Source organism: Ipomoea nil, unplaced genomic scaffold, assembly GCF_001879475.1.
Source record: "Ipomoea nil cultivar Tokyo-kokei standard unplaced genomic scaffold, Asagao_1.1 scaffold1339, whole genome shotgun sequence".
NCBI classification, from domain to species: domain Eukaryota; kingdom Viridiplantae; phylum Streptophyta; class Magnoliopsida; order Solanales; family Convolvulaceae; genus Ipomoea; species Ipomoea nil.
Window position 1 is genome coordinate 356,445 of NW_017617767.1, and position 72,089 is coordinate 428,533.

The 72,089-nt window shown below is 42.8% G+C and overlaps 1 protein-coding gene and 3 long non-coding RNA genes across 4 annotated transcripts; all 4 read right to left on the bottom strand.

Annotated features, from left to right (window-relative positions):
• Positions 1-3,010: 3,010 nt before the first annotated feature.
• Positions 3,011-4,696, bottom strand: LOC109185666. The gene is made up of 3 exons (XR_002055017.1): positions 4,587-4,696; positions 4,451-4,506; positions 3,011-3,225 (listed from the first exon to the last, which is right to left on the bottom strand). It is a non-coding gene; the product is annotated as an uncharacterized LOC109185666 (long non-coding RNA).
• Positions 4,697-8,644: 3,948 nt separating this feature from the next.
• LOC109185665 lies at positions 8,645-10,458 on the bottom strand. The gene is made up of 3 exons (XR_002055016.1): positions 10,209-10,458; positions 10,073-10,128; positions 8,645-8,847 (listed from the first exon to the last, which is right to left on the bottom strand). It is a non-coding gene; the product is annotated as an uncharacterized LOC109185665 (long non-coding RNA).
• Positions 10,459-12,123: 1,665 nt separating this feature from the next.
• LOC109185677 (putative receptor-like protein kinase At3g47110) lies at positions 12,124-13,636 on the bottom strand. Its single transcript, XM_019335632.1, has 3 exons — positions 13,560-13,636; positions 12,355-13,452; positions 12,124-12,322 (listed from the first exon to the last, which is right to left on the bottom strand). Exons 1-3 carry the CDS (start codon positions 13,634-13,636, stop codon positions 12,124-12,126), a joined length of 1,374 nt encoding a protein of 457 aa, XP_019191177.1.
• A 2,510-nt stretch (positions 13,637-16,146) lies between these two features.
• On the bottom strand, positions 16,147-17,658 carry LOC109185667. The gene is made up of 3 exons (XR_002055018.1): positions 17,549-17,658; positions 17,413-17,468; positions 16,147-16,188 (listed from the first exon to the last, which is right to left on the bottom strand). It is a non-coding gene; the product is annotated as an uncharacterized LOC109185667 (long non-coding RNA).
• Positions 17,659-72,089: the final 54,431 nt, after the last annotated feature.

Sequence of the window (72,089 nt, forward strand, 5' to 3'; positions counted from 1 at the left end):
AATCTTTATATTATCTACTTTTATCAATTAAATCATGCGAATAAAGTTTGTAGAAGCAAAACAAGAAGGCCTCCGGATCTAAAAAATGAAATAGAATTCAAAAAATGAAAAAAAACAGCATGCATGTAACAATTTAGTTTTTTTTTTAACTTTTATTTAGAAATTGATAAAACATTATTTTTTATTTAAAAATATTTATTGTTATTAGTATTTGTATGATGAGCAAAAAAAAAAAAAATACAATATTGATGCCCAATGTTAAAACAATGATTTGCGTTAAAAGTGAGAACCATCCCTAAGTGAGAGCATGTGAACTATTACATGAATGCACACAATCTAATATTCTAAGCACACAATGCTCACAATCTATCCTTAAGTACATTGTGTACATTCATACTGGTTCTCACCTAAGGAATGGTTCTGGTAAGTTCTTTTGTTTTGCTATTTATTTTGGTCAAAGTGCCTTTGATATCCTATACTATAGTGTTTTATTCAATTTAATCTTTGTACCTTTATTTTGTTCAATTTAGTCCCTGTACTGTAAAAAAGTTGTGCAATTAATGACAATAGTTAACGGTGTTAATAATACTGTTAACTTAGTTTACGTAGCGCTGATGTTATCGATGTCACATGCATCATGATATTTATATTCCAACTCATATTATTTTATAAATATTTTAAATTAATTATATTAATTTAGTTTCTATCAATAATCGGATCCATCATTCTTCAATACGTACTTTTTCATCTGGCTTGCGTGCTTAGCCGCCATTAGATCGGTCATCACATTTTGTTTTGTTTTTCACATATATGATTCAACGAAATCCCCCACTACTCTCATAAGATTTTTAGAAGTTGTTAAATTTGTATTTTTACAATTGAAGAAAAAGAAACCTTAATTATTGGAAATGATAGAAGCCAATTACACGGCAATACATATTCTATACTTTTGAAATTGTAGACCGTTTTTCTCATTAGATTAAACTTGTTCATTTATTTACACTGTTCTTCGGCGTGAATTTTGGTTCACAAATTATGACACCATAGAAAAATGATCATTTTGTGAAATGGACACTTTTGAGATCCTTTCATTATCAAAATAACTTGTAAAAGGGCTATGTGACAATCAAGTATGGCGGCTAGCCCAAGAAGTCCGTTAAACAGTCGTTATTCGTAGATCGCGGTGCATGATAAAAAACGGCGCCGTTTCTTTAAGTAAAGAAACGGCCCGCCTAACGGAGTCCGCATATTTAGTGTATTAAACACCAACTGGCATTATTGTATATCTAAACCGACACTGACTCACGACAAATGAAACTACAGTTATATCAAAATGATACTGTAGTTGTGGTGAAGTGAAACTACAGTGTATATAAAATGAAACTGAATAACATTTCACTGTAAAGTTTTCCCAATTACATTATTATAACATTAGGTCAAAGTTATAGTAATTAAAGGTAATCTGTTATGTGGTGCAACTCTTCTATGCATACTTCTAATAATTAAGGTAATGCTTGATTATAAAGATAAGGAGTGTGATTAGGAAGGGATTCAGTTACCATATTGATGGCATATGGTTTTTCTATAACGAGCCATCTAGTCCTCTCACTGCTTAACATTCATTCCTCATACACCATCCAGTGAGGGTTGAGAAACATATACTATTACTCTGCCGCAGCAGTCCCGTGACTACTCAATCATCATCAGCAGGAGGTTAGTACTTAATACTTAAATAAAGATCCTGTCACGTATTTAAGTTCCTATGTTATTTATTTGCTTATAGTTGGTATCAGAGCTTGATTTACCTCTGCCTAGCCGTAAGTATATTAACTGCATATGTTGAATATTTTTTTTTACATGAATAGTTATATGCAATTGTTTGGACTACTGGGTGTTTATTTTCCGCATTAAATCTATTTTTTTTTAATAAATTCTAATTTGATTTTAAAAAAATTAATTAAAATCAAATGGAATTTTTTTTTCTGCTTCCTCGCACCCGGATTTTTTTTTCCTTCACGTTGGTTGGCCGGCTACTGCCGGTGGCGACGGAACGACGTGAAGGAGCCCGTCCGATGGTTGGTTCGCGATGCGGCTACGGGCAAACGGATCGACGGCGACTCTAAGGAACGTCGCCGGCCGGCTGCGGATGGCGGCGGGAATTGGGGATACGTCGAGGTCAGGCGGCGCGTAGCGGAGCTGGGATATCCCGGCGACGAGGCTGGTGCCCCTCCTCCTTCAGACGACGCTGGCGATAGTCTCGGTTGTTCATCGCTGATATACTTTATCTGCTCCTCCGGCTGCTACGTGCGACAGGTAGATGAAGAAGATGATGAATGAAGATGGATTTAATGGGTCGTTATATGGTGCACCGCGGTGCATAATCGGTTATGCATCGTGTGTCTGACACTACAGTGTGTCTAAACCGACACTAGCTCACATATTATTTTTATATTATCAAATGAAACTACAGTTATATCAAAATGATACTATAGTTGTGGTGAAATGAAACTACAGTATATATAAAATGAAACTGAATAACATTTCACATATTTGAGTGTATATTGTACAGTGAAGCTGTAATTATATTCAAACGATCATGTAGTTGTGTTTTAATGAAATTATAGTGTATATAAAATAAAATTAAATAACATTTTCACATATTTGAGTGTATAAATATTGAATGAAACTGTAGTTATATCGAAATGAAACTGTAGTTGTGTTGAATTGAAACTGCAGTGTATACAAAATGAAACTGAAGAACAAAGTTATTTTTTGCGAAGATTTTGTTTCTTTTCATTAAATAAAACGACGTCGTTTTGACAGTGTCGGTATAGACTGTCACGCCCCACTTCTAGAACATGACCCGGCCGTACCGTTACATGAAAACATGTAACAATACGAAGCCTAACCTCACATATCTCTCGAAACCTTCATAACAACAACTAAATACATAACAATTCCACAACCCAAAATAACAAAATATAAGCAACTAGTTCTTCCCAAAAGCTCATTAAATCCACACACAAATATTTATAATCATGAGTAGTATGTCCAAAATACATCACAAGCACAACAGGTTACCAAAAATACAAGGGTCAAAGGGAATATCCAAAAGAAACAAAAATTCGTGATAAGCTCCAACACTAGGACTAAGTCTCCTAGTTTCAAAAGTCACCTTCGAGACCCCACCACTTGTGCTCATGCTATTCACATGTCCTTACTACTCTGAAACATGAGAAAATAAAATACAAATAATGAGCTAATGCCCATTAAGTGATAGTCCTCTCAACACCGGATCAAGTAACCCCAAAATAATACAAAAAGCATTAGAGTAATAACTCGATGCAAAACTCGATCTTTAACCTATATCGAAGTCATAATATACTTTCATCATACTATACACAAGTTCACAAAACAAGAAACTTTAGCTACATGGGCATCAACAATATTTCATAATACAATACTTTCAAAAGCACAAACCGTTTCTTAACATATGACCCATTGGCAACCTACAACCACCATTATATTATGTGGCACATGCCATTATCGGTATAATGGTCCAAAAAGACTCGACGATTCGGAATGAGTCAGGCTCGGCGATTCAGAATGAGCCGGATGGAACGTTCCAACAAATAATTCAAAAGACTCGACGATTCGGAATGAGTCAAGCTCGACGATTCGGAATGACCAATTAGGAACGTTCCAAGCCAAACAAAACAAACAACAAAATGTAGCTTGCCTCATGAGTTTGATCAAACAATCAAAATAGTTCTTATAATCAAATAGCCCGGTGTAGCAAAAATCATTTTCCTTAAAAAAAATCACATAACAAGTACATAGTTTATTGTACCATGTTTTTCAAGTCACATATTTTCTCAAGATACATAATATTTCCAATTATTGATAATAAATTTATCAAACTAAGAAATATGCAAGGTGTAAACCCTTCCAAAATGATAATTTTCTTAGTACATAACTCTTTAAAAATCGTAGAATAGTTTATTACACAAGAATAGTTTCAAAAGAGTTGAAGTAGCTTAATTGGAAATAACTTAAGTTATTAAACATAAGGTTAAGGGTTCAAATCTAACTTTAAGTAAATAATCCATTTTGTAAGCATAATATATATAAAACAAACAAATAGGACCTGCTAGCAAGTGGAATCGAACCCATAACCCCTCGCACTGCTCAACAACCACAAACCATTACACCACCTCTACACATGGTGACAATTCTAGTCCAGATTATATAAGTCAACCATTTCAGTCCGGAAACACAGTTCACACCCAAATACAGTTTCAGTCCAGAATACACAACAACATTTTCAGTCCAAAAACGCAACATTTTCACCAAAAACACTGCTCAAAACTTCAATATACAATCCAAATTAAAACACATGTTTAATTTATAGTATAGGGCAAAAATAGTTTTGAGAGACATAAACACTTACCTAAAATATCCAAATCTTAGATATTTAGCTCGCCCAAATACTCCTTGTCAAAATCCCTAATATTTTCAAACATCAATCATAGGGCTCCAAAGATAAACCCAACTCATAAAGAGTAAAAGATAGAGGTTAAACTCACCTAGAATACCCAATATCTTAGAGGTCTAAGCTTGAAGAAGATGGAGATCCAAGCTTCAAGGTTTTTCCTTCCCCTATCTCTCTCTAATTAGCTCTCCTTGTCTTCTTTCAAATGAGATGCTTATCCAAGACTCAAGTGATTCCTTAACCTTTAAGGGTAAAGAAGGGTAATTTGGTAATTTTACCCAATATCAAAATAAGAAGCTTTGACTTGTTGACTTCACTTAATAAAACTTAAGCATAATTGAATTTATAAGAAAATGGGTATTACAATCTCCCCACCTTAAAATAAGTTTCGTCCTCGAAACTTACTTACCTTCAAATTTGAAGCGTTCAGGATATCTATCCTTCATATCATCTTCCATTTCCCATGTTGCTTCTCTTGGGGTATGATGTGACCATTGCACTTTAACAAATGGGATTACTCGGGACCTAACACTTGTTCCTTCCGATCAATGATGCGAAGAGGTACTTCGTCATAAGTTAAGTCATCCCTAACTTGTATGGTTGATACTTCACCACATGACTCGGATCTACAATGTACCTTCGTAGCATTGATACATGGAATACATTGTGAACTCCAGCTAATTGTGGTGGTAGTGCTAGCTCATAAGCCAAATTACCACTCTACTCAGAATCTCAAACGGTCCAAAGTAACGTGAACTTAATTTCCCTTTCTCTCCAAACCTCATTACTCCTCGAGTTGGTGAAACCTTTAAATACACCAAATCCCCAACTTTGAATTCCAATTCTCTTCTTTTCAAGTCAGCCCAACTCTTTTGCCTGTCTTGAGAGGCTTTAATTCTTTTCTTAATTAATTTAATCTTCTCAACTGTGAGTTGTACAAGTTCTGGTCCTAATATCTTTCTTTCTCCAACTTCATCCCAATATAAAAGAGATCAACATTTCCTTCCATATAAAGCTTCAAAATGTGTCATTCCTATACTCGATTGGTAGCTATTGTTATATGCAAACTCAATTAAAGTTAAGTATTTACTCCAACTAATCTTGAAATCCAAGACACAAGCTCGAAGCATATCCTCCAAGGTTGGAATAGTCCTCTCGGTTTGCCCATTTGTTTGTGGATGATATGCAGTGCTTAATTTTAATTCAGTCCTCGTGGTTCGTTGTAAGCTTCTCCGAAATTTTGACACAAATCTAGAGTTCCGGTCAGATACTATACTAACAGATACACCATGCCACCTTACAACTTCATTCACATACAACTCAGCTAGGTCTTCCTAATGGGTAGAAAGTGTGCAACCTTAGGAGTTGATCCACAATAACCCAAATTGTATTTTTCCCATGCTGACTATTCGCTAATTCACTCACAAAATCCATAGATATATGTTCCCACTTCCAATGAGGTATCTCTAAGGATTTCAATAATCCTGCAGGTCTTTGGTGTTCAACTTTAACGTACTTGTTGGCATACCATGCATCTGACCACAAAGTCAGCAATATCCCGCTTCATACCACTCCACCAGAAATTATTTCTCATATCTCTATACATTTTGGTAGCACCTGGATGTACAAAGATGTGAGACTGATAGACTTCCTTTAAAATATCCTTCATTACCTCAACATCATTCGGAATGCATAGCCGGGACTTGAAATATAGGGATCCATCATCTTAAATACCGAACTCTTTTGGGTCACTCGGTTGATTTTTTTTTTTTCCCCATGAATCTTAATCAACTTGGGCAACTTTAATGCGATCTAATAATACCGGGTTTGTAATCATAGTTTCTAATATCCCTCCTTCCTTATTTTGCAAAATAACCTCAACTTCAAAATCTTGAAAATCCTTCAACAATTGAGTTTGAGTAGTCACCACTGTCACATTAACCATGGAAAACTTACGACTTAAAGCATCAGCCACATTGTTAGCTTTACCTGGATGATAATTAATAGTGAGGTCATATTCTTTTATTAGCTCCAACCATCGTCGTTGTCTCGTGTTTAATTCCTTTTGGATAAAGAGGTACTTCAAACTCTTATGATCCGTAAATATTTGACAAGATTCTCCATACAGGTAGTGCCTCCAAATTTTTAAAGCAAAAACCACAACTGCTAGTTCTAAGTCATGAGTGGGGTAGTTAACTTCATGGGACTTCAATTGTCAAGAGGCATAGGTTACCACCTTACCATTTTGCATCAACACACATCCTAATCCTCTACTTGATGCATCACTATAAATAACAAATCCCTCTTCCCCAGATGGTAGGGCTAAGATAGGTGCACTAACCAATCTTTCCTTTAATTCTTGAAAGTTCTTCTCACACTCCTCATCCCAATTAAAATTTATACCCTTCCGAGTTAATCGAATCAATGGCATGGTTATTAACCTGCTAAACCAAGAAAACTCCTTACTTTTGTAGCATTAGGGGGTCTCGGCCATTGTGTTATTGCTTCAACCATAGTTTGGTCTACGGAAATCCCGTCTCCAGAAATTACATGACCAAGAAAAGATACCTCCTTACGCCAAAATTCACATTTACTTAGCTTGGCATACAATTCATTTTCCTTCAAGGTATGCAAGATGGTCTTTAGATGTTGAGCATGCTCTTCCTCACTCTTTGAATATAGCAGAATGTCATCAATAAATACCACAACAATTTTTTCCAGAAATGACTTGAGGACCCTATTTATTAAATCCATAAAGAAAGCAGGAGGAATAGTTAGCCCGAACGACATCACCAAAAATTCATAATGGCCATACCAGGTCCTAAAAGTAGTCTTGGATACATCAGTAGCTTTAACCTTCAATTGATGGTACCCTAATCTCAAATCAATTTTTGAGAGGTATTTAGCACTTTGAACTTGTCAAATAATTCATCTACGTGAGGTAGATGATACTTGTTCTTAATAGTAACTTTATTCAATCTCTAATAGTCAATACACAATCGCAAGCTACCATCCTTCACAAATAACACTAGTGCATTCCAAAAAGATACACTAGGTCTAATAAATCCCATACCTGACAATTCTTGCAATCGCACCTTTAACTCACGTAGCTCAGACGATGACATGCGATAAGGGGTCTTTGAGATTGGAGTAGTTCCGGGAACTTCTATTTTAAACTGAATTTCTCTATTTGGAGGTAATCTAGGTAAATGCTCTAGGAACACATCCAAAAATTCCTTAACAACTGGGATATCATCTAACTCAACTTCTTTCTGGTGTTTTTCTTAGCCTTCAATGCATAAATTACTTTCAATTGCACTTTCGACACCAACACTCCGCTCCTAGGAGAGTGTCTCAAAGTAAAGGTAGATTGTCCAGGAATTTGAAATACCACTTTTCTACGAGCGCCATCAATATAGGCATAGTTTTTTTTTTTTTTTTTGCCAGTCCATTCCTAATATCACATCAAAATCCTGCATATCTAGTCGAATTAAATCAATTGACACATCACTCCCCTTAAGTTGTAGATGACCATCTTGAAACCAAGTATCTATCACCACAATTTCCCCATAGGGGTATTAACATACAAAGTTTCACTCAACTTCTTAGCTTGCAAATTTAAATTCTTTGCAAACTTCTCATAAACAAAACAATGCGAAGAACCTGAATCACACAGCACGTAAGCATCCACAACTATGTTCCGAATAGGCGACACAGTTATCAACGGCCCAACCCGATGAGTTCGACCATGTGTAGGAATACCCCTCTTAATCATTGTAACACAACACTCCCTGAATTCACAACATAGAAAGTATGACCACATTATCAAAAATATTCAGGAAACCACATCCAAAACTCGCTCAAAGCCTAAACTTATCATCCGCTAGGTTAAAGTCTAATCTTGCAAAAATTCAAACTTAACTTCTTGACCAACTAAGGATTTAGACCTAGGCTCTGATAACACTCTGTCACGCCCCACTTCTAGAACATGACCCGGCCGTACCGTTACATGAAAAATTGTAACAATACGAAGCCTAACCTCACATATCTCTCGAAACCTTCATAACAACAACTAAATACATAACAATTCCACAACCCAAAATAACAAAATATAAGCAACTAGTTCTTCCCAAAAGCTCATTAAATCCACACACAAATATTTACAATCATGAGTAGTATGTCCAAAATACATCACAAGCACAACGGGTTACCAAAAATACAAGGGTCAAAGGGAATATCCAAAAGAAACAAAAATTCGTGATAAGCTCCAACACTAGGACTAAGTCTCCTAGTTTCAAAAGTCACATTCGAGACCCCACCACTTGTGCTCATGCTATTCACATGTCCTTACTACTCTGAAACATGAGAAAATAAAATACAAATAATGAGCTAATGCCCAGTAATTGATAGTCCTCTCAACACCGGATCAAGTAACCCCAAAATAATACAAAAAGCATTAGAGTAATAACTCGATGCAAAACTCGATCTTTAACCTATATCGAAGTCATAATATACTTTCATCATTCTATACACAAGTTCACAAAACAAGAAACTTTAGCTACATGGGCATCAACAATATTTCATAATACAATACTTTCAAAAGCACAAACCATTTCTTAACATATGACCCATTGGCAACCTACAACCACCATTATATTATGTGGCACATGCCATTATCGGTATAATGGTCCAAAAAGACTCGACGATTCGGAATGAGTCAGGCTCGGCGATTCAGAATGAGCCGGATGGAACGTTCCAACAAATAATTCAAAAGACTCGACGATTCGGAATGAGTCAAGCTCGACGATTCGGAATGACCAATTAGGAACGTTCCAAGCCAAACAAAACAAACAACAAAATGTAGCTTGCCTCATGAGTTTGATCAAACAATCAAAATAGTTCTTATAATCAAATAGCTCGGTGTAGCAAAAATCATTTTCCTTAAAAAAAATCACATAACAAGTACATAGTTTATTGTACCATGTTTTTCAAGTCACATATTTTCTCAAGATACATAATATTTCCAATTATTGATAATAAATTTATCAAACTAAGAAATATGCAAGGTGTAAACCCTTCCAAAATGATAATTTTCTTAGTACATAACTCTTTAAAAATCGTAGAATAGTTTATTACACAAGAATAGTTTCAAAAGAGTTGAAGTAGCTTAATTGGAAATAACTTAACTTATTAAACATAAGGTTAAGGGTTCAAATCTAACTTTAAGTAAATAATCCATTTTGTAAGCATAATATATATAAAACAAACAAATAGGACCTGCTAGCAAGTAGAATCGAACCCATAACCCCTCGCACTGCTCAACAACCACAAACCATTACACCACCTCTACACATGGTGACAATTCTAGTCCAGATTATATAAGTCAACCATTTCAGTCCGGAAACACAGTTCACACCCAAATACAGTTTCAGTCCAGAATACACAACAACATTTTCAGTCCAAAAACGCAACATTTTCACCAAAAACACTGCTCAAAACTTCAATATACAATCCAAATTAAAACACATGTTTAATTTATAGTATAGGGCAAAAATAGTTTTGAGAGACATAAACACTTACCTAAAATATCCAAATCTTAGATATTTAGCTCGCCCAAATACTCCTTGTCAAAATCCCTAATATTTTCAAACATCAATCTTAGGGCTCCAAAGATAAACCCAACTCATAAAGAGTAAAAGATAGAGGTTAAACTCACCTAGAATACCCAATATCTTAGAGGTCTAAGCTTGAAGAAGATGGAGATCCAAGCTTCAAGGTTTTTCCTTCCCCTATCTCTCTCTAATTAGCTCTCCTTGTCTTCTTTCAAATGAGATGCTTATCCAAGACTCAAGTGATTCCTTAACCTTTAAGGGTAAAGAAGGGTAATTTGGTAATTTTACCCAATATCAAAATAAGAAACTTTGACTTGTTGACTTCACTTAATAAAACTTAAGCATAATTGAATTTATAAGAAAATGGGTATTACAGTTTAGACACACTGTAGTATCGGACGCGCGGTGCATAACCGATTATGCACCGCGATGCACGATATAATTTGCCGGATTTAATGGTTTGGGTCGGGTCTGGCCCAATTCGGCCAGACCTGGGCCTCTACTAAAAAACTTTTTTTTTTATTTATTAAATCTGGGCCTGTTTGTTTTGGGCTTGCTTAAGCATTATTTGTTAATAATATTTAGACTTCTTCTTATTAAAATTGTCCAATTGATTTTTCCTAAAGTCAATATTAAATTGTTATTCAATTTTTGAACAAATTATTAAGTGTTAAATTTGTTTGAATATTAATTTAATATTCAATTTTTCAGATTTAAATTGTATTAAGTGTTACAATTTATTTATAGAGTATGAATAATTGATATGCATAATCTAAGCATGCCTTATATTTTTATTGCCATAATTATTTTATTGTTATAATTATTATTCCAAAAGGCTGAACCCCAACCCTAAGGGTTATTGTTATAATTATGTCTTTAGAAATGCATGTTCTTTTAAGGATAAATTTAGAGCCTTTTAGGTATGATTTAAATGCCTTTTAGGTGAATTTAGTGCCTTATAAGGAATAGATTTGAAATAGTGTGTCTAGGTTTAGCTAGTGGGTAATGAAAAAACTTGAAAAGAGTTGTAGATGCGTTTAGGTTAGTTCTACAATCATTTGTATTATTATGATCTATTAGGGGGCGTATGAGTGGTTCTTAAAATCCTATAAACAGCATGTTTTAATGAAATACTAGTTTTTTAGTTTATTTTTAAACTTTTTTTTTTGTTATATTATGTTTATAATGAGCACATATTCAGTAGGAATAGAAAGTTAACATCTGAATATTATGAATTGATTAAACAGAAAGTATTATTGATTAAACAGAAAGTATTATTAGCATGTTTGATTTACGGAACAAAATTTAACAGAATAAAATAACAAGTTCTAAAATAACTCTACAAGCTAATAATTAAGGACTTCTTTGCTTTACTTAATTCACTCACAACATCATGAATTTTCATTCTATCCAGGGGAGATTCCGCAGAACAAGCAACTCCAATTGTGATCATTGAAACTAAGCACACTTGAAACTTGTCATCATCTCTTTCTTGGAGAAGTTTTGGATCTGCAATCTCCACTCCTTTGTCTGGTAAAGCAGCCTTAGCATAGCTATGAAGGTTTAAGCCATCTTGGAACAATTCATCTGTTGGTCTCCTCCCAGTGAGCATTTCCAAGATTAGTATACCAAAGCTATATACATCACCTGCTTTTGATGGTTTGCTTCCAAAGGCATATTCTGCTCAAAAAATGAATTTTTTTTTAAATAAAATCCAAATTAAATGTAAAAAGAGGAGAATATGTTATGCATCTGTATCATTTATAATACATATATATAATGCATACTTACCAGGTGGTGCTTTCCTCGTACCCCATTGGAACTGTGGTTTTCTGAAGAACTTTGATTCCTTTGTTGCACAAATCTTGCCAATCCAAAATCACTTACATGGGCTGTCATGCTTTCATCAAGGAGAACATTGCTTGGCTTGAGATCACAATGGATTATTGCAGGTTCACAATCGTTATGAAGATAATCCAAAGCGCATGCCACATCAATGAGCATGTTTAACCTTTGAGCCTATTTATTCTCTTCAATCTCAATGTTCTCTTGGGGACTAAAATGCAACCAGTTCTCAAGGTTCCCATTATCCATGTACTCGTAAACTAATGCCTTGAAATCATTTCCTTGAAGATCAAACCCCGAGCAAGCAGTTAGTACCTTGACAAGATTGCGGTGCCGGGTGCTTTTCAATATCTCACACTCAGCTTCAAAACTTCTGGAAGCTCCATGATGCAAAAGATCAATTACCTTGACTGCAAAGGTAGTTCCATCATCATCAAAACATCATATCCTCTATAAACAGCTCCAAAACCACCAACTCCTAGTAAATTTTCTGAAGAGAACCCATTAGTGGACTTGAAGAGTGAGTGATACGACACTCTTAAAATGGGGTTTTCTAACAGATTATTAGGAAATGGTTCTTTTCTTTGTCCTCTTAACCATCTAAAGTAAACAATAAAAACTGCAAGAGCTAGGACAACAATCCCAAGAATCAAAGGAATTGCTACTTCCAAATGAGCTTTTGATTTCATTTTTTTGGACTTTGTAGTAATACATTTAGGGAGGTTGAGCTGAGTTATACCCCCACAGAGCTTTCTGTTTCCTACAATTGAAACAGAACTTGTGCTGTTGAAGACCCCTTTTGTTGGGAGTGCCCCTTCAAAATCATTGTAAGAAAGATTCAAATTCTGTAAAAATTTGAAGTCCTTCAAGAAAGCTGGGACTTTTCCGGTCAAATTGTTGTGAGAAAGTTGTAAAACTTGCAAGCCTCGCAAATTTGTAAATGTTGATGGAATTGCACCTTGGAGGTGATTATTTGTTAGATTCAACATTTCCAAGTACACACAGCTACCAAGCTCCACGGGAATAGGGCCTGACAATGAATTATAGGACAAATCCATGTAGCCTAAATTCTTCAAATATCCAACCTCTTTTGGAATGGAACCTACCAACTGGTTGTAAGAGAGATCCAACTCAATTGACAAAGATGAGAGGCTAAGAACTTCCTTTGGAATGTGACCACTAAGGTTGTTTTGAGAAAGTTTTAACCACTCTAGGTTTTGGCATTTTCCAATACTCGCAGGAATACTATCATGGAGGTAGTTCCCGTTTAAATAAAGGATAAGTAAAATAGTAAGATTTCCAAAAGACGATGGAATTCTTCCAAACAAATTGTTCTGTGACAAACCCAACTTTTTTAGGTTACTTAGAACCTCCAACCCAATGAGATTAGAGATTTCCCTGGGAATCACTCCTGAAATTTGATTATTGTGAAGATGGAGAAATCCAAGGTTTCTCGAAATGTTAGCAATAGATTTGGGCAAGAAACCTCCAAAGTTATTATCACTAAATTCCAAAATTTTTAAACTAAGCTAGTTATATTGGTCAATGAAGAAAGGAAATTCAAGTCGCCAACCTTCCCTTCCCAAAGAAAGTTACGTCCAACCACAAACTGATAAAGTTTTTGCAACTTTCTAAGGTCGGGAACTTTTCCTGTTAACTCATTTGAACCAACATCAATGAACTGCATGTTTGTCGCATTTGATAATGATACAGGAAAGCTTCCAGTAACATTGTTCTTGTAAATAGTAAAAAAGTAAAGGCAGGGAAGAGTGATGAAAAGTTTGGGAGGCAAAGTACCCTCTATAGAATTCAAGCCCAAACCAATATATAATAAAGATGAATGATTAAATAGAGAAGAGGGTACAGTGGTCAAATAATTCATGCTAACACTAAAGTATTGCAATCTTGGTAATCTACCTATAGAATCTGGTATTTCCCCGGATAATTTGTTGCCGGAGACAAAAATGTAAAAAATCAAAGAAAAATTCCCAAGAGAATGAGGAATTTTACCAATCAAGTTGTTGTTACTCACTTCAAAATATCGGAGATCAGTTAAGGTGCCAAGCTCTGTTGGAATATTGCCTATGAGATTGTTGAATGAGAAATCTATATCTCTCAAGCTTTTGCAAGAAGAAATGTTTAATGGGATGAATCCACTGAGAGAGTTATTGTTCAAAACAAAACCCTCAACCTATGCAAATGACCTATTTGCGGGGGGATCTCACCTGATAAACTATTGTTTTGGAGCTTTAGAATCCTAAGAAAGCTCATGTTCCCAATTTGTGATGGCACTGATCCCACGAGTTTCGAGGAATTGAGGTTTATGGATGTAACTCTCTGGTGGCGGTGGCCGCATGAAACACCATGCCACTCACAAAAATGGGTGCAGTGGTTTTATTCCACGAGGCCAAGCTAAGACACCAAATGGATCATTTGTGATCATTTTTTTTAATTCAAGAAGTGAAATAAGGTCGGTCTCATTGCCATGTAACTTGGAGGCAGATGAAATTAGGGGAAATCTTAGAACCAAGAAGCTAAGGGAATACAGAAAAAAGAGATGCTTAATAGAAAAGAAAACAAGAGATGGGAAAGCCATAATCAGTTATAATGATGTGCCAAAGGCAGATGGTATTATAAGAATAAAAGGAAAGGCACTGTATGAATGCCACAAGCTAGACTGCTACATTTGCTTATTTATAGTGTGTGTTTATAAAAAATTAAAAAATTACGTGAAATTTGGATCACAAAATTTGGACACACCCATGTGGTCTTTGTGAAATTGACTCTTTCATTTTCAAGGACAAACTGTGGAGGATGGCATTAAAATTTGAACACTCATAAGTACTTACTAGAGACCAAATCAAGCAAGACTTAACAGAAGACTCATCTAAGTGTTATTTATCAAAGGAAAATTTAATGCTCTATACATATATACATTACACAAAATTTATTGTTCAATTATTTTCTTATACAATTAAAGGATTGTTTTTACATTTTCCCGTACATGTTGCTCGAAGGTGAAGTCAATACGTAGCTCTTTTAGGGAGTCAAAGTTGAAACATTATGATTATCAACTCAACTAACTTAACTAGAGTTATCTTACGAAAAGAGTTTAGTGTAGAAAGAAAAAAAAAAGTCATGAATTTCCATCAAGTGTAATAAAAATTGGTAACGTCAATCCACATTAATTAAGATTTGACTTGGATGATAACGTTGCCGTATATACTTCTCCCAAAAGGTTGAATCTCCAATCCCTAAGGCCCCACACCCCGGTTCGACAGAGCATTTGGGAGAATGTAAATCAAGGTGAAGCAATGGCTCAAAAGACAAGGCCAAATGCTGGTGCGCACAAAAGATCTGTCAACTTTGGACATAATTTTCACACTGCCGCTACCGAATTCGAACATTGGTCTCTTCTCCAAAATACGTTGCCGTATATACTACTTTCCTAATTGGTTGATTTGGTAAAGGTGACTATTGTCACGCCCCACTTCTAGAACATGACCCGGCCGTACCGTTACATGAAAACTTGTAACAATACGAAGCCTAACCTCACATATCTCTCGAAACCTTCATAACAACAACTAAATACATAACAATTCCACAACCCAAAATAACAAAATATAAGCAACTAGTTCTTCCCAAAAGCTCATTAAATCCATACACAAATATTTACAATCATGAGTAGTATGTCCAAAATACATCACAAGCACAACGGGTTACCAAAAATACAAGGGTCAAAGGGAATATCCAAAAGAAACAAAAATTCGTGATAAGCTCCAACACTAGGACTAAGTCTCCTAGTTTCAAAAGTCACCTTCGAGACCCCACCACTTGTGCTCATGCTATTCACATGTCCTTACTACTCTGAAACATGAGAAAATAAAATACAAATAATGAGCTAATGCCCAGTAAGTGATAGTCCTCTCAACACCGGATCAAGTAACCCCAAAATAATACAAAAAGCATTAGAGTAATAACTCGATGCAAAACTCGATCTTTAACCTATATCGAAGTCATAATATACTTTCATCATACTATACACAAGTTCACAAAACAAGAAACTTTAGCTACATGGGCATCAACAATATTTCATAATACAATACTTTCAAAAGCACAAACCATTTCTTAACATATGACCCATTGGCAACCTACAACCACCACTAAGTCTCCTAGTTTCAAAAGTCAGCTTCGAGACCCCACCACTTGTGCTCATGCTATTCACATGTCCTTACTACTCTGGAACATGAGAAAATAAAATACAAATAATGAGCTAATGCCCAGTAACTGATAGTCCTCTCAACACCGGATCAAGTAACCCCAAAATAATACAAAAAGCATTAGAGTAATAACTCGATGCAAAACTCGATCTTTAACCTATATCGAAGTCATAATATACTTTCATCATACTATACACAAGTTCACAAAACAAGAAACTTTAGCTACATGGGCATCAACAATATTTCATAATACAATACTTTCAAAAGCACAAACCATTTCTTAACATATGACCCATTGGCAACCTACAACCACCATTATATTATGTGGCACATGCCATTATCGGTATAATGGTCCAAAAAGACTCGACGATTCGGAATGAGTCAGGCTCGGCGATTCAGAATGAGCCGGATGGAACGTTCCAACAAATAATTCAAAAGACTCGACGATTCGGAATGAGTCAAGCTTGACGATTCGGAATGAGCAATTAGGAACGTTCCAAGCCAAACAAAACAAACAACAAAATGTAGGTTGCCTCATGAGTTTGATCAAACAATCAAAATACTTCTTATAATCAAATAGCCCGGTGTAGCAAAAATCATTTTCCTTAAAAAATCACATAATATGCAAGTACATAGTTTATTGTACCATGTTTTTCAAGTCACATATTTTCTCAAGATACATAATATTTCCAATTATTGATAATAAATTTATCAAACTAAGAAATATGCAAGGTGTAAACCCATCCAAAATGATAATTTTCTTAGTACATAACTCTTTAAAAATCGTAGAATAGTTTATTACACAAGAATAGTTTCAAAAGAGTTAAAGTAGCTTAATTGGAAATAACTTAAGTTATTAAACATAAGGTCAAGGGTTCAAATCTAACTTTAAATAAATAATCCATTTTGTAAGCATAATATATGTAAAACAAACAAATAAGTCCTGCTAGCAAGTGGAGTCAAACCCATAACCCCTCGCACTGCTCAACAACTACAAACCATTGCACCGCCTCTACACATGGTGACAATTCTAGTCCAGATTATATAAGTCAACCATTTCAGTCCAGAAACACAGTTCACACCCAAATACAGTTTCAGTCCAGAATACACAACATTTTCAGTCCAAAAACGCAACATTTTCACCAAAAACACTGCTCAAAACTTCAATATACAATCCAAATTAAAACACGTGTTTAATTTATAGTATAGGGCAAAAATAGTTTTGAGAGACATAAACACTTACCTAAAATATCCAAATCTTAGATATTTAGCTCGCCCAAATACTCCTTGTCAAAATCCCTAATATTTTCAAACATCAATCTTAGGGCTCCAAAGATAAACCCAACTCATAAAGAGTAAAAGATAGAGGTTAAACTCACCTAGAATACCCAATATCTTAGAGGTCTAAGCTTGAAGAAGATGGAGATCCAAGCTTCAAGGTTTTTCCTTCCCCTATCTCTCTCTAATTAGCTCTCCTTGTCTTCTTTCAAATGAGATGCTTATCCAAGACTCAAGTGATTCCTTAACCTTTAAGGGTAAAGAAGGGTAATTTGGTAATTTTACCCAATATCAAAATAAGAAGCTTTGACTTGTTGACTTCACTTAATAAAACTTAATCATAATTGAATTTATAAGAAAATGGGTATTACAATCTCCCCACCTTTAAATAAGTTTCGTCCTCGAAACTTACTTACCTTCAAATTTGAAGCGTTCAGGATATCTATCCTTCATATCATCTTCCTTTTCCCATGTTGCTTCTCTTGGGGTATGATGTGACCATTGCACTTTAACAAATGGGATTACTTGGGACATCAACACTTGTTCCTTCCGATCAATGATGCGAAGAGGTACTTCGTCATCAGTTAAGTCATCCCTAACTTGCATGGTTGATACTTCACCACATGACTCGGATCTACAATGTACCTTCGTAGCATTGATACATGGAATACATTGTGAACTCCAGCTAATTGTGGTGGTAGTGCTAGCTCATAAGCTAAATTACCCACTCTACTCAGAATCTCAAACGGTCCAAAGGAACGTGAACTCAATTTCCCTTTCTCTCCAAACCTCATTACTCCTCGAGTTGGTGAAACCTTTAAATACACCAAATCCCCAACCTTGAATTCCAATTCTCTTCTTTTCAAGTCAGCCCAACTCTTTTGCCTGTCTTGAGAGGCTTTAATTCTTTTCTTAATTAATTTAATCTTCTCAACTGTGAGTTGTACAAGTTCTGGTCCAAATATCTTTCTTTCTCCAACTTCATCCCAATATAAAAGAGATCAACATTTCCTTCCATATAAAGCTTCAAAATGTGTCATTCCTATACTCGATTGGTAGCTATTGTTATATGCAAACTCAATTAAAGTTAAGTATTTACTCCAACTAATCTTGAAATCCAAGACACAAGCTCGAAGCATATCCTCCAAGGTTGGAATAGTCCTCTCGGTTTGCCCATTTGTTTGTGGATGATATGCAGTGCTTAATTTTAATTCAGTCCTCGTGGTTCGTTGTAAGCTTCTCCAAAATTTTGACACAAATCTAAAGTTCCAGTCAGATACTATACTAACAGATACACCATGCCACCTTACAACTTCATTCACATACAACTCAGCTAGGTCTTCCTAATGGGTAGAAAGTGTGCAACCTTAGTGAGTTGATCCACAATAACCCAAATTGTATTTTTCCCATGCTGACTATTCGGTAATTCACTCACAAAATCCATAGATATATGTTCCCACTTCTAATGAGGTATCTCTAAGGATTTCAATAATCCTGCAGGTCTTTGGTGTTCAACTTTAACGTACTTGTTGACATACCATGCATCTGACCACAAAGTCAGCAATATCCCGCTTCATACCACTCCACCAGAAATTATTTCTCATATCTCTATACATTTTGGTAGCACCTGGATGTACAAAGATGTGAGACTGATAGACTTCCTTTAAAATATCCTTCATTACCTCAACATCATTCCGAATGCATAGCCGGGACTTGAAATATAGGGATCCATCATCTTAAATACCGAACTCTTTTGGGTCACTCGCTTGATTTTTTTTTTCCCATGAATCTTAATCAACTTGGGCAACTTTAATGCGATCTAATAATACCGGTTTTGTAATCATAGTTTCTAATATCCCTCCTTGCTTATTTTGCAAAATAACCTCAACTTCAAAATCTTGAAAATCTTTCAACAATTGAGTTTGAGTAGTCACCACTGTCACATTAACCGTGGAAAACTTACGACTTAAAGCATCAGCCACATTGTTAGCTTTACCTGGATGATAATTAATAGTGAGGTCATATTCTTTTATTAGCTCCAACCATCGTCGTTGTCTCATGTTTAATTCCTTTTGGATAAAGAGGTACTTCAAACTCTTATGATCCGTAAATATTTGACAAGATTCTCCATACAGGTAGTGCCTCCAAATTTTTAAAGCAAAAACCACAACTGCTAGTTCTAAGTCATGAGTGGGGTAGTTAACTTCATGGGACTTCAATTGTCAAGAGGCATAGGCTACCACCTTACCATTTTGCATCAACACACATCCTAATCCTCTACTTGATGCATCACTATAAATAACAAATCCCTCTTCCCCAGATGGTAGGGCTAAGATAGGTGCACTAACAAATCTTTCCTTTAATTCTTGAAAGTTCTTCTCACACTCCTCATCCCAATTAAACTTTATACCCTTCCGAGTTAATCGAATCAATGGCATAGTTAACCTGCTAAACCCAGAAAACTCCTTACTTTTGTAGCATTAGGGGGTCTCGGCCATTGTGTTATTGCTTCAACCTTAGTTCGGTCTACGGAAATCCCGTCTCCAGAAATTACATGACGAAGAAAAGATATCTCCTTACGCCAAAATTCACATTTACTTAGCTTGGCATACAATTCATTTTCCTTCAAAGTATGCAAGATGGTCTTTAGATGTTGAGCATGCTCTTCCTCACTCTTTGAATATAGCAGAATATCATCAATAAATACCACAACAATTTTTTCCAGAAATGACTTAAGGACCCTATTTATTAAATCCATAAAGAAAGCAGGAGGAATAGTTAGCCCGAACGGCATCACCAAAAATTCATAATGGCCATACCAGGTCCTAAAAGTAGTCTTGGATACATCACTAGCTCTAACCTTCAATTGATGGTACCCTAATCTCAAATCAATTTTTGAGAGGTATTTTGCACCTTGAACTTGTCAAATAATTCATCTACGTGAGGTAGAGGATACTTGTTCTTAATAGTAACTTTATTCAATCTCTAATAGTCAATACACAATCGCAAGCTACCATCCTTCACAAATAACACTAGTGCATTCCAAAAAGATACACTAGGTCTAATAAATCCCATACCTGACAATTCTTGCAATCGCACCTTTAACTCACGTAGCTCAGACGATGACATGCGATAAGGGGTCTTTGAGATTGGAGTAGTTCCGGGAACTTCTATTTTAAACTCAATTTCTCTATTTGGAGGTAATCTAGGTAAATGCTCTAGGAACACATCCAAAAATTCCTTAACAACTGGGATATCATCTAACTCAACTTCTTTCTGGTGTCTTTCTTAGCCTTCAATGCATAAATTACTTTCAATTGCACTTTCGACACCAACACTCCGCTCCTAGGAGAGTGTCTCAAAGTAAAGGTAGATTGTCCAGGAATTTGAAATAACACTTTTCTACGAGCGCCATCAATATAGGCATAGTTTTTTTGTTTTTTTTTTTTTTGCCAGTCCATTCCTAATATCACATCAAAATCCTGCATATCTAGTCGAATTAAATCAATTGACACATCACTCCCCTTAAGTTGTAGATGACCATCTTGAAACCAAGTATCTATCACCATAATTTCCCCATAGGGGTATTAACATACAAAGTTTCACTGAACTTCTTAGCTTGCAAATTTAAATTCTTTGCAAACTTCTCATAAACAAAACAATGCGAAGAACCTGAATCACACAGCACGTAAGCATCCACAACTATATTCCGAATAGGCGACACAGTTATCAACGGCCCAACCCGATGAGTTCGACCATGTGTAGGAATACCCCTCTTAATCATTGTAACACAACACTCCCTGAATTCACAACATAGAAAGTATGACCACATTATCAAAAATATTCAGGAAACCACATTCAAAACCCGCTCAAAGCCTAAACTTATCATCCGCTCGGTTAAAGCCTAATCTTGCAAAAATTCAAACTTAACTTCTTGACCAACTAAGGATTTAGACCTAGGCTCTGATACCACTCTGTCACGCCCCACTTCTAGAACATGACCCGGCCGTACCGTTACATGAAAACTTGTAACAATACGAAGCCTAACCTCACATAATTTAAGATCACTTTCAGGTGGTCGAAAATTCCATAATTTCTAGTAGTGAATGCCTTTTCTGTATAGAGGAAAAGGAGGACTTAGGAGAGACACCAACACTCAGTAATAATCCATTTCAATCCAAAAGAATATTAGTTGGTGATTGTATATATAAATAAACTAAATCAATAAAATGAATGCGAAGTAATAACTATTGGAACTCAATCTATGCAAAACAAGATTTTAGATTATTAAAAAAAAAAAAGAAAGGTAAACAAAAAGTATTGTAACATGCATGGCAAATCATTTAGGCGCAAAAACGTATACTTCTTTAAGGCTGTGTTTGAAAACTCGGAAAATGATTTCTGGAAATCATTTTCCGGGTTTTTGGTGTTTGGCTACACCTGGAAAATCAAGTCAACGGAAAACATTTTCCGTTGACTGGGGAAAATGAGTTCAATTTGGCGGAAAATGACTTCCGCCAAATTTGGGCGGAAGTCATTTTCCGCCACTTTTATTTCAATTTTTTTTTTTTTTTTTTAACTTCTATGGTTTCTGACGGAACCAGTTCCGCCGAAACCATAGCCTTGGTTTCCGGCGGAATTGGGTTCTACCGGAAGCCATAATTTTTTTGTTTTCTTTATTTTTTTTAGTTTTAAAGATTTAAAATGTATTTTTTATTCAGAATAAAATAATTAAAATATTTAATTATACCATTCCACTCATTTTCCAGAAAATGAACTAAACACACCAAAACAGTTTTCCAAATGCAACTAGGAAAATGAAAATGTTTTCCGAAAAATGACTCATTTTCCAGAAGTCATTTTCCTGCTTTCCAAACGGACCCTAAGAGTTTAATAATATCGATCTTGTACAAAAAGATGGAAGTCATGAACCCAAACCCTTGAAAAAGTTAAGTGTGAACAAGAAAAATTTATTACTCAAAATTTTTGTTATCAATTATTATTAATTTCCAAAATCCAAATCTTCTTTGGAGTGAAATTTGGTTCACAAATTGTGACACCATTGAAATGGTCATTTGTGAAATAGACACTTCTGAGATCCTTTCATTATCAAAATAACTTCTGACAGAAGACCAAAAGAAAGAAAGGGCTATATGACAATTATATTGTGCATTAGGGTGCACAATATTATACACCCTAAGAGTTTATGTGTATTATGTTAAAGTTTATGTGTATTACGTTAAGGGGTCGTTTGGTTCACGGAATGTCAGATTACCTTAGAGAATGTTAGATTGCTGGGAATGTTAGATTACTGGGAATGTTAGATTCCTGTGTTTGGTTAAAATTAGGGTATGTAATATAATCATGTTTGATTTATGGTTATCTTTTATTCACACACTATAATATCCTTAACATATTTTTGTATATTTTAATAAATTTAAAAATTAAAATAAATAAATAAGATAACGGTATCATATATAATTACATGATTTTAAAATATTAACTAAAATATTGAACTTGAGAAACAAAATTATTTTATATGCTAACCTAGCATAATATATATATATATATATATATATATATATATATATATATATATATATAATTACAAAAATAATTATATATGTGTGTTTGTGTGTGTGTGTGTGTGTGAGAGAGATAAACTAACATAACCAAGGTTATCTTACATAACCTTAGAAATTGAAGGGAATTACATTCCCTTCAAAATCCTATGTGGAGGGAATGTGACATTCCTGGGGAATGTTAGATTCCCTGAGATAATGTGAACCAAACATAGGAATGTGAATTTTGGAATGTCACATTCCCTTGGTTATGTTATATAACCTGAACCAAACGCCCTAAGAGTTTATGTGTATTATGTTAAGAGTTCATGTGTATTATGTTAAGAGTTTATGTGTATTATATATTATGTTAGATTATGTGTATTATGTTAGGAGTTTATGTGTATTCTACTATACAATTATATACATACGAAACAGAGAATTTTTAGGGCGCACAATGTATTGTGCAGTCTGGTGCACGATATAATAGTATGTGGGCTTGCCCAAGAAGTCCGTTGCACCAAAGGAGCTAGCCTTGGAAATTCGCCAATTTGGGAAGGCAATAGTGTGTCTACCAATCGTTATACCGTGGACCAGGGTCCACAGTGTCTTATAGGACATCGTTTTTGAACTTTAATTTTAACGGCAATCGTTTGTTGTTCAGTTCGCGTTATAGAAGTTTTTTTTTTTTTTTTTAATTTTACTGTAAAGCATGTGGATGGTTCAAACATTTTATCTCTCAAGGTTTCACCAGTTCCATAGTAAACTCTTTCGAAAATTTTGCTACTGGGATTCCCTCTCTCACATCTTCCGTCTCCACGTCCGGTTCCATCCAGTCAGTGTCAACACCCTCCGACATGGCTTCATCTCCGAGGTTGATGGGAGCCGACGCAGTCTCCATGAAGGATTGCTTGAGGATCTTGATCCGTTTGCTTGAGTTCGTCACCTTACTCTCCTCTCCCTCCACCGCTAACGAGAGGATATATAGGTGGCTGCTCCTCACCCGCTGTTGGCTCCATAGAAGGAACCCCCGCGACCGGTGCAACTACCAGTAACTTACCAAAACACGCGAAAGCCAAGAGAGAAAAAAAAAAACCTAGAGAGAGAAATTTTGAATCAACCACTGTCCAACATCTATAACGCGTTACGGAGTTGTTAAAGCTTAAACATCAAATGGCGTCGTTTTGATCCAGGGTCCACAATATAAGTTGCCTCTGATCTGTCTACATGGAATTGTTTGAAAAGACTTGAAAAGAGTTCTAGATGTGTTTAGGTTAGTTCTATTCCTAACAGTGTTGCAAAAATTGTGCCTAGACGGTTGGCCACCTAGGCGTTCTAGGCAGTCTCCAGGCGTCTAGAGGACCGCCTAGAGGGCGCCTAGCGATTTTTTCAACCTTTTCCTAATATAATGTAATTTACTTAATTAGCAATATAATAATTATTTGTATTATAATCTATTAGGGGGCATATAAGTGGTTCTTATAATCCTATAAACATTATGTTTTAATGAAAAACTAGTTTTTATTTTATTTTATTTTATTTTAATTTTATTTTTAAACTTTTTTTTTTTGGTTATATTATATTTCCTATGACGGCTATGAGCACATATTCAGTAGGAATAGAAAGTTAACATATGGATATTATGAATTGGTTAAACGAAAAGCATTATCAGCATGTTTGATTTACAGAATAAAATAACAAGTTCTTAAATAATAACCCTACAAGCTAAGGATCTTCTTTGCTTTACTTCATTCACTCAAAACATCATGAATGTTCATTCTATCTGCGGCAGATTCCGCAGAACAAGCAACCCCAATCATTGAAACTAAGCACACTTGGAACTTGTCATCATCTCTTTCTTGGAGAAGTTTTGGATCAGCAATCTCCACTCCTCTGTCTGGTAAAGCAACCTTAGCATAGTTATGAAGGTTTCACTACTGAAAATTATGTAATTTCCGACTACCTGAAAGTGAGTTGAAAGTCTTGTTCCAATCACTTTTGGTATCCGGAAAAACCTTTGTTGCTATTTCCGACCACTTTTTGGTATCAATTTGATTTAAGATCACTTTCAGGTGGTCAGAAATTCTATAATTTCTAGTAGTGTTTAAGCCCTCTTGGAACAATTCATCTCTTGGTCTCCTCCCAATGAGAATTTCCAAGATTAGTATATCAAAGATATATACATCACCTGCTTTTGATGGTTTGCTTCCAAAGGCATATTCTGCTCAAAAAATGATTTTTTTTTTACCAAATTAAATTTAAAAAGAGGAGAATATTTTATGCATTTGTATAATTTATAATACATATAATGCATACTTATCCGGTGGTGCGTGCACCACCGATTCCTTGTACCCCATCTGCTCACTTTGAACATAATGCCCACATTATCGTCGCGGAGGTTCGAATCTTTGTTTATTCTCTCAAATACAATGCCATATATACTACTTTCCTAATTGGTTGATTTTGTAAAGGCAACTATAGTTGACTTAACTTCTTTCCACCAATTGTTAACGTGTTTTAGGATTTGAAAATAATTTAAAAGTAGACTAAGGAATTGTGGGGCGGGGGAGGAGAGGGGGGGGGGGGTGGTGAGAAATATAAGCAAGGTCTTGGACCCTAGGTGGGTGCCCGAGCTATGGGTAGCTCGGGAGCAAACCCCAAAAGTTAGGACATGAGATTCAAGATATCGGCCAACTTGTTTAGCTCAGATAGGAAGTCTAAAACATTTGCTTAACGGTCAACTAACGTGACACTATCTCAGTTAGTTATAACAAGCATCACATAATTTGTACGTATAAATACATTGTTTGACACGCTATATATGGCACGATGAACCAATAATAGAAGGGAATAAATGCATCCTCTGTATAGAGGAAAAGGAGGACTTATTAGGAGATTGAGACACCAACACTTAGTAATAATCCATTCCAATCCAAAACAATATTAGTTGGTGATTGTATATAGTGTAATTTAATTACACCAACATGAATATATACAACAAAAATTTGGCCTCGATTTCTTGAGGGCAAATTGTATATATAAATAAATTGAATCAATGAAACGAATGCAAAGTAATAACTATTGGAACTCAATCTATCAATCGTTATTCTATGGACCAGTGTCCAGCATACATTGTGGACACGGAACGGTGCCGTAAGTGGCACCGTTATCTTCCACCATTTTTTTAAAAAAAATTTCAGACCGTTTCGTCATAGGAGCATATGTTCATAATTTTATCACTATATGTTATAATTGTAAGTTCATAATGTTAGAGCTCTGTGTTCATAATTCCATATGATGGGGTAAGGACCCCGGCCCAAGAGATAGGGGCCCAAAGAAAATAGATAGGAGAAGTGGGCCAGCATAGAGAGGAGCCCAAGAAGCAATTGGGCCGAGTCCGGGAGCCGGTCCAGGTCCAGGCACGGGGCCTGGTTCAGAGCTGTTAAAAGAGGAGCCCAGCGGGAGCCTAGGCCGAGACGAGGAGTCAACCGAGGCCCAAGCCCAGGGAAGGATTCGGTTCAAGGAGCCGTTGAGAACATTGAAGAGGCTCGTTTAAAAGGAAGCCGTTAGGGCATTAGAGGCAGGACTCGGTCAGGCGGTTACAAGCCTAGAAGAGCCGTTGGTCGACCAAGTAATGGCGTCCAACGGCTCCATGTCTTGATTAGCCTTGAAGTCGGCCATTAAGGGCCTTCAAGTCGGTAGAGGAGGAGCCACTATATAAAGGCTCCTCCATTCTTGTAACTAGACAGACGACTGAATACCCAGAGAGGGAGAATACTAAAAAAAAAGAGATTCTGAGTATTAGCATTCTCTTTGCGATAGCCATATATTTTATTGAAAGGTGTACCCTCCAGCCAAAGGTTGTGTTGGACCTCCTTGGGCCCGAAAACCCTAAAACCATCACTGGCGCCGTCCGTGGGGATCGAACCCACGAGTCACGTGTCCTCTAGAGTGAGGCGAGTCCGAGGAACGACAACTAGAACCGCTGTCGAATTAGAAAAGCTTCAGACATGACAGGAAGTGAGGAACAATCGAGCCGTCATGACAATGGACGAGAGGCAGACCTGAGAAGCCAACTAAACCGGAGAAACGCCCGGAGCTGGGAAAACGAGACAACACCGCCGCCGACACCGCAGATAAACCGACAATTGCCCCAGGTGCTGCTCACCCCGGAGCAGTTACATGCAATCGGGCGAGCCTACGCCGAAGCGAGCCTAGGAGTGAGAGAACAGTCCGTCACTCGCCAGCCGCAGTGCGAGTTGCAGCCGCCTCATAGGCCTGACAACCGGCAACTGAGCCGACGGGCCGAAAGCCAACCGGTACAGTCCGTTCATTCCCGGCTGGGTCCCAGTGTTGGGCGTCGGTTGGCAAGAGAACGATTGGGTCGGAAGGAACCCAATCGTGCCCCATTAGCCGCCCACGATCGACAAGCTGCGCGAGAGAAGAGCCGTACCAAAAGAGCCAGGACTGAGACTCGCCGCGTGGAGCAACCCCCTCGCAACCTCGACCAACCGGCTGAGTCTGAAGTCGGTGAGAGCACGGAATCCACGGGAAATCGCACCCGGGAGAGGGTCGAAGTGGCGAACCTAGTACAAGAGGTGCGAAATCTGAAAGAACGGATGGAGGGAAAAGCCAAATCCCCAGGACGTGCGTTACTGACCGCCTTACCCTTCTCCGACGAGGTTATGGCTTTTAAGATACCGGGTGACTTCAAGTTCCCGAAACAGGCCACGTTCGATGGAACCGGCGATCCCCGAGAGCATTTGCTGAGCTATCAGGCTAAGATGCAGGTTTTGGGGGTACGAGATCCGGTCATGTGTCGCGCTTTCTTACCCACGTTGAAAGGGTCAGCACAAAGGTGGCTAGTGGCGCAGCCCTCAGGGTCGATTCACAACTTTGAAGAGCTGGCAGACCGCTTCATGAGCCATTACGCCGCTAATATCAAGCCACAAAAGGACCTAACACACTTGGGTGACATTCGTCAAGACGAAGGCGAGTCCTTGAAAACCTATCTGGCCCGCTGGCAGAAAGAAATCCAGTCCATAGAGGAGGTCGAGGACCAGACGGCGCTCACCTTCTTTATCGAGTCGCTGCGGTCCGGCCAGTTGTACCGAGACCTGAGGGACAATCGTCCGGCCACCTACGCAGAAGCCATTCATATGGCCAACAAGAGGGCCAACACAGAGTAGGCTATAAGGTACAAGCGACAGCGCGAAGTATGCGGATCCGCCGGCGGAAAGAGAACGCGAGCAGAGACCAAAGAAAGGCGCCCGGACGTAACTCGGTGACCCGAGGTGAGACGGCCGTACGACCGACCCGTCGTCCACGCCTATCGACCGATTCCCGAACGTCCGGCCCACGAGGTACAAGCGGTTGCCCCGCCTCCGCCTCCGCCGACCGACGATCGCGCGACGAATGAAGAGATGGGTATGACCTCTAAGTATTGTCGTTATCATAAGTCTTATACTCACAGTACGGAGGAGTGCTTCTACCTGAAGAAGATCATGGAGGGTATCATTCGGCAAGGAACCCCGCCTCCTAACTAGTGGAGGCGGGGATCGGTCAGTCGAGGGGATGAGGAACCCGTCGCCGTCGCCGAAAACAGTCATGGCAAGCAGCCGGCCCCCGAAGAGGAGGAGGCTCAGTGGCGCCAGAAACCGGTTATCAACATGATAGTTGGCGGGCCGGAAGGTGGTGATTCAGCGAACACCAGAAAAGCTTGGGCACGGCAGTTGTACGTCGGGACGGTGTATGGGCGCGAGGAGAACTCTAAAAAGGTGTGTCGAGAGCCCATCGTGTTCACCGACAGAGATTTGCCAGCCGAAGAAGTACCGCATCGAGACGCGTTGGTTATAGCCATGGACGTCAACGGCGTCGTCGTTCGACGAATCCTGGTAGACACCGGGAGCAGCGTTAACGTACTGTATCTAGAAACCTTCACCAAAATGGGGTTGACACGAGAACAGTTGAATCCTGTCAAAACTCCCCTCGCCGGTTTCACAAGGGACTCGGTGGAGGCTGAAGGGTCGATCACCCTTCCAGTCGAGATTGGCACTTACCCAGATGTACAGAAACTCAGCATGAAGTTCATTGTTGTAAACCTGGCCTGCTTGCATAACGCTATACTCGGCCGACCGGGTCTTGAGGATCTAGGAGCTCTGATCTCAATCGAGCATCTCTGCCTGAAATTCCGCACGCCAAACGGGATAGGTACAGTGCGCTGTGACCGTAAAGTCGCCCGCGACTGCTATCTACAGGCATGCAGAGGGATGGGAAAACGCGAGATGCAGGTCCATGAGATCACCGAGAGGCCCCCAAAGAAGACAATAATACCTCGCCCAGAGCCTGCCGTCGAGTTGGAGGAAGTTGAGATCGACTCCACGCAGCCAGACCGACGGGTCCGAATCGGGGTTGGCCTCCCCGAGATAGTGAAGGAAGAAATTGTAAAGGTGTTCCGGGAGCACCGGACGGTTTTCGCCTGGGGCCCGGAGGACATGCCTGGCGTCGACCGATCGATCATATCGCACAGACTCGCCGTGGGCCCCGGGCATCGACCGGTCGTATAGAAGAAGCGATACCTGGCCAACGACCGGAGAGAGTTTGTGAAGAAGGAAGTGAGCACGCTACTAGCAGCCGGGCACGTCCATGAGGTAAAGTACCTGGAGTGGTTGGCAAATGTGGTCCTTGTACCCAAGCCCCCGGCGTGGCGGATGTGCGTGGACTACACTGACCTTAATAAGGCCTGCCCGAAAGATCCGTTTCCCTTACCGCGGATCGATCAACTGGTCGACGAGACGGCGGGGTCGGCGCTGCTGAGTTTTATGGACGCCTTTAGGGGGTACCATCAGATATTCATGCACTCGGCGGACGAGGAAAAGACCGCATTTTTGACACCGGACGGAGTTTATTGTTACCGAGTCATGCCCTTCGGGCTTAAAAACGCCGGAGCCACGTATACCCGAATGGTGGCCCGATTGTTTCAGCACCTGCTGGGAAAATCGATGGCCGCGTACGTCGACGACATGCTCGTCAAGAGCCGAGAGGAGAGCAAACACGCGGAAGACTTGGCCGACTACTTCAATGTAATGTTAAGGTACGACCTCCGGCTGAACCCTAAGAAATGCGCGTTCGCCGTGGAAGGTGGAAAATTCCTGGGCTACATGGTCACCAAGAAAGGTATCAAGCCTAACCCTGAGAAAGTACAGGCCATCGTCGACATGCAGCCTCCCAGCACTATAAAAGACCTGCAGCGGCTGACCGGCCGATTGGCCGCCCTTAGCCGCTTCTTAAGCAAGGCGGCAGACAAGACCATGCCCTTCTTCGAAGCCATGAAGAAGAAGGAAGGATTCGCCTGGACCCCGGAGTGCCAGCAGTCGTTTGAAGAATTGAAACAATACCTCTCGACACCCCCGGTATTGTCTACCCCCCAGGCGGGCGAGCCGTTGTTTCTGTACTTAGCCGCCTCTTGCAAGGCGGTGAGTTCGGTGTTGGTCCGAGAGGAAGAGCGAGTCCAGCACCCGGTGTACTACGTAAGCCGGTCTCTGAAGGCCGCCGAGTCAAGGTATACCGCCTTGGAAAAAATTGTATACGCATTGGTGATTACCGTGCGCATGTTGGCGCCCTACTTCCAAGCCCACACCGTCCGAGTACTGACAGACCAACCTCTCGAAAGTGTTTTGCGAAACCCATTGTCGTCCGGCCGCCTGGTAAAATGGGCCATAGAACTAACCCAATACGGGATTGAATACCAGCCCCGGCCTTCCATAAAGGGTCAGGCCTTGGCCGATTTCTTGGTCGAATGCACCGCGAGTGAGGAAGAAAAGGAACGCGCCGTGGAGAGCGGCCTAGGTGAATGGTGGGAAATGCATGCAGACGGAGCATCAAGTCAACAGCATTGCAGGGGAGGTATTGTGCTCATCACCCCCGAAGGATTCCGACTGTATTATGCCCTGAGCTATCTATTCCAAGCCTCCAACAACGAGGCCGAGTACGAAGCTGTGTTAAACGGCCTCCGACTCACCAGGGCCTTAGGGGTCGAGAGGTTACGAGTCAAGACTGACTCTAAGTTAGTAGTCGGGCAGATCTCGGGCACGTGCGAGGCAAAGAATGCTCGGATGACTCTATATAGAGAACGCGCGGTTGAGATGCTAAAAGAGTTCGGAACCTACGAAATAGAGCATATATCTCGAACGGATAACATAGAAGCTGACATATTGTCCAAGATTGCCTTGGAAGGAGTACCGGACCACCTGGTAAAAATTTGTCAGAAAGAGGAGCTAAGTCGACCAAGCATCGAAGAAACACCGCTAAGGGTCCAGCAAGTGACTGGCGAGGAGTGGGACCGAGAGAGAAATCCCGAGATGTTCTGGATAGAGGACATCTGGCGATTCATAGAAAAAGGCGAGTTACCGGAAGACCAGGGAGTCGCCGCGAGGGTTCGACGGAAGGCCCCCTCTTTCCAGATCGTTGATGGGCAGTTGTATAAAAGGTCGTTCGGAGGACCTTTGCTAAGATGTTTGCTCAGGCCCGAGGCCGAGAAAATAATGGACGAAGCCCATAGAGGCATCTGTGCCGCGCACTAGGGTGCCCACACGCTCGCTCGGAAGTTAGTCGTCCAAGGGTATTATAGTCCCACCATGATGCGAGACTGTGTTGAATGGATATCCAAGTGCGGCGTTTGCCAGGCATTCGCCAAGAAAGATACTCGGCCAGCTACTTTTTACACGCCGGTCACCACCGCCATCCCATTTGCCAAGTGGGGGATTGACTTGCTGGGCCCATTGCCAGTTGCCCCCAGAGGCTTGAAGTTCTGTGTCGTAGCTATTGACTACTTCACCAAGTGGGTCGAGGCGGAACCACTGGCCACCATCACCGAGTACCAATGCCGACGCTTTTTGTGGAAAAAGATAATTTGCCGTTTCGGCCTGCCTGAGCACATCGTTAGCGACAACGGGCGACAGTTCGATTGCCAGGCATTCACCGACTTCTGCCGCCGACATGAAATTCGCCACACTAAGGTGTCGGTGGCATACCCACAAGCCAATGGACAAGTCGAGAATGTGAACCGAACGCTAGTGGATGGGATTCGGAAGAAATTGGAAGACATTCGAGGGAGTTGGGCGGATGAGCTTGACCGAGTCCTATGGGCTTATCGCACCACCCAACGACGAGCAACGGGAGAGAGTCCGTTCTCCCTCGTGTACGGCTTTGAAGCCAAGGTTCCCATTGAGGTGGTCGAGCCCACTCACCGGGTCCGTACCTATTCAGACACGGAGAACGAAGAGAGTCTTCGAATTGAGAAAAATTTCTTAGAAGAAAAGAGGGAAGTCGCGAGTGCGCGAATGGCTGAATACCAACAGGCGGTGAAAAGATATCGCGATCGGCGGATTCGTCCGCGAGCCTTCCAGGTCGGTGACCTCGTGCTACGGGATCGACAGGCCAGTCAACCCACAGAAGGGGGTAAGATTGCGATCAAGTGGGAGGGACCATACCGCATCGCCGCGGTTGTCCAAGCCGGAACCTACAAACTGGAAACCATGGATTTGCCAAGTGGGGGATTGACTTGCTGGGCCCATTGCCAGTCGCCCCCGGAGGCTTGAAGTTCTGTGTCGTAGCTATTGACTACTTCACCAAGTGGGTCGAGGCGGAACCACTGGCCACCATCACCGAGTACCAATGCCGACGCTTTTTGTGGAAAAAGATAATTTGCCGTTTCGGCCTGCCTGAGCACATCGTTAGCGACAACGGGCGACAGTTCGATTTCCAGGCATTCACCGACTTCTGCCGCCGACATGAAATTCGCCACACTAAGGTGTCGGTGGCATACCCACAAGCCAATGGACAAGTCGAGAATGTGAACCGAACGCTAGTGGATGGGATTCGGAAGAAATTGGAAGACATTCGAGGGAGTTGGGCGGATGAGCTTGACCGAGTCCTATGGGCTTATCGCACCACCCAACGACGAGCAACGGGAGAGAGTCCGTTCTCCCTCGCGTACGGCTTTGAAGCCAAGGTTCCCATTGAGGTGGTCGAGCCCACTCACCGGGTCCGTACCTATTCCGACACGGAGAACGAAGAGAGTCTTCGAATTGAGAAAAATTTCTTAGAAGAAAAGAGGGAAGTCGCGAGTGCGCGAATGGCTGAATACCAACAGGCGGTGAAAAGATATCGCGATCGGCGGATTCGTCCGCGAGCCTTCCAGGTCGGTGACCTCGTGCTACGGGATCGACAGGCCAGTCAACCTACAGAAGGGGGTAAGATTGCGATCAAGTGGGAGGGACCATACCGCATCGCCGCGGTTGTCCAAGCCGGAACCTACAAACTGGAAACCATGGAGGGCAAGCCCGTGGATCGAATTTGGAACGTTATCCACCTGAAGAAGTTTTATCAATAGGAAGGGACAAAACATGTATGGGCCCACGGGTCCTGAAAGACTTGAATAAAAGTACGAGTTACGGTTAACTACTCCAGGGACTCGGCGAGAAAGAGTTAGGAAACAAGGGCCCAGACCCTTAGTCGTTTCCGTGAAAAAGCCAAAGAGGAGTCGCCTCGACTGAGGGACTCGGCGAGTATATAAAGAAACAATGGGGCACTGACCCTAAAACGTTTCTGAGAAAGTAAAAGCCTAAGGAGTCGCCTCGACTGAGTGACTCGGCGAGAAAGAGTTTGGAAACATGGGCCCAGACCCTTAGTTGTTTCCGTGAAAAAGCCAAAGAGGAGTCGCCTCGACTGAGGGACTCGGCGAGTATATAAAGAAACAAAGGGGCACTGACCCTAAAACGTTTCTGAGAAAGTAAAAGCCTAAGGAGTCGCCTCGACTGAGGGACTCGGCGAGAAAAAGTTAGGAAACAAGGGCCCAAACCCTTAGTCGTTTCCGTGAAAAAGCCAAAGAGGAGTCGCCTCGACTGAGGGACTCGGCAAGTATATAAAGAAACAATGGGGCACTGACCCTAAAACGTTTCTGAGAAAGTAAAAGCCTAAGGAGTCGCCTCGACTGAGGAACTCAGCGAGAAAGAGTTAGGAAACAAGGGCCCAGACCCTTAGTCGTTTCCGTGAAAAAGCCAAAGAGGAGTCGCCTCGACTGAGGGACTCGGCGAGTATATAAAGAAACAATGGGGCACTGACCCTAAAACGTTTCTGAGAAAGTAAAAGCCTAAGGAGTCGCCTCGACTGAGGGACTCGGCGAGAAAGAGTTAGGAAACAAGGGCCCAGACCCTTAGTCGTTTCCGTGAAAAAGCCAAACAGGAGTCGCCTCGACTGAGGGACTCGGCGAGTATATAAAGAAACAATGGGGCACTGACCCTAAAACGTTTCTGAGAAGGTAAAAGCCTAAGGAGTCGCCTTGACTGAGGGACTCGGCGAGAAAGAGTTAGGAAAAAAAAGGGTCGAGCTCAAGATAATACAAAAGGGAGAGAAAATGGGAATTTTATTTAAAAAGGCCCGAAAAGGAGGCCAGCCTTTACCAAAAGGGACTATCCCAAACAGAATAGCCCTAAACTACTGGGGAGGGGGTGTCGACATCAATCCCTTCAACTTGAGCCCCTGCCGTTGGTCCAGTCAGGGGAACAGAAGAAGGGTCCTCGGCCTGAAGAGAGGACTCGGCGAGCTCTGGAGGTGTTGCTGAAGGAAGGGTCGTCGGATCATAGGCTGCCGGAAGAACCGCCGGGTCCACAGTCGCCAACTGTCCTGCAGTCGCCGGAAGAGCATCTATCACGGGCTTGAGGCCCCAGCCCTCGGGAGTGAAGGAGGAGTCACGGACTAGCAAGGCAGAGTGGATTTCTGTGTGCGCCTCGCGAAAGCCAAGGCGATAGTCACGCTCGCCCAAGTCCAGAAGGAACTCATCACCGTTCGGTGTCGACAGCCACTCCTTAGCAATTTCCTTTTGGCGAGCCTCTATCGCCGCCTTCACATCCGCCTCGAAAGCGGCCGACTTCTTGTACTGCTCAACAGAGGTTGCGGCGATTGTCGCCACCTTGTCCCGCTCCTCCTCCCACTGACGAGTGACTCTCAGCATCTCGGAATTGTGCACCTCCACCACCTTGAGGTGTTTCGCCTGCTCTTCCAGAAAGGCCTCCTCCGTCTGGCGTAGCTTGGGGTCATAGACCGCATCTCGGTCCTGTAGCTCTGCAGCCGCTTGCTCATCTCCATCTGGAAGGTGAGGTTCTGCGAAACGACCACGAGTCAGATAATAAAAGGAAAGAACGAATGAGAAGAGTTAAGTTGGGAACACTTACGCGATAATACTGGCGCAATGAGGCCTCAATAATGTACTCATCCCCCAGAGCATGAGTCGCCGCCACGTCCTTAGGCAGGAGGACGTTGGCACACCACTTGCGGACGGAGGAAGTGCCCATCCAGATCTGGGCATCCTCCTCTACCTCATGGCACAGTCGGATTCGCTTCGGAGCCGGCTCATCAGTTTGACTGGCCAGGCGCTTAGAGCTCGGACTCTCTGTATGAGGAGGAGGCGGCTGCCGAGTGGGAGACACAACCGGTGACGGAGTTAAATCCACCACATTATGAGGTAATGGGGGAGTCGACCTGGAGGCAGGAGACGGTTGGGAGGAAGAGGCAGCAGCAGTGCCAGAGGTGCGCTGGGTCAGCCGACGCCTCATCTTTTCGGCTCTATCCGCCATCTCTGGAGTCGGTTCAACCGCTTCGTCGGAGCTGGAGGAGTCGGAATCGTACGGACCTGCAAAAGGAAGGAAGAGTCACAAAGTGTTTCGAGTCGGAATGTGATAGGATAAGAAAAGAAGAGGAACGAGGGGTGACGAAGACTACCTACGGTGGCCGCACCCTCCGGCAGCAAGCCACGCTTAGCCATGGCCCGGACTCGGGACCAGTACTTGACGGAGTACGGCCTAAAGCCCTTTAAAAACTCGCCGCCCAGGACCGCATCATCAGAAGGGACGGCACGCCGGGAGCAAGGCTTGAACAGAGCGGCCGGCCACAGGGTCGGAAAGGTGAAAGAAGAGAAAGTAGGGCGGACGAAGAAGTAGAGGAGCTTCCAGTCCTTAATGGAGTCGGACAAGCCCTCGAAAAGTTGTCGCCCCGGGCGAGCGGCGACTTGAACGAAGCCCGGCGAGTGCGAGCCGACCTTGTTCACGGTGAAAAGATAACGAAACAGGTCTAGGTCTGGCTCGCACAACCACCAGTGGCAGAGGTTGACGAAGCAAGTGAGGAGTCGGTGAGAATTGGGTACTAGTTGGCCCGGAACTAAGTTGTAATGGCGGTAAAAGAGGGAAAGAAAAGGACACAGAGGAACCCGGAAGCCAAAGGCAACCGAGTGCAGGTGGATACCGACACAACCTTCGGGTGGGTCGTAAATTTGCCGGTCTTCCGGGGCGAGGACTACGACCGAGGGCCCAAGAAGGTACTGGGCCATTTCCAGGTCCGCCGCAGTAACAACGGACGGTGGCCCGGAGGGGCGGACGATGGAATCGAACTTACCCCGTGGCCGTCCGATACCACCCGGCAGAGCCGCCACCGTCGTCAGAGGAGCGGGGCTCAGCGGAGTAATCGCCCCCGATGAAGAGGGGGTCGGAGGAAGAGAAGATGTCGACGGAACGTCCGCCGGAAGTTCCATGCGACGAAGAGAAGACGTCAATGGAACGTCCGCCGGAAGTTCCATACGACGAGGAGGAGAAGAAGAAGACGAAGAAGGAGAAGAAGAAGAGGGAGAGGTCGCCTCGGGGTTATCGACCGAGTAACGACGGGAAGAAGAAGAATGAGAGGAAGAAGACATTACCTAAGTCAGGAGAAAGATCGGAGGAAGTACAGAGTGGCCGGAGAAGTTCAAAGCTGGAGTTGAGAAGAAAGACCGGGGAAGAGAATGGAAAGGGAGATGAAATGGCTATTTAAAGGGGAGGAATTTCAAAGGACGGCCACGTGCCACCTTCTCGTTGGAGGAAGCGGAGGTGATGAGATGTGAAGCGACGCCGCAATTAATGCCTCAAAAGGCGGGGCGACGGTTCAGGCCTAGGGTTAGCCCACAGACGGTGCGTCTGCCCTAGGCTATGGTCGAACGTCAGTGACCCGGCCTGCTAAGCCGGAAGCCCGAAGTGGGCCATGGCCTCTGGGCCCACGAGATAAGAGCTGGAAGCTTCTAGAACGACTCGGTAGAACCCGGCTCATCGAGTGATATCAGCCGAGTTCACGAAGAGACTCCGGTCGTCAGGTCAGCAATCGGACTCGGCGACTCCTTCACCAGGAGGACTTCGCCATAGAGAGATTAGAAATTGGTTCCATAAACAAGAGGTCGGGCGACAAAATAATAAATGGAGGGTCGGACAGAAAAAAAAAAAACACACAGTTTATTTAATTAGTACGGGGATTACAAGGCACAGAACTCGGCCAATGCTAATTACAAGAGAAAAACGGGTCAAGACTTGGCTTCTTCCCCTGCCGGCGGGCGAGCAGTCGGAGGGCCTTCCAGGAGGTACTGAGAGCGAAAAGGTAGAGGACTCGGCTCAGGCTCAGGCACTTCGTCCAAGTATACGGCGGGCTTCCCGTCGTCGATCATTTGCAAGGGCCTCTCCAGAGCGCTCGGTGACATGGCCACACCGAAAAGGGGAGGAGCCTCCCACTTCTCTTCCTCCATTGGTTCTGGATCCTCCACTACAGGCTCCATCTCCACCCCAGGTTCCATCTCCACGTTGATAGGTTCCTTACACATCAAGTCCAGCATGTCTGGAGGCACCACGATGGGGTCCAAAGCTGAGTAACCCACCAAACGGCCTCCGTTAGCCAACCTCTTCTGCCTCAACTGCTCCAGACGAGCATGCTCCTTGTTACGAATGGACCAACGGCGATCGCCATCCCTGTAACTCATTGCGTCGTGCCTTTGCAAAGTAAAAAATGTTGCGATTTGCATCTGCTGTGAGGGGCCTTTATATAGCCCAACGAAGGCAAAAATCTAGGCGATAATCACGGAGGAGATTATAAACTGACATAACTGAGCCGGATTAGACGGATGACGCGAATCTCTGTCAGAGATTAGTTCCATCAGATCCGCTCGGGATGAGCGAGATTCGCATGCCAACACAGAGAAGATTGGATTCGCCCAAGATACAGGGAATCTTGCAGGTGTCAGACTGAAAAGAGTCTGATGACATAACCGACTCCTTGACCAGTCGGCCGGATGGATGCGCAATAGAACACGACAAAACGTAAGGCAAAAATAGCATTTCTTATTATTATTGTAAGAAGGAGGATACAAATGGCAAGGAGCTTATTACAATAAGGAATATGAAAATGCTCCTAAAAGAAACTCCTCCGAACTATGACCGACTCCGGTACATACGATCACTCGCCAGGCGAGGAGGAGTCGCCCCCAAAGAACCCCCCCGATGGTCCAGGCGGGGATGGACAGAACGAGTCCCAGAAAGCTGGCATGAGTGGTGGCGCAATTGGCTCCTCATCATCCGGATACACCTCTAGGTAGCGGGTATAATCCTCATCATTCATCAGGCCCGTAACCGGCCCGTCCAGGTCGTCCAGCGGAATTGAGAAGGTCATCCTGAAAGTAAGTTGCTCCGGAACCGCCACCTCAACAAAGGACCCGTCCTGAGAAGTCACTCGGGCAGTTGTGGGAGTAGGCGAACGGCGGGAAGGCGGATCGACCTCGCGTCGAATAGGAGTCGGTGGCTGAGAAGCTGAAGACGCAGCGCCGGCAGGAGACCTCTGGGGAACTGGGCGAGGAGTCTTTGTTAGAAAATACTATTTTATGTGGCTCAAATGCATGGAGAATAAGTCTTCCACGTTGCATGCACGTCCTTGTTGGTCTCGATTCTTCACGCCATGCCGCAACACATTTCCATGTTTCATGCGATTATTTCTCTTGTTTGTAGTGTATAAATAGCATTAGTATTTTGCTTTGTAAATGCACCTCAATTAAGAATTCTTTCTTCTTTCTTTCTTTGTCCCACACGTAGAGCATATATATATATATATATTTTTTCTTTTTATCTCTCTTTGTAGAGATTAATATATATATTTCATATTTTCCATTTTATGTTATATTTATTTGTCATTTATTATATTTTCCTTACTATTTAACTTCTATAATTCTCAATTTTCGATTCTTCGCTTCCGTATTATTCCGCTATATTCCTAACAAGTGGTATCAGAGCGGTTAAATTGAGAGTTATTTTCAAAGATGTCAACTGTTACCAAGTTCGATATCGAGAAGTTCGACGGGAAAATTAGCTTTTCTATCTGGAAGGTTCAGATGGAAGCCGTTCTAACCCAGAACGGTTTGAAGAAAGCGCTAGCTGGGAAGAAGAAGAAACCGGCTACAATGACAAATGAAGATTAGGAAGATCTGGATGACAAGGCACGTTCAACCATTCTTTTGTGCCTGTCTAAAGAGGTTCTACGTGAGGTGTTAAGTGAGACGACTGCGTCAGATTTATGGTCCAAGTTGGATACGCTTTACATGGCCAAAACTCTGGCGAACACGCTACGCCTGAAGGAGCGTCTGTACACAATCCGTATGACGGAAGGTACTTCTATTAAATCTCACTTAGATGAATTCAATTCTATTTTATTGGACTTGGAAAATATTGATGTCATAATTGACGATGAGGATCGTGCTGTTTTATTGCTTGTTTCTCTCCATAAATCATACAAGCATTTCAAAGAAATTATGTTGTATGGTAATAGTAGTGATACCCTTACTTTCGACAATGTTAAGTCAAACCTATTGTCCAAAGAAAAGTTTGACTTTGAAATTAAGTCTGAGGACAAAGGTGAAGGCTTGACTGTAAGGGGTCATTCACTTGAATCAGGGAGTAGCAATAAAAATTCCAGATCCAAGTCCAAAGGACATAAGTCCAACAAATCCTGTAAGTACTGCAAGAAGCATGGTCATGATGTGACTGAATGCTTCAAGTTGAAAAACAAGCAAGAGAGAGAAAAGAAGTCCGTTGAAGCTAGTGTTGTTGAAAGTGATTCAGATGGTGATGTGTTGTTATCTGTTAGCTCCGGTGAGAAACGGAGTGAAACCGAGTGGATTTTGGACTCTGGTTGTACATTCCACATGTGTCCCCACAAAGATTGGTTCATCTCTCTGGAACCGGTTGATGGTGGAGTTGTCTTGCTGGGTAATGATACCCAATGCAAGGTTAGTGGAATTGGAAGTGTTCAGATTAAAACTCATGATAACGTTGTCAGGACTCTTACCAATGTTCGGTATATTCCTGATTTGAAACGCAATCTGATATCATTGGGCACCTTGGAATCTCGGGGGTGCAAGTACACAGCTGAAGGTGGAGTTCTAAAGGTCATCAAAGGCTCTTTTGTTCTCATGAAAGCTTCTCGTTCGGGAAGCTTGTACGTCTTGCATGGCAGTACTGTGACAGGTTCAGTAGCGGTATCCTCATCGATGTCTGATGCGGATCTCACTCAATTATGGCATATGCGTCTGGGGGCATATGAGTGAGAAAGGCATGCATCTCCTGAGCAAGAAAGACCTCCTTGGTGGTTCAGGTACGGGTAAATTACAATTTTGTGAGCATTGTATTTTTGGGAAACAAAAGAGGGTTAGTTTCTCTACTGCTACACACCGTACCAAAGATGTATTGGAATACATACATTCCGATTTATGGGGACCGACTAAATTCCAGTCTATGGGAGGCTGTAGATATTTTATGTCTATTATTGATGACTTTTCTCGTAAAGTCTGGGTCTATTTCCTAAAACACAAAAATCAGGCATTTTCTATTTTCAAGAAGTGGAAAATACTTGTTGAGACTCAGACAGGAAAAAAAGTCAAGAAGCTCAGGACAGACAATGGCTTGGAGTTCTGTGAGTCGGATTTCAATGACTTCTGTGCGGCAAATGGAATCGCCAGGCACAAGACCTTGCCTGGTAAACCCCAGCAAAATGGTGTTGCCGAACGTTTGAACAGGACTCTATTAGAAAGAGCTCGTTGTATGCTCTCTAGTTCTGGGTTATGGAAACGACGTGATTTTTGGGCCGAGGCCGTTTCTACTGCTTGCTATTTGGTAAATAGATCTCCACATTCATCCCTTGATTTCAAAATTCCAGAGGAAGTTTGGTCAGGTAATCCTGTTGATTACTCTATCTTAAGAGTTTTTGGATGACCTGCTTATGCTCATTCCAGTACGGGTAAATTAAACCCGAGAGCTGTCAAATGCATTTTCCTTGGTTATGCCTCTGAGTCAAAAGGGTATCGTCTATGGTCTCCTGATTCTCAGAAAATCATTCTGAGTCGAGATATCACTTTTGATGAAAATGCACTACTTTCTTCTGGAAAAGTTCCCAGTACAGATGAGACACAGAGTACTGGTGAGAAGGTGGAGTTTGAATTAAGGCCTATTGATAGTGTTACTACTGCTGACGGTAATACTAAAGATGATGCATCTAGCACCGCACCTCTCGTCGAGCCACAACGAGAGTATTCCATTGCTATGGATCGTCCTAGGAGGACAATTAAAAAACCTGCTAGGTATGCTAGTGATGATGAAACCAACATGGTTGCTTATGCTCTTTCAGTCACACAGGAAGTTGATGGTGATCCATCCTGCTATTCTAAGATTCTTCCTGTTGCTAAGTTCAAGCAGTGCTTGAGTTTAGTCGGCTGTTCCAGTTGTTAATTTCCACAGATGAATTTGATCCAAGGTGGAGATTGTTAGAAAATACTATTTTATGTGGCTCAAATGCATGGAGAATAAGTCTTCCACGTTGCATGCACGTCCTTGTTGGTCTCGATTCTTCACGCCATGCCGCAACACATTTCCATGTTTCATGCGATTATTTCTCTTGTTTGTAGTGTATAAATAACATTAGTATTTTGCTTTGTAAATGCACCTCAATTAAGAATTCTTTCTTCTTTCTTTCTTTGTCCCACACGTAGAGCATATATATATATATATTTTCCTTTTATCTTTCTTTGTAGAGATTAATATATATATTTCATATTTTCCATTTTATGTTATATTTATTTGTCATTTATTATATTTTCCTTTCTATTTAACTTCTATAATTCTCAATTTTCGATTCTTCGCTTCCGCATTATTCCGCTATATTCCTAACAGTCTTCTTTTTGTGTTCCCATTCAGGCCGAGTCCGCTTGGAGGGCAGCGGACGCCAAGGAGACCCGAAGTCAATCCGTTTTCCTTTCAGAGGAGAACGACCCATGATGGACTTGCGAAAATAAGAGAGAAGGGAGGATGCCATTTATAGGTGCCAAGTTTAGACAGGAGAATCCAAACGGCTCCGCAAGATCCGGAGAGAATGGCTGGGATCCGGACGTTATCGAAGGCTATTCAAGGCGTGGACACGGTGATTGAGGAAGATGGATTGTTGCTACTTTTCCAAACCCAGGCTAGTAGACCGGGTACGAAAAAGTGAGGGACTGGTTGATGGGGTAAGGACCCCGGCCCAAGAGATAGGGGCCCAAAGAAAATAGATAGGAGAAGTGGGCCAGCATAGAGAGGAGCCCAAGAAGTAATTGGGCCGAGTCCGGGAGCCGGTCCAGGTCCAGGCACGGGGCCTGGTTCAGAGCTGTTAAAAGAGGAGCCCAGCGGGAGCCTAGGCCGAGACGAGGAGTCAACCGAGGCCCAAGCCCAGGGAAGGATTCGGTTCAAGGAGCCGTTGAGAGCATTGAAGAGGCTCGTTTAAAAGGAAGCCGTTAGGGCATTAGAGGCAGGACTCGGTCAGGCAGTTACAAGCCTAGAAGAGCCGTTGGTCGACCAAGTAATGGCGTCCAACGGCTCCATGTCTTGATTAGCCTTGAAGTCGGCCATTAAGGGCCTTCAAGTCGGTAGAGGAGGAGCCACTATATAAAGGCTCCTCCATTCTTGTAACTAGACAGACGACTGAACACCCAGAGAGGGAGAATACTAAAAAAAAAGAGATTCTGAGTATTAACATTCTCTTTGCGATAGCCATATATTTTATTGAAAGGTGTACCCTCCAGCCAAAGGTTGTGTTGGACCTCCTTGGGCCCGAAAACCCTAAAACCATCACCATAATTGTACATTCATAATTCCATAACTGTACATTCATAATTCCGTAACTGTACATTCCTAATTCCGTAACTGTAAATTCATAATTTTCGAAGCTCTATGTTCACAATTTTAGAGCTCTATGTTCATAATTTTATCACTATATGTTCATAATTGTAAGTTCATAATGTTAGAGCTGCGTTCATAATTCCATAACTATACATTCATAATTCCATAACTGTACATTCATAATTTCATAACTGTACATTCATAATTCCACAAATGAATAACGCCGTTAACGTCTTAACGGCGAGACAAAATTAATTTGTTTTTTTAATTGGAATGCCGTCATTTTCCCTGAAAATGACGTAATTTTGGACTCGTGTCCACAATGCATAGTGGACACGATCATAATTTGCCTCAATCTATGCCAACCAAGATTTTAGATTTTTAAAAAGAAGAGGGTAAATAAAAAGTATTTTAACACGATAAATCATTTAGGTGCATAAAAGTATGCTTCTTTAAGAGTTTAATATTGACCAGTACGAAAAGATGGAAGTCATGAACCCAAACCCATGAAAAAGTTCAGTGTGAACAAGAAAAATTTATTACTCGAAATTTTGTTAGTAATTATTATTAATTTCCAAAATCCGATCCAAATCTTCTTTGGCGTGAAATTTGGTTCACAAATTGTGACACCATTGGAATGGTCATTTGTGATATGGACACTTTTGAGATCCTTTCATTTATCAAAATAACTTATAGAAGGGTAATGGGCAAATTATGGTCCAAACAATTGTGTGTATCATGAATATTGATGGTTTTTGGGTTTTCAGGCCCAAGGAAGTCCAACACAACCTTTAGCTGGAGGATACACCTTTCAATAAAATGAGTGTCTCAAAGGAAAGAAAGTGCTTGCTTAGAATATCTTCTATTCCCTCTCCGGGTCCCCTTTCGTGTCCTCCTTCTACAAGAGTGGAGGAGCCTTTATATAGCGGCTCCTCCCCCACTGACTTGAAGGCCTTTAATAGCCAACTTCAAGACTAATTAAGTATCGAGCCGTTGGTCGCCTTTACTGAGTCGACCAACGGCTCTCTCAAGCTCGTAACAGCCGGACCAAGTCCAGCCTTTTAATGCTCTAACGGTTCCCTGTTTAAGAGTCTCTTTGATGATCTCAACGGCTCCTTGAGCCGAGTCTTTCTCTGGGTTTGGGGCCTGGCCGACTCCTCGCCCTCGGCCCAAGCTCCTGCTGGGCTCTTCTTTAGCAATCTTGAGCTAGGTCCCCGTACTTGGGCCTGGGCCGATTCCTGGACTCGGCCCAAGCACCCTCCGGGCTTCTCCCGATGCTAGCCCACCTTTCCTGCCTTGGGCCCTCTTCTTTGGGCCAATCTTTCCTGGCCGGGGTCCTTACCCCATCAACTAGTCCCTCACTTTTCCATACCCAGTCCGCTAACCTGGGTTTGGAAAAGTAGTAACTGTCCGTCTCCTTCAATCACCGTATCCGTGCCTTGAATAACCCTTGTAACGCCCGGATTCTCTGCCATTCTCCCGGATTCTGTGGGACCGTTTGGATCCTCCCAGCTTGACTTAGCACCTATAAAAGTCCTCCCCTTTTCTTCCTCTCATACATAAGTCCAACATGGGTCGTTCATCTCTGAAGGGGAAACGAATTGACTTTGGGTCCCCCTGGCGTCCGCTACCCTCAAAGCGGACTCATCCTGAAAGAGAGCACAAAAAGAAGACTCCTCGCCCGGCTTCTCAAAGGTCTCCTGCCGGCGCCACTCCCTCGGCTCCTCAGTCGCCGACTCCTTCTCGACGCGAGGTCGCCCCGTCGTCACACCATCCGCCTACTCCCACAACTGCCAGAGTGACTTCTCAGGACGGGTCCTTCGTTGAAGTGGCCGTTCCAGAGCAGCTAACTTTCCGCATGACCTTCTCCATCCCGCTGGATGACTTGGACGGGCCGGTTACGTGCCTAATGAATGATGAGGATTACGTCCGCTACCTGGAGACGTATCTGGATGATGAGGAGCCGATTGTGCCACCACTTATGCCAGCCTTATGGGACTCGTTCTGTCCATCTCCACCTGGACCATCGGGGGGATCCTTCGGGAGCGGCTCTTCCTCGCCTGGCGAGTGATCGTCTTGGCCGGAGTCGGCTTCGTATTGCCGAGGGGTCTTATTTAGGAGCATTTTCATTTTCCTTATTGTAATAAGCTCCTTACTGCTTGTACCCTTCTTCTTAATAAAAATGCTATTTTTCGCCCTATGTTATATTTCGTGTTTTGTCGTGTACCCATCCGGACGACTGGTCAAGGAGTCGGTCACATCATCAGGCCCTTTTCAGTTTGACACCTGCAAGATTCCCCGTATCTCGGGCGAATCCAATCTTCTCTGCGTGACGTGCGAATCTTGCTCTTCCCGGGCGGATTTGATGGAACTAATCTCTGGCAGAGATTCGCGCCATCCGTCTAATCCGGCTCAATTATGTCAGTCATAATCTCTTCCGTGGTTATCGCCTAGATATTCGCTTTCACTGGGCTATATAAAGACCCTTCACAGTTGATGCAAATCGCAACACTCTTCATTTTGCGAAAGCACGGCGCTATGAGTTACAGAGATGGTGATCGCCGCTGGTCCATTCGCAACAAGGAGCATGCTCGACTAGAGCAGTTGAGGCAGAAGAGGCTGGCTAATGGAGGTCGTTTGGTGGGCGACTCGGCTTCAGACCCCATTGTGGTGCCCCCAGACATGCTGGACCTGATGTTTATGGAGCCTATCGATGTGGAGATGGAGCCTGTGGTGGAGGATCCAGAACCAGTGGTGGAAGAGAAGTGGGAGGCTCCTCCCCTCTTTGGTGTCGCCGAGCGCTCTGGAGAGGCCCTTGCAAATGATCGATGACGGGAAGCCAGCCGTGTATCTGGACGAAATGCCGGAGCCTGAGCCGAGTCCTCTGCCTTTCCGCTCTCAGTACTTCCTGGAAGGCCCTCCGACTGCTCGCCAGTCAACAGAGAAAGAAGCCAAGCCTTGACCCGTTTTTCTCTTGTAACTTGCATCGGCCGAGTTCTGGGCCTTGTAATCTCCGTACTTATTAAATAAACTGTGTGCTTTTGTGTTCGACTCTACCTTTTCTTATATTTTGTCGACCGACCTCTGGTCTGCGGGACTGATTCCTAGTCTTGCTACGGCAAGACCCTCTTGGCGAGGGAGTCGCCGAATCTGATTGCCGACCTCGCGACCGGAGTCTCTTCGTGAACTTGGCTTATATCATCTAACGGGCCGAGTGCTATCGAGCCTTTCTAGAAGCTTCCAGTACGCATCTGGAGGGGCTAAAGGCCATGGCCTACGATGGGCTTCCGGCTTAGCAGGCCGGGTCACTGACGTTCGACCCTAGCCTAGGGTAGACGCGTCGTTTGCAGGCTAGCCCTAGGCCTGAACCGTCGCCCCGCCTTTTAAGGCATTAAATGCGGCGTCCCTTCACATCCTGTCACCTCCGCTTCCTCCAACGAGGCGGTGACACGTGGCCGTCGCTTGGGCTTCTCCCTCTTTTAAATAGCCATCCTCTTCCTCTTCTCCTCACTTTCTCTCAATCCTTCGAACTCAACTCCAAGCTCTGCCGATTTTCTCTGCATTTTTCTCAGTCTGCGCCCAGGTTGGTAAATGTCTTCCTCTTCTCATTCTTCTTCTTCTCGTCGTCGCTCGGTCGATAACCCAGCGGCGACCTCCCCGTCTTCTTCTTCTCCTTCCTCGTGTTCTTCTTTTCCTCCCCGTCGCATGGAACTTCCGGCAGACATTCCATCGACGTCTTCTCTTCCTCCGACCCCCTCTTCTTCGGGGGCGGTTACTCCGATGAGCCCCGCTCCTCTAACGACGGTGGCAGCTCTGCCGAGCGGCGCCGGACGGCCGCGAGGCAAGTTCGATTCAATCGTCCGGCCTTCCGGGTCACCGTCCGTCGTTACTGCGACGGACCTGGAAATAGCCCAATTTCTTCTTGGGCCTTCGGCCGTGGTCCTCGCTCCGGAAGGCCGGCAAATTTACGACCCACCTGAGGGTTGCGTGGGCATTCACTTGCACTCGGTTGCCTTTGGCTTCCGAGTTCCTCCGTGTCCTTTCCTCTCCCTTTTCTATCGTCATTACAACGTAGTTCCGGGCCAACTGGTGCCCAATTCTCACCGACTTCTCACCTGCTTCATAAACCTCTGCCACTGGTGGTTGTGTGAGCCGGATTTAGACCTGTTCCGGTATCTTTTTACTGTGAACAAGGTCGGCTCACACTCGCCGGGTTTCGTCCAAGTTGCCGCTCGTCCGGGGCGACAGCTTTTCGAGGGGTTGTCCGACTCCATCAAGGACTGGAAACTCCTCTATTTCTTCGTCCGACATGCTTTCTCCTCCTTCACCTTTCCGACCCCGTGGCCGGCTGCTCTATTCAAGCCTTGCTCTCGGCGTGCCGTCTTCCCTAACGATGCGGTCCAGGGCGGCGAGTTCTTGAAGGGCTTTGGACCGTACTCCGTCAAGTACTGGTCCCGAGTCCGGGCCATGGCCAAGCGTGGCTTGCTGCCGGAGGGTGCGGCCACCGTAGGTAGTTTTCATTGCCTCTCGTTCCTCTTCTTTTTATTCTGTCTCATTCCGACTCGGAATACTTATGACTTTCCTTCCTTTCACAGGTCCGTACGACTCCGACTCCTCCAGTTCCGACGAGGCTGCTGTGCCGACTCCTGAGATGGCGGACAGAGCTGAAAAAATGTGGCGTCGGCTGACCCAGCGCGCTTCCAGCACGACTACTGCTTCTTCCTCCCAACCGTCACCAGCTCCCAGGTCGACTCCTCCACCACCGCACAACGTGGTTGACCTGACGCCGTCGCCCGTCGTGTCGCCGATTCGACAGCCGCCCCCTCCCCCATCTGAGAGTCCGAGCTCCAAACGGCCGGCCGAGCAGACGGACACGCCGACTCCGAAGAAGATCCGGTTAAGCCACGAGGTGGACGAGGATGCCCAGATCTGGCAAGGCAACTCCTCGGTCCGCAAATGGGCTACAAACGTCCTTCTTCCTAAAGATGTGGCGACGACCGGCGCCCTGGGGGACGAGTACATCGTTGAGGCCTCGCTACGCCAGTCATATCGCGTAAGTATTTCCGACTCGCCTCTTTTTCCGTTTTCCTTCTTAAATTTTCTGACTTCCCGTCGTCTTGCAGAATCTCACCTTCCAAATGGAGATAAGCCGGCGACTGAGGGAGTATAAGGCCGGGCTGAAGTCCATGGCCGTTCGGGTGCACCAAACGGAGGATGCCTTCTTGGAGGAGCAAGCTAAGCACGCCAAGGCAGTGGAGGTGCATAACTCCGAGATGCTAAGGGTCACTCGTCAGTGGGAGGAAGAGCGAGACAAGGTGGCGATCATTGCCGCGACCTCGGTGGAAGACTACAAGAAGTCAGCGTCCTTCGAGGCGGACGTGAAGGTGGAGATAGAGGCCCGGCAGAAGGAGATCGCCAAGGCGTGGCTGGCGACGCCGGAAGGTGACGACTTCCTTCTAGATTTGGGCGAGCGCGACTATCGCCTCGCGCAGACAGAAATCCACTCCGCCCTGCTGGTCCGCGACTCCTCTTTTACCCCCGAGAGCTGGGGCCTTAAGCCGGTTATAGACGCTCTCCTAGCGGCTGAAGGTCCGGCGGCGGCTGTTGATCCGGCGACTCTCTCTGCGGCGGCCCCTCCCAATCTTACTGAGTCATCCCCTCAGGCAGAGGACCCTTCTTATGTTCCTCCAGCTGGACCAACGGCGGGGGCACAAGTTGAAGGGGTCGATGTCGACACCCCCTCCCCAGTAGTTTAGGACTATTCTTTTAGGATAGTCCCTTTTGTAAAGGCTGGCATCTTTCTCGGGCCTTTTTTTAATTTTAATGAAATTCCCATTTTCTCTTTCTTTCCGTGTTATCTTGGACTCGACGCTTTTTCTTTAACCTTTAATGGTTCTATAAATCGAAGAAATATTCTTAAGGCATCAGGCCCTGCTAACCCTGAGGGACGACTTAGGATCGAGGCCTTGTTAACTCTTCGGGTGCTCGCCGAATCCCGTAGTCGAGGCGACTCCTTTTAGCCTTTCACGGAAACGACTAAGGGTCCGGGCCCCTGTTTCTTAACTTTCTCTCGCCGAGTCCCTCAGTTGAGGCGACCCCTTAGGCTTTTTCTTTCTCAGAAATGTATAGGGTCAGTGCCCCATAGTTTCTTTATATACTCGCCGAGTCCCTCAGTCGAGGTGACTCCTCTTGGCTTTTTCACGGAAACGACTAAGGGTCTGGGCCCTTGTTTCCTAACTTTCTCTCGCCGAGTCCCTCAGTCGAGGCGACCCCTTAGGCTTTTTCTTTCTCAGAAAAGTTTAGGGTCAGTGCCCCATAGTTTCTTTATATACTTGCCGAGTTCCTCAGTCGAGGCGACTCCTCTTGGCTTTTTCACGGAAACGACTAAGGGTCTGGGCCCTTGTTTCCTAACTTTCTCTCGCCGAGTCCCTCAGTCGAGGCGACTCCTCTTGGGTTTTTCACGGAAACGACTAAGGGTCTGAGCCCTTGTTTCCTAACTTTCTCTCGCCGAGTCCAGGCGGTGGTTAACAGTAATTCGTATTCTTTTATTCAAGTCGTTTAAGACCCTCGGGCCTATACATGGCCTAACCTTTTCTACTGATAGAACTTCTTCAAGTGGATGACGTTCCAGATCCGGTCTACGGCCTGCCTTCCAGAGTTTCGAGCTTGTAGGTGCCGGCCTGGACCACCGCAGCAATGCGATAGGGTCCTTCCCACTTTACCGCAAACTTGCCACCTTCCGTGGGCTGGCTTGCTTCCCGGTCTCGTAGTACGAGATCGCCGACCTGGAAGGTTCGTGGGCGAATCCTTCGATCGCGATATCTCTTTACCGCTTTTTGATACTCGACCATCCGAGCACTCGCGGCTTCCCTTCTTTCTTCTAGGAAATTTTTCTCAATTCGAAGATTTTCCTCATTCTCCGTGTCGGAATAAGTGTGGACCCGGTGAGTGGGTTCGACCACTTCAATCGGGACCTTGGCTTCGAAGCCGTACGCGAGGGAGAATGGACTTTCTCCGGTCGCTCGCCGCTGCGTGGTGCGATAAGCCCATAGGACTCGGTCGAGCTCATCCGCCCAATTTCCTCTTATGTCTTCCAATTTCTTTCGGATTCCGTCCACTATGGTCTGATTCACATTTTCTACCTGCCCGTTGGCCTGCGGATACGCCACGGAGACCTTGGTATGGCGGATATCGTGTCGGCGGCAGAAGTCAGCAAACGCCTGGCAGTCGAACTGTCGCCCATTGTTGCTGACAATATGCTCGGGCAAGCCGAAGCGGCAAATCACCCTCTTCCATAGGAAGCGTCGGCATTGGTACTTGGTGATAGTGGCCAACGGTTCAGCCTCGACCCACTTGGTGAAGTAGTCGATAGCCACGACACAAAATTTCAGGCCCCCGGGGGCTACCGGTAATGGCTCCACGATAGCCGTGGTGACCGGCGTGTAGAAGGTAGCCGGCCGAGTGTCCTTTCTGGCGAACGCCTGACAAATGCCACACTTGAAAATCCACTCGATGCAATCTCGCATCATAGTCGGCCAATAATACCCCTGGACGACTAACTTGCGGGTGAGCGTGTGGGCGCCCTGGTGCGCGGCGCAGATGCCTCTATGAGCTTCGTCCATTATTTTCTCGGCCTCGGGCCTGAGCAAGCATCTCAACAAAGGACCTTCGAATGACCGTTTGTACAGTTGTCCATCACTAATCTCGAAAGAGGGGGCTTTTCGTCGGACCCTGGCGGCGACCCCCGGATCTTCCGGTAATTCGCCTGCTTCTTTGAATCACCGAATGTCCTCTATCCAGAACATCTCGGGGTTTTTCTCCCTGTCCCATTCCTTGCCAGTTACCTGCTGGACTTCTAATGTCGTTTCCTCGATACTCGGTCGATCCAATTCCTCCTTCTGGCAGATCTTCACAAGGTGGTCCGGTACTCCCTCCAAGGCAATCTTAGATAATATGTCGGCTTCTACGTTGTCTGCCCTGGCGATATATTCTATCTCGTAGGCTCCAAACTCTTTTAACATCTCGACCGCCCGCTCTTTATATAAAGTCATCCACGGGCTCTTAGCCTCACACGCGCCGGATATCTGCCCAACTACCAACCTGGAGTCAGTCTTGATTCTCAATCGCTCGACTCCTAGGGTCTTGGCGAGGCGGAGACCATTCAGCACAGCTTCCTATTCGGCTTCGTTGTTGGATGTCGAGAACAAGTAGCTTAAGGCGTAGTACAGGCGGAATCCCTCTGGGGTGATGAGCATAATTCCACCCCCGCAATGTCATCGACTCGACGCTCCGTCCGCGTGCATTTCCCACCACTCGCCTAAATTGGTCTCAGTGGCGTGTTCCTTCTCTTCTTCGCTCGCCGTGCACTCAACCAAGAAGTCGGCCAAGGCTTGACCTTTTATGGAAGACCGGGGCTGGTACTCAATCCCATACTGGGTTAATTCCACGGCCCATTTCACCAGTCGGCCGGACGACGAGGGGTTTCGCAGGACGCTCCCAAGCGGTTGGTCAGTCAACACTCGGACGGTGTGTAACACCCCAGATTTTCAAGACATTTAAAACTTATAGAATAAAGGTGAAATCTCATTAAATCCCAAAACATAATACAAGAGTATGGGGTGCTATGCCACACCTGAGCTAGAGAACTCAAGTGCACAGGCTAACTACTAATATCCTCAATATTGTAAACGCATAAGCATGGCACGCAGGCCAAAAAGGGAACTATCTACTTCTACGTTCCAAGTTCTAGCGCGCTCCAGTGACATATTCTTCTGCGCCTGAAAGCCAAATATATCTGTTCAGCGAGAGATGCTGGTAACCCACTCCAACGCGTTGAAATACAATACATATAGAGATATATATAGATATACGAAAACCATTATGAGCATGAAGATATATCCTACGAACTCTAGCTTTAAAACCGGGAATGACTCGACAGATAAGGCCAGACACAAGCAACAGTTATAACGAGCATATGCAGTTCACAATAGATAAGGCAGATAAGGCAAGGCATAAACAATAATCATAACCCAACATGAACAATCCCCAATATAAGTCCCATAGTCACATCCCCCAAGACACTCATAATCACAACTCATCCATATCACAACACATAACACACTTTGTTGGCGCCACAGGACCAATCGCATGCCCATACATGAGGGTCAGCGCATATAGCTCTGACACGGCCCCGCAGCACCCTGCCCCGTATCGCAACACGGAGGGGTCGATCGCAACCGACCGATGAACCGCAGCTCATCATAGTGTTTGATCGCAACCAAACGGTGGACCGCAGCCCAAGAGAATGTCATCTGACCGCAGCCAGGAAAAAGGACGAACCGCAACTCGTATAGGAACGTTTGATCGCAACCAAACGGTGGACCGCAGCCCAAGAGAATGTCATCTGACCGCAGCCAGGAAAAAGGACGAACCGCAGCTCGTATAGGAATGTTTGATCGCAACCAAACGGTGGACCGCAACCCAAGAGTATCAATCTGACCGCAGCCAGCTTCTGAACCGCAGCTCAGGATAACCAATCCGATCGCAACCGAATTGGGGTAGCACACACATAACACGTAGCAAACACATGCAACCCACATTACACATTAGGAAGGGGGAGAAAGCGCATAACAAAACCTATGCGTGATCCATCACATACTAAGAACAATCCTAAGCGGTTCATACTTCTTCCACCTAGGTCAACGGGGTACCAATTCAACCAGCATGCAATATAATAGACTCATAAACCTACGAACGGTACCCGAAACATCAAACTAGACATAGGCACGATAAACGGGGTCCGTTGGGACACCACGGGGAACGGGGGACGTCAAACGGGGAAGCCGGGGTCCCGGGTGGGACGACTTTCCAGCGGGTAGCCGGTGGGTGGTGGGCCACCCGCCGGCTGCCCGCCGGTTTCTACTGTTCCGGGCAGCGGGTCGCCGGCGGGCAGCTGCCCGCCCGCCGGCCACCCGCTGCCAGGCGGTGGTTTACGGCTATGGGTAGGTGGCGGGTCCCCTACCCCCCACTGACTCTTTTCACACACTTTACGCCCCGGGAACCGTTATGGAACCCGAAACCATGCTTAGATACTTTACAACACAATTAACGACAACCCGTAGACAATTAACGAATCAAATACGAGGAACGAACGGCACATAACCTATCATGCTTTTCTAAGTATAATCAACACCCAAACATGCGATTTCCCCACCCGATAATCCAAGAATAAGATCATACGATACAACCTAGGGTTCTAATCACTTTTATATCAACAAGAATACGGTTCGTCTTCTAATTGCAAGATTCGGTAAGAATAACACATAATCATCAAGATCATCACCCAATTATCAAGAACAACACATAATCATCAGGAACTCCATATAATCATCAAGAATATCATAATTATCAAGAATCTCTCAATATCAAGATTATCAAGATCCCCCATGGGATCATCACATCAATCATCAACAATAATTATCACAAGTCATTAATACACAATAATATGGGGAAACCCTAAGGGGGAAATCATAGCTATGAAAATAGGTTTTGTTGAGACACGGGTTACCTCTTAGCCTTAATTAATTCCTTGGCTATGAAGGATCTTTCTTTAAGCTTTCTTGCTTTCTTGATTTCTTCTAAGGGAATTCTTGGAGCTCTCCTGGGGTGGTGGGGCGTCTAGGCGTGTGGGGGTTCTAGGTGCTCCCTAAGTTCTCTATTTATAGATCTAAGGGTTTATTTAGAGTTTAATCCTATTGGGGTTAGGGGTTGGGTTTATATATTTGGGCCCATGGGCTACGGTGGCCTTTTTCCCTAATTAATCATTATAATTTATTCTTTCTCCTGGGCTATTAATTAATTAATTAATCAATTGGTTTTAGGATTCGTAACACGGGGTGTTACACGGTGTGGGCTTAGAAGTACGGTGCTAGCTTCCGCACGGTGATCACCAACGCATATACAATCTTTTCCAGGGCGGTGTACCGTGACTCGGCGGCCTTCAGGGAGCGGCTCACGTAATAAACCGGGTGCTGAACGCGCTCCTCTTCTCGGACTAGCACCGAACTCACCGCCTTAGAGGAGGCGGCTAAGTACAAAAGTAAGGGCTCGCCGACCTGGGGAGTAGACAATACCGGAGGTGTTGAAAGATATTGCTTCAGCTCTTCGAACGACTGCTGACACTCGGCGGTCCAAGTAAATCCTTCCTTCTTCTTCATGGCCTCGAAAAAAGACACAGTCTTATCCGCCGCTTTGCTCAGGAAGCGGCTAAGGGCGGCCAGTCGGCCAGTCAACCGTTGCAGGTCTTTTACGGTGCTGGGAGGCTGCATGTCGATGATGGCCTGCACCTTCTCAGGGTTAGGCTCAACACCTCGCTTTGTGACCATATAGCCCAAGAACTTTCCAACCTGCACGGCGAAAGCACACTTCTTGGGATTCAGCCAGAGATTGTATCTTATCATCACTTTAAAACAGTCGGCCAGATCTTCCGCATGCTTGCTCTCTTCTCGGCTCTTGACGAGCATGTCATCGACGTACGCGGCCATCGATTTTCCCAGCAAGTGCTGGAACAGTCGGGCCACCATTCGCGTGTAAGTGGCTCCAGCATTCTTAAGCCTGAAGGGCATGACTCGATAGCAATACCCCATTCGGTGTTAGAAACGCAGTCTTTTCTTCGTCCGCCGAATGCATGAAGATCTGGTGGTACCCCCTGAAGGCGTCCATGAAACTCAGCAAGGCTGACCCGGCGGTGTCATCAACCAACTGATCAATTCGCGGCAATGGGAACGGGTCCTTAGGGCAAGCCTTATTGAGGTCGGTATAATCGACGCACATCCGCCACGCCGGGGGTTTTGGTACAAGAACCACATTTGCCAGCCACTCCGGGTACTTGACCTCTCGGACATGTCAGGCCGCTAGCAGCGTGCTTACCTCCTTTTTTTACGAATTCTCTCCGATCGTTGGCCAGGTACCGCTTCTTTTGTACGACTGGTCGATGCTCGGGGTCTATAGCGAGTCGGTGCGATATAATGGATCGATCGACACCGGGCAAGTCCTCTGGACCCCAGGCGAAAACCAGCCGGTGTTCCCGGAGCACTTTTATGATTTCTCCTCTTACCTCCTGAGGGAGACCAACCCCGATTCGGACCTGCCTGTCCGGTTGTTCAGGATCAATCTCGACTTCCTCCAGCTCAACAGCCGGCTCCGGGCGAGGTATCATTGTTTTCTTTGGGGGCCTTTCCGTGATCTCATGGACCTGCATCTCACGCTTGCCCATCCCTCGGCAGGCTTGCAAGTAGCAATCTCGGGCGACTTTCCGATCGCAGCGCACCGTACCTATCCCATTCGGCGTACGGAATTTTAGGCAGAGGTGTTCAATTGAAATTAGAGCTCCTAGATCCTCCAAACCCAGTCGGCCGAGTATAGCGTTATGCGAGCAGGCCAGATTCACCACAATGAATTTCATACTGAGCTTCTGTACATCGGGGTAACTGCCGAGCTCAACTGGTAGCGTGATGGATCCTTCCGCCTCCACCGAGTCCCCAGTGAAGCCGGTAAGGGGAGTTTTGACGGGATTCAGCTGTTCTCGGGTCAATCCCATTTTAATGAATGTCTCCAGGTATAGCACGTTGACGCTGCTCCCGGTATCGACCAGGATTCGCGAACGACTACCCCCTTGATATCCATGGCTATAACCAGCGCGTCTCGATGCGGCGTCTCTCCAGCCGGTAAATCCCTATCGGTGAAAGTGATGGGCTCTCGGCACACCTTCTTAGAGTTCTCCTCGCGCCCATACACCGTCCCAACATATAGCTGTCGAGCCCAGGCCTTTCGAGTGTTTGCCGAGTCTCCACCTTCTGGCCCGCCAACTATCATGTTGATAACCGGCTTTTGGCGCCACTGGGCCTCGTCTTCTTCAGATGCCGACTGCTTGCCCCGTCCGCTCTCGGCGGTGGCGGCGGGATCCTCGTCCCCTCGATTGGCCGACCTCCGCCTCCATTGATTAGGAGGCGGGGTTCCTTGCTGGATGATACCCTCCATGATCTTCTTCAGGTAAAATCATTCTTCTGTGCTGTGGGTATAAGATTTATGGTAACGATAGTATTTAGAGATCTTACCCGTATCCTCGCTCGTAGCACGGTCGTCAATTGGTGGAGGCGGCGGCGGGGAGACTGCTTGTATTTCATGCACCGGCCGCTCGGGAGCTGACCGGTAAGGGTGTACGACGGGCCTGTCGTAAGGTCGCCTGACTTCGGGTCATCGGGTTACGTCCGGGTGCCTTTCCTTGGTTTCGGCTCGCGTTCTCTTTCCGCCAGCGGATCCGCCGACTTCACGTTGCCGTTTGTGTTTCATAGCCTGCTCTGTGTTGGCCCTCTTGTTTGCCATATGAATGGCTTCCGCGTAGGTAGCCGGGCGGTTGTCCCGCAGATCTCGGTATAGCTGACCGGACCGCAAGGACTCGATGAAGAAGGTGAATGCCGTCTGGTCCTCGACCTCCTCTATAGACTGGATTTCCTTCTGCCAACGAGCCAGATAGGTTTTCAAGGACTCGCCTTCATCTTGATGAATGTCGCCCAGGTGTGTCAGGTCTTTTTGTGGTTTGATATTAGCGGCATAGTGGCTCATCAAGCGGTCCGCTAGCTCTTCGAAGCTACGAATCGACCCTGGCGGTTGTGCCACTAGCCACCTCTGTGCTGGTCCTTTTAACGTGGGCAGAAAAGCGCGGCACATGACCGGGTCCTGAACTCCCAAGACCTGCATCTTAGCTTGGTAGCTTAGCAAATGCTCTCGAGGATCGCCGGTCCCATCGAACGTGGCTTGCTCCGGGAACTTGAAATCACCCGGTATCTTAAAGGCCATGACCTCGTCCGAGAAGGGTAAGGCGGTTAATAACGTGCGTCCTGGGGATTTGGCTTTTCCCTCCATCTGTTCTTTCAGATTTCGCACTTCTTGGACTAAGTTTGCCACTTCGACCCTCTCCCGGGTGTGGTTTCCTGTTGATTCCGTGCTCTCACCGACCTCAGACTCGGCCGGTTGGTCGTGGTTGCAGACGGGCTGCTCTACACGGCGAGTTTCAGGCTGGTTCTTTTGGTACGGTTCTTCTCACGTGCAGTTTGCCTATCGCGAGCAGCTAACGGGGCACGACTGGGTTCCCTCTGACCCAGTCGTTCTCTTGCCGACTGTCGTCCGGCGCTCGGACCCAACCGATAATGAATGGACTGTACCGGCTGGCTCTCGGCCCGACGGTTCGGTTGCCGGTCATCGGGCCTATGAGACGGTTGCTGATTGCGAGTGACGGACCGTTCTCTTATTCCTCGGCTCGCCTCGGCGCAGGCACGCCCAATCGCACGTAATTGCTCAGGCGTAAACTGCACCTGAGGCAGCTGTTGATTCATCGGGGGTGTTGGCGGCGGCGTTGTCTCGTTTTCCCGGCTCCGAGTGTTTCTCCGATTCAATTGATTTCTCAAGTCCGCCCCCAGTCTGTTATCTTTTCGGCTCGATTGTTCCTCACTTCCTGCCATGTTAGGAGCTTTTCTTATTCGTCTAAGATTCTTCTTGTCATTTCCTGAACTCGCCTCGCTCAGGAGGACACGCAACTCTTAGTTTCGATCCCCACAGACGGTGCCAGTGATGGTTTTTTGGGTTTTCAGGCCCAAAGAGGTCCAACACAACCTTTAGCTGGAGGATATACCTTTCAATAAAATGAGTGTCTCAAAGGAAAGAAAATGCTTGCTTAGAATCTCTTCTATTCCCTCTCCGGGTCCCCTTTCGTGTCCTCCTTTTACAAGAGTGGATGAGCCTTTATATAGCGGCTCCTCCCCCATTGACTTGAAGGCCTTTAATAGCCGACTTCAAGACTAATTAAGTATCGAGCCGTTGGTCGCCTTTACTGAGTCGACCAACGGCTTTCTCAAGCTCGTAACAGCCGGACCAAGTCCAGCCTTTTAATGCTCTAACGGTTCCCTGTTTAAGAGTCTCTTTGATGATCTCAACGGCTCCTTGAGCCGAGTCTTTCTCTGGGTTTGGGGCCTGGCCGACTCCTCGCCCTCGGCCCAAGCTCCTACTGGGCTCTTCTTTAGCAATCCTGAGCTAGGTCCCCGTACTTGGGCCTGGGCCGATTCCTGGACTCGGCCCAAGCACCCTCCGGGCTTCTCCCGATGCTAGCCCACCTTTCCTACCTTGGGCCCTCTTCTTTGGGCCAATCTTTCCTGGGCCGGGGTCCTTACCCCATCAAATATCATGTACATTTGTAATATATTAAAAGTACATATATTATATTTGTACTGAAGGTACATTATTTTGTACCCTTATAATATTAAAAATGTATTTTCAAAAAAATGTACTTTACGTACATAAATAATGTGCCCTTACTATATTAAAAATGTACTTTTTATTTATGGTCTACACAATTGTGTGGACCATGGTCCATGTAATAATGATTGAGGGTGATATTGATAAATTATTGTATAGACCATGGTCCACATAATTGTGTGGACCATGAACATCATGTACATTTTTAATATATTAAAAATACATTACTTTTGTGCTGAAAGTATATTATTTTTGTATTGAATGTACATTATATAAAATAATGTACCTTTAATATATTAAAAATGTACTTTCAAAAAATGTACCTTACGTACATAAATAATGTATCCTTAATATATTAAAAATGTACTTTTTATTTATGGTCTACACAATTGTGTGGACCATGGTCCATGTAATAATGATTAGGTTATATCACAATCAAGTATGTGGGCTAGCCCAAGAAGTCCGTTGGACCAAAGTTTATATTAAAACTTTTTTTGGTTATAGTATGTTTCTTATAAGCACATATTCACTAGGAATAGGAAGTTAACTTCAGATCAGGACTATGTGGTCTAATAGTACTCGGGTTGGACTTCCATTTGGAAGATTGTGAGTTTGAGCCTCAGTGGTTGAGAAAGTATATGAACAGATACTACATTGTAATAGAGCGGTCAAAGTACCTATGAAGTCCCTGTACTATAGTGTTTTGTTCAATTTAGTCCTTGTACATTTATTCTGTTCAATTTAGTCCCTCTACTTTAAAAAGTGATAAAACTAAGGACAATTGTCCAAATCTCATTACGAACATGGTCGTAATTATTTATTTTGGACATACTAATTTAATATATTGGTGGTAAAAATAAAAATTTTTAAATATTTATAAAGTAATATATGAGTAGGAATATAAATATCATCAGCGTCACGTAACCTAAGTTAACGATAATATTAACATTGTTAAGTATTGTCCTTAATTGCACCATTTTTAAAAGTACAAGGACTAAATTGAACAAAATAAAAGTATAAGGATTAAATTGAACAAAACGCTATAGTACAAAGATCTCGTAGGTACTTTAACCTAATAGAGCTAGTAACATTCAAAAAAGAAAGTTAACATCAGGATATTATGAATTAGTTAAACGGAAAGCATTATCAGCATGTTTGATTTACGAAACAAAATTTAACAGAATAAAATAACAAGTTCTTAAATAACCCTAGAAACTAAGAACTTCTTTGCTTTACTTAATTCACTCACAACATCATGAATATATGTTCATTCTATCCACGGGAGATTCCGCAAAACAAGCAACTCCAGTTGTGATCATTGAAACCAAGCACACTTGGAACCTGTCATCTCTTTCTCGGAGAAGTTTTGGATCAGCAATCTCCACTCCTCTGTCTGATAAAGAAACCTTAGCATAGCTATGAAAGTTTAAGCCGTCTTGGAAAAATTTGGTCTCCTCCCAGTGAGCATTTCCAAGATTAGTATATTCCATTGGAACTGTGATTTTCTGAACAACTTTGAATCTTTTGTTGCACATTCAAAATAACTTACATGTGTTGTCGTGCTTTCATCAAGGAGAACAGTGATTGGTTTGAAATCGCAATGGATTATTGCAGGTTCACAATCGTTTTGAAGATAATCCAAAGCGTATGTCACATCAATGAGAATGTATATGAATTTCAAATCTGGGTATTTAAACAAATTGATAGTCCTAATTTTTAATATAATTTTGCCTAATATGTAAATTAAGAGCACTAATTTTATCTATCACCCATTATCTTGACCCAAACCCTCAATTATGGATATTTGATTGAAAAGGATCCACATACCCTAAGTCCAGTGTTGTAAAACTCGGCCGCCTAGGCGCTAGGCGGCCACTTGCCTTGGAGTTTTGGCCTATAGGCGGCCAAAACTCGGTCGGCCGCCTAGGCGGCCTGGGCGGTCAAACTCGGCCGAGTCGGTCAACTCGGCCAACTCGGCCGAGTTGACCGATTTCGTCCGATTTTGACCGTTTTGACCGATTTTGATCGATTTTGTCTGATTTTGACCGATGTCGTCTTTCATTAATTATTGATTTTAATATTATTATGACATTATGACTTATAAATTATCATTATTTCATTTATTTAGATGTATTATTTGAGTGAACGTTGAAAACAACCTCATTAAAATTGTCGAACTACAAGTCTGTCACTATTTTTTTTAATTTTTTTGGTGCCCGCCTAGCGCCGCCTAGAATCCGCCTAGGCGCTAGGCGCTGCCCGGCCGCCCGACTAGCGCCTAGCGCCTACTGCAACCTTGCCTAAGTCAATCCCTAAAGGATCACGTACCATGAGTCCATAATAAATAAATTATTATGATTCATTAATGCATAGGTATAGAATGCATGATCCGAGCACTTAATTCAATTGGTCATCCGAAAAATTAATTATTTAATTTTACTTCTAGGAACTTTACTTTCCCCGATGATTTATTTTACTTACCAAAATTTTACTTCCCGAGATTTTTATTTTTGGAGTAAGTTTACATCTCATTTTACTTCTCGAAGTATACTTCCCGGATTTTATACTCGGATTTTACTTCTCGGATGTGATCTTTCGGACGATACGTGAATCCGTTATACGTACTTCAGTAGATGTACTTGACCAAAATTATTTTAAATATTGTGGGTGTCATTATCATATATGATGGTCACATTGTACTCTAGTAGTAGTACATGACAACATTATACTAAATGTTTTGAGTGTTATTGGGCTATTTGTTTAATTAGGTATGCAAGACCTCGAATCGAGATTGATATTTGCGTGACTAATGACTCATGAATGAAGTCTGAACCAATAATTTTCATTTAATGTGTATGCTTTCTCTATTTGAACCTTTGTTGCAAAAATTGTGTCCGGCGCCCGATCACGTCGAGGATGGCTGAAATCGGCCTCCTCCGTGGGCGACCGCCTAGCTGGCCAACCATCTGAGCCGGATTTTTTTTTTTTTTTTTTTTCAATGTTTTAAGGGGTATTCGGAAAAACGACGTTGTTTTGGCGAATACCCCCTAAAAAAGATTAAATCGCAAAGAATCACGACTTCAGAAGACAAAAGCAGTTTGGATCTTTTATTGAAAAGATCCAATAACGCCTCCACTAAGGTTCAAACACACAACCTTTCAAATGAAAATTCAACCCAGGTAACATTAGACCACATAGTCTTGGTGTAATTAGTAAATTAGTTATAGTGAATTTGTGATTTTTTGTCTAGTAATTGAATTTTATAGTGAATTTGTGATTTTTTGGTTTAATTTGTTTTGTTTTTTAAATTTAAAAAAAAATGGGGCCCCTTGCTTCTTTTTAACACTGATTTGAACATATATGCATATACTTATGAGTACCCATTTGTTGCGATTGTTTTAAAATTGTAAAGACCCAAATTCTTTTAAATTATGGCACGAGCGATTGGATCATTTTGGGCAAAAATAATGAGTCAAATACTTTATAAATCTTGTTGGACATCGTGTATATGTCAAACAGTAGAATCCTTTATCCACGTGAGTATTTTATAAAGCATTTGTGAATGAGAAATTATTAAATTATCTGTTTTGCAGATATTGAACTTGATATACTACAGTTTTGCATTCAAATCTCACTCATTGCATATAGTTATATTCTCTCTTACACCTAGTATGTGATTTCAAATCAAACATTTTTCAATTTGCGTTTCTATTCTTAATGTGCACTATATATATTTTACTATATCACCACCATGGCATACGTCTAGGGGCTATCTAAGAAACTAGGTATACATGTTGGTGATAAACCTTCGTTTGTTGCCTAATACCTACAGCACATGATTGGGGATCAATATATAATTCCGTACGCTGATGGCATACTTTATGAAGATTGATTCACGGTATTAGGAGGAGATATGGACCCAAATTTAATAGAATGCCGAGAAATTTCATGGAATGAAAAGATTTTTAGTATTAAAATCCACGTACTAGTTAGATTGGACTAGAAGTTCATAATATAACTGAACGACAAGTTCAAAAGATAATCAATTTGCAAGTTTTAGCAAATAAATCTGCCATATATATATATATATATATATATATATATATATATATATATATATATATTGATCATGTTGATTAGAAAAGAGTGACTAGGTCCCATATATATATATATATATATATATATATATATATATATATATATATTCCTGATAAGCCTTGATTTAGCCCATAATTAAGCTTCATTATTTGTACTAATTTCTAAGTAAATGTTAGGTGTTTATGCGCAAAGGAAGCACATTTCAGGTGTTCATAGTTTGAGGATGGAAAATGTAGATCGGAGTATATAAGAGCTCAAAATGAGGACAAATCAAGATGATATTGAGGCAAGGTGGTCCACAAATGGAAGAGCACGATGACAACAACAACCAACATATGATCGGAACGAAGGAGAAGACAGAACAGGGGATACCCCGGCTGGCTTTCAGATGGTTAGGTGTCACGTTGGCGGTCACGCCGTGACCCGCAGCGTGACAGCCTACCCATCTGAAAGTAGTCTGCTGGTCACGGTGGAGGTCACGCCGTGACCCCCATCGTGACTAGCAGACTACTTCGCGGATCCCAGATGTCACGCTGTAGGTCACGGCGTGACCAGCAGCGTGACGTCCTGGGACCTGCGAAGCTTTGGCCTGGTCACGATGGGTGTCACGCCGTGACCCCCATCGTGACCAGGCGTCCTGGAGGTAGTTATTTGGTACGTTGACTTTAGTATAAATAGGAGGGATGAGTTATTTTGAATCTCTCTGGCAGTTTTTTCTTAGTTTTTCCTTAGATTTTCTCTGCAAAAATCCATCCTAGAACATCCCTCCATTATAAATCCATCAATTCGTGGAAGATTTAAGGAATCGTTACGACTTATAGCTACAATTTCTTCTTTAATTTCAAATTTATCGTATTTACATTCAATCAAGTAAGGGTTCATTTCTTATCCTCCTATTTTGCAAATTACTTTGGTACTGGAATTTATTGCATATTATTTCAATTGCTTTTAGCTTACAAATTTCATTATGAGTAGTTAAACTGGTTAGGGATTTAGATTGAATTGCCTTGTATGAATGTCAACATGAATTAAATTGGAAAACTTAGGGCTTGCAATACCTTTAGAATGAATTTGATTGTGAATGTGGTAAAATGATTTAACTCTTGCTTGGTTATGGCCCAACTTTGTAAGGGAATTCTGGATTTGGTGCTTCACCTATGAGAATAGGGATTCACCATAGCCAAACCTATCACAATTCTAACTCACTCTTGAGAAAGGGGAGTTGGAAGGGATAGAGCACACAAGATATTTGATTTATTGCTTCACCTAATCTAATTGCTATGAGAATGGAATTAGAACTTAGGTGATAGCCCAATGACCATGAGAATGGCATTGGTACTACCTAAACACCTTCACTTTCATTATTGATATTTGCTTGCCTTAGAATTTAGAACACTAAGAAGCATTTTTACATTGCTATTTAATCTAATTCCTATCTTTTAACCTTGTTTGTCACTTAATTATTTATTTGTTATAATTGTCTCTATGCAATAAAACATTGGTTTGGAAAGAGGATTTGCCCCCCTTTTATACAAGAGCTCTTTTGGAGCTTGTAGAATTGTATAGCATAGAGGCTCTCTCGCGCGGGGGAGGGGGGAGGGGGGTGCAAATCAAATTCCAACTATAAACGAGATCAAAAATGCTTGATTCAAGCCCGAGCATGTGTGCGCCGACACCTGCGGGCATAAGTTATGCCAAACTTCAGTATCATTTTCCAACCGATATAGTCACTTGGCTCGGCCGAAACCGAGAGCACCACTCTCGTGCTACAGAGAGCACGAGAGGTTGTGGTGCATCGAGAGCACAACTCTCGTGCAACGGTGAACACGAGAGGTGCACTCTCGAGTTGCACCATAGCACGAGAGATGCACTCTCGTGTTGTTGGTCCTTGTGCTCTCGTGTCCTGGACAGCGAACCTGCACCCCAACGGTCTGAAACCTCAAAGTTCAGCCTGTTGTGAAGATTAAACTCATCTATTACGGAATTAATACTGTTTTAATTCTAATTTTAAATCTGAGTTTAATCCTAGTTAGTGGGTGGCTGTTACAAGTGTTACACAATTAGTTTTAATACCAATTTAATGGCCATGTTGAATGCTATCCCTCCAACAGCCCTATATAAAGAGAGGTAGGGCATAAGCTTTTTATACAGAACAAAAAACAAAGGAATTCCAGTACGTTTAGCTTCTCAAAACTCTGCTTCTACTCTTCTTTAGCCAACCAGTGGTCTTGCTTTGCTTTGTTTGCTGGGTTCTTTAATTTGTTTGGGTGCTTAAACAAAGAATCGTAGTGCGTTTTATCCTGGGAAACCTAGGCTACAACGCTCCTAGCACTTGTGAGAGATAGCAAATAAGGTTTTAATGAAAAGAACAATCTGTTCAAACTCGTGCTAACCTCTACCCAAATTGTTCCACCTTTTCTTTCCCTATATTTTTCTGTTTTTCCCATATAATAATAATCTTTCCGTAGAATTATTATTTTGGGATTTTTCCACCTTATTACCCAACAGATTAAACTCCACTCACATAGTGTTGATCCCTAGGAAACCTAGCAGATCTCAGACCTATTGTTTTGTGCTCAGTAACTTACAAAATTATTGTTAAGACTTTGGTTTGGTCTCAGATTCTCAAATTGCTTTTGTACCACGAAGGCTAATCACTAATAACATAATGATACCTTTTGAGATATGCAACACTATTTGAAAAGAAAAACTCAAGGTAGAGAAGGTTTTTCGGCGGCCCTTAAACTTGATATTAGTAAAGCTTATAATAGGGTGGAATTGTTTCTACTTCGAAATATTATGTTGAGGTTGGGTTTTAAGGAACACTGGTTAAGTTAATTAATGAATGCATATCTATTGTTGATTATTATGTGTTGAATAATTGGGAGAAGATTGGTCCTATTTTACCAAAAAGAAGCATCCATCAAGGGGAACCCCCAACCCCTTACCTTTTCTTTATTATAGCTAAGGGCTTCATGTTGGTCCCGAGCACTGCACGTACTAGTACAAAAAGGAGCAAAAAAATATTACATTAGGCTATCTTTCTTCAAACAAGAGAAGTGTATTGTTATAAAAATAAAAAGGAAAAATGGTACTTTTCCCCCTGAGTTATATATTTATAGCATTTTTCTCCCTCAATTATTTAGGTAAGCACATTAGCCCCCTCAATTATTCTAAAAGTGGTGGTTTTTCCTCCTAATATATTAAATTAACATTTCTACCCTTAAAGTAAACATTTTATTTATTTTACTTCTCGAACAAATTATTACGTATACGTAAGGATCACCACGGTACGGTTCGAACTGAACAAGACACTATAGCAATCGAATTAAAAGTTTCTGGTTATAATTTAGATTTAGAACCCAATATTTGGATTTCAATTTTTTAAAATTATGAATCAAAAAAAATTGATCCTAAACCATGAATCGGCGGTTCCGGATCCGGTTCGCGATTTTGAACCGTCTTTATTTTAAAATTTTATTTTTTATTTTAAAATAGTCTAACTTCAACAATAAATGTATTTTATTTTTTTTCAGTTCGGAACATGAACCGTCCGTTCCAGTTCGCGATTTTGATAAACTCTAAATATCGAGTTTCGATTCTAAATTGTAATTGAAATATTTCGGTTTGGTTGCTGTAGTGTTTGTTTACTTTGAACCAAATAATTATGATCATAATTTGTTGGAGATGAAAAATAAATGAAATATTTATTTTAAGGGTAAATATGTCCATTTAACATTTCAGGGGGGAAAAACAGCCACTTGAATAATTAAGGGAGGAAAAGTTCTATAAGTATATAACTCAGGGGGAATGGTGTCATTCTCCCAAAAAAATGAATACGAAACGGCGACCTTTTTTTAACAAAAAAAAAAAAAAAAGAAAAAAAAAAGACTCAATTTCTTTTAAGAAAAGTATAACTTTGCATGACTGGTATGATTTTGAAGAAAGGGTCGTGCAAAAATGGATTAATAAAATTTAAAATTAACAAAAAACATGCATATACTTTCTGCCACCCTTGTAGGTTCGATATTTGTTTTTGTACGCTAAACTACAATTGACTCGCACAGTTGTGAGTACATAATTAAAATTATTCGTCAAAGGAAGAGCTATAGCGGATAACATAATTAAAAACTTGAAGACATTTTCAACAAAAGGGAAACCTTTTTTTTTTTTTTTTTTTTGAAAAGGTTAAGATTCAATTTGACTACTCGCTCCTTCTCACACTCCTTAGGCCACGTCTTATACGCACAGACAATGTTGAAATTATATATTGATTTTTATTTAACATTTTCTTTTTAAATAAGAGTCCAGTAAACATCGTAACTTTGAAAGTTTTTAAAAAATATAACTAATCCTTTTTGATCTGGCTAGTAAACATCACGTTACTCCTTCCATTGCATGTCATATCTTATTAATGGTAGAGAATAATAAGAAAAAAAAAATTGGGAACCTTTTTGCATGCGCCAACCAATATAATGAGGTTCATGTTTACTGGGAAGTATTAAAAAAAAAAAACATTAAAAAAAGTGAAGTAACTGTATACTTATTTATACTTAAAATAAATAACAAGCAAAATTAACAACATAATTGAAATTAAACACCAAAAAAGGACATAATTAAATATCAAGAGAGGGCTTCAATAATTTATTAATAGTTATCATCATAGTCATGGTGAGAGTCATGACAACATGTGAAAGTTACAAATTTATGCATATTAAAAGTGAAAAAGCACGTGAGTCTTGAATGCAAGATATAGCCTTTAATAACTTTAATTTATTTCAATTATAAAGCTGGACTAGATGAAAACATATTCCAAATATAATAAAGAACATGAAATAAATAGCAGTAAAAGAAAGCATGCACCAGGATATGTTCACGCAGTTCGGAGTCTCACTCCTACGTCTGCGGGGCCACTCACATCAACCCAAATCCACTATGATGAAAAACGGAGTACAAGAGGATAGTTAATTACACTCTAAAGTATAACCTATAACTACTCCAGAACCTACTCCAATGGATCCGATGTGCAGGCGTTCTTCATTGCTTCATGATCTGATTGCAAGATCTTCTTCAAACACAACAGTACAGGATATATTTGGTATAGATGCACCAAGATTTTCAGAGTAAGGCTTTGTGAAAGAGTGCGCAATTTGAATGCTAATTAAGGTAGCATTATATATAGGTTGTAAAGAATGTTTTGATCCTCAAAACATGCACTCTTCCCTTCCTTGAATTCGGCTGCTCCATTAGATTTAGATCTCCCCATAGATAGGGTCTTGAATAAATACTTTGAATAAGCTTCATATCTCCTTGGTTACTTTCTAGCGCTGATCTAGTCAACTACTCCAGACGACGTGACTAATCCAGCAACTAATTCAGGACTACTTTGACAACTAATCTAAGCCAATAATAAAGAGGTTTAAATGTACAATATATTTACACTTAAAATTTCCCCCTTTGGCTATTAGTTGACAAAACTACTAAATGATATCATTGGCTTTTAATAAACAAATTCATTGCCAAATGAATAACCTATACAATTGAAAGCGGATTAGTCACAGGTCAAGAGTAGCTAGACACACACCCTCCTTAAACTTAACCATTGTTGTGCCAGAGAATTTGAACACAATTAAAGCATATAAGCACATAGAAAATTAAAGCACAAAGAGACACAGAGCACATAAAGTCACATAATATAGCTGCATAGCTTTTATCACATAGTCAAGACAAAACACGCAACACTTTAACACATATAGAAGCAAAATAGAGGTAGAGCACACCACATTATTCACTGGCACTTATGGCTAAGTTCACAAAAAATGTACACTCCCCCTTTTTGTCAAACTAATGGACAAATAGCAGCATCAGGACTGAGTGGAGGAGGAGGATGTCTCCAAGTCTTCATCATCATCAGCAGGAGCAGCAAGAGAAGCACTCTCACGAGCGGCAATGTGTCGATTGGTGCGGAGCAGCTAAGCCTCGGCAGTGGAGATGTGTGAAGTGAGGTAAACGAGGCATCTTTCATTGTAGCAATGTGTGAAGTGAGAAATGTGACTTGCTGTCTAAGAGCAGCCAGAGTCGAAGCAGAATCAACAGCAGAAGTAGTCAGTGTAGAGTCCAGGCCAGTTGCTGGAGGATCAGCTGGAGCAGGGGCAGGTGGAACTGAGGAGAGAGTGGCCCGATCATCATAGTGCGATCGTTGGAAGATGCGAGAGTCCATAGAGGTCTTGTGAGTAACATGGCAAAGCTCTTCATTGGAATAGAGTAGGAGCCCTTGTTGTTGCAGAATCCCGGTGATAAGGCATGGAAAAGGGAGATGAATCTTGGCTTCCTTCTTTTTAGCAAAGCTCATGATGTGATGATAGATGAGGTGACCAAGATCAATAGGCAGTTGATGTCGAACTTTGTATAAAAGAGAGGCCATCTTCTTATTCACAGTGTGCACAGAGACATTTGGGATCCAATTGCTAGAAGCGAGGCGAAACAGAACCGAATATACTGCGGTAAGGACGTTCGAAGGAAGGCCATCCTTTGGCCAGATGTTGATCTCATTGTGGGTAAGATGTGATGCAAGAAAGTCACCAGCAGGATAAAAAAGATCATCACACGCATCACGCTAAAAAACGGAATTAATAATTGAAGGACTAAAATCATACCAAACATCTCGAAGAAAAACCTGATGATAATGCGGAGAGGCCGGCCGAAGAGAATCAGATGTGAGGTTGGCATAGAATTCCGGAATGAGCCAGGCAGAGTAGGCTCCCACATTCTGGATAGTCTGGAGAAGGTTCTGAGCACTAAGAAGAGGAATAATATTGGACGTGCGGATGAGGTACTCAATACTGAAATTCTTCTCAACCAAGATATCACGATTGGAATGTTGCTACCATACTGTTTCTAATGCGGGAGAGAGCAAGATAGGTTTGAATGAGGTTTCCTTGGATACCTTAGAGGTCTTGGACCTGGATGATGCAGCTGGCTTTGAAACATGAGCAGAAGCTGGAGTAGAAGCTGGAGGAGGAGCTGGAGTAGACACGTCAGTTCTCGATCGTGTACGCAGAGCAAAACCTGTAGGACGATGTTCAGAGCGCTTGCTAGGACGAGATTCAGAGACAAATTCAACATCATCTGACATATGAAGCTTTCGCTTAGCCACTGGAGCTGGAACTGGAGCTTCCTCTGGATCAGTAACTTTGGCTTTCCCTTTGGCCTTTGATGTAGCAAACGGCACCCTGATAATTGGGACAGCCATTTGTGCACGGGCAGAGTTTGGCATATTAGCAATGGTGTCTGAGATGATGGTTGCTTGAACGGATGGATCCTCAGGCTCAGAAATTATGTCATGGATTGACACCTCAATATCCTCTGGAACAGAGCCTGGAGCAGATGCTGGATCATTAATAGCAGGATCTGAGGCTGGAGCAGCGGCTGGAATAGAAGCCGTAGCTGTGACTGGAGCATGTGAGGGCTCAGCCATTTTGGGAGTGGCCTTATCGGAGTGTTGAGGAAGAGAACCTGTGGAAGCAATCGTAGACAGAGGCACAATAGACATACCAGCAGAGGGATCCTAATTTTGCAAGACAAAAGCACAATCTCAAAAAAACACACCATAGATAATCAAGGCAAAATAAGCAAATTAAAGCATAAAAAAGCGACCATAGATAATCAGGGCAGAATAAGCAAATTAAAGCATAAAAATGCGATGCATGCCTAATTAACAAGCAATAAGATATTGCTCCCTAAGAGATTAGAGAAATCAAACCGTAGATTGAGCCCGTAGTTGCCGAGCCCGAAGCTCTTCCTGAAGAATTCCCTCGTCTAAAATTTCATCAAGCGGCCATGAGTCATCCGTGATCCCTGATGCTCTGGAAAAGATCTCCTTGGAGTCCTTCACGGATAACTCCTCCATCAGAGATGGATGTCGAAGAAGCGTTGCAAGAACCCGGCGAGCAGAGATGTCTGAAATCGGAGCTGTGCCCCGAAGAATTTGACGATAGAGATCTAAGCGCTCATCTTCCGTGAGGTAGAAAAGGAAAGGATTAAGATCAGAATGGCTAGCCATAAGAGAGATAGGTACAATCGGATTGATTAGGTAGAGGATTTTTGCAAGGATTCGAAGAATTGGACGGAAGATTTTAGGAGAGATTTTAAAGGTAAGTGAGAGTAATTGTAGGGATTGGATTCTATAAATTTGGGGAAGAAACGGTGGTGTATAACAGCCAGGTGAGAGAAAGAATTAATAAAAAATTCAGAGTAAATAGTGCGGTCACACGACTTAATTTTCGGTCTGGAGAACCTACTGAGCGGAGAGCAGAGCTGGAGGATTTTCTGGATTAGATCTGAAAAGAGAAAAAACAAACACGAAACAAAAGAAAAACAAAAAACTTTATTTTAGTTACAAAGCAACCTTAGATTGAAAACCTGCACACTCTGAGAGCAGCTCGAAGTAACTCAAATCTTGTGTTATCAAGAGGCTTTGTAAATAGATCAGCTAGGTTTTTCTCTGTTGAAATGTACTCCAGGTTGATTTCCTTGTCTTCTACCAATTCTCTTATGAAATGATGCCGTATTTCAATATGTTTAGTTCGGGAATGTTGAGCTGGATTTTTGGAGATGTTGATAGCACTAGTGTTGTCACAATAGAGGGTTATGTACTCTTGATGTAGACCATAATCTTGAAGCATCTGTCTCATCCATAGGAGTTGAGTACAGCAGCTACCAGCTGCGATGTATTCAGCTTCAGCTGTGCTGAGAGATATCGAGTTTTGCTTCTTACTTAGCCAGGCAACTAAGTTCTTTCCAAAAAAGAAACAACCACAAGATGTACTTTTGCAGTCATCTGCATTTCCGGCCCAGTCGGCATCACTGTATCCTACAAGATTCAGATTAGTATCATTCGAAAACCAAATGCCATAATTGAGAGTACCTTTGACATATTTGATTATTCTTTTCACGGCTTTAAGATGTGATTCTTTAGGAGCCGCTTGAAATCTGGCACATATTCCAACACTGAGCATAATTTCTGGACGGCTAGCTGTTAGATACAGTAGACTCCCGATCATGCTCCTATATAAAGTAGGATCAATTGGCTTCCCTGATTCATCTTTGCTTAATTTTGTAGTTGTAGATATTGGCGTTCTTGCTTCTTTAGCTGACTCAAGTCCAAACTTTGTTAGCAGGCCTTTTGCATATTTTTCTTGAGATATAAAAATACCTTCATTGGTTTGTTGGACTTGTAGTCCTAGAAAATAGGTTAGTTCCCCGATCATACTCATTTCGAATTCCTGTTGCATGACTTGAACCAACTGATCTGTAGCACCTGTTTGAGTGGAACCAAAGATGATATCGTCAACATAAACTTGAGCAATTGTAATATGATTACCTGACCTTTTGATAAATAAGGTTTTGTCGACTCCCCCTCGGTTGTAGCCGTGCTAGAGGAGATACTGGGATAGTCTTTCATACCAGGCCCTTGGAGCTTGTTTTAGACCATATAAAGCCTTGTCCAGTTTGTAGACGTGATCAGGATGATGCGGATCTTCAAAACCTTTAGGTTGAGCAACATATATATCTTCGGATAGATATCCATTTAGAAAAGCTGTTTTGACATCCATCTGGAACAATTTTATCCCTAG

Bases quoted from the DNA above. Each gene is read 5' to 3' on its own strand.
- LOC109185677 (XM_019335632.1), bottom strand. From the start codon at position 13,636: ATGCAGTTCATTGATGTTGGTTCAAATGAGTTAACAGGAAAAGTTCCC. The intron at 13,453-13,559 runs GTTTGTGGTTGG...TTTGGAATTTAG, and splicing joins AAGTTGCAAAAACTTTATCA to TGATAATAACTTTGGAGGTT. The intron at 12,323-12,354 runs GTAATTGATCTT...TGGAGCTTCCAG, and splicing joins GAACTACCTTTGCAGTCAAG to AAGTTTTGAAGCTGAGTGTG.